This window comes from Panthera tigris, chromosome B1, assembly GCF_018350195.1.
Source record: "Panthera tigris isolate Pti1 chromosome B1, P.tigris_Pti1_mat1.1, whole genome shotgun sequence".
Classification (NCBI taxonomy): Eukaryota; Metazoa; Chordata; class Mammalia; order Carnivora; family Felidae; genus Panthera; species Panthera tigris.
In genome coordinates, this window is record NC_056663.1 from 172,240,750 (window position 1) to 172,312,838 (window position 72,089).

Sequence of the window (72,089 nt, forward strand, 5' to 3'; positions counted from 1 at the left end):
GTCTGAGGACCAGATTTCATGACAACCCAGAAGGAAGGCCACTCAGATAGCTGGACCCCAAAGGAAAGGTGGCTGTGGTAGTTTCCTAGGGCTGTCATCACAAAGTACCACAATGTGGGTGACTTAAAAAAACAGAGATTTATTACCTCATAGTCGTGGAGGTTAGAAGTCCAAAACTGAGGTGAGAGCAGGGCCATGCTCCCTCTGAAACCTATAGGGGGATCCTTCCTTGCTGCTTTCTAGCTGCAGCTGTGCAACTCCAATCTCTGCCTTTGTCGTCACATGGTGTCCTCCCCGTGTGTCTTTATGTCTCCATGTGGCTATCTTATTCACAAAAGCCAAAGGTGGAAGCAACTCAAACGTCCATGTCCATCAAGGGATGAACCTAAAAACAAAATGTGGTAAATACATACATGTAATCTTACCTAGTCTTAAAAAGGAAGAACATTCTGAGGGAACCCGGGTAGGTCAGTCAGTTAAGTTTCAGACTCTTGGTTTCAGCTCAGGTCACCATCGCCTGGTTTCGTGAGTTCGAGCCCCACGTCAGGCTCTGCACCAACAGCACGGAGCCTGCTTGAGGTTCTCCCTTTCTCTCTGCCCCTTCTCTGCTCACACTCTCTCTGTCTCTCTCAAAAATAAATAAATAAACTTAAAAAAAAAAAGGAAAGGGCATAACATTCTGAAACACGCTACAATACCGGTGAACCTCGAAGACATTTTGCCAAGTGAAACAAGTCATTCGCGAAAGCACAAATACCGTGTGATTCCACTTCCGTGAGGCATCAGTCAAATTCATAGAGACTGAAAGTAAAATAGTGGTTTCAGGGGCTGGTGAGAGGAGGAATGGAGAGTTAGTGTTGAATGGGTACAGAGCTTCAGCTGGGGAAGATGAAAAGGTTCTAAAGATGGCTGGTGGTGACAGTTGCACAGCAGTGTGAACCTACACTTAAAAGTGGTAAACTTTATGTTATATATTTTTTTAAAAGTTTATTTTTGAGAGAGAGAGAGACAGAGACAGAGCATGAGCAAGGGAGGGGCGGGGGGGGGGGGGAGGGAAGATCCAAAGTGGGCTCCATGCTGACAGCAGCCAGCCCAACACAGGGCTCGAACTGACGAACCATGAGACCATGACCTGAGCCGAAGTCAGATGCTCTACTGACTGAGCCACCCAGGTGCCCCTATGTTACATATTTTTTAGCACAATAAAACATATCGAAAAGAGGATTCCGCAGAAGGATCATTGAGGGCAAAGAATAGGAGATTAGAAGAGACCCATGAAAGTGCTCTTATGAAGTAAGCAAAAGCACAGGGGCACCTGGATGGCTCAGTTGGTTAAGCATCTGACTCAGCTCAGCTCAGGTCATGATCTCACGGTTTGTGGGTTCAAGCCCCACATGCAGAGCCTGCTTGGGATCCTCTTTCTCCCTCTCTTTCTGACCCTCCTCCATTCACTCACTCTAGCGCAGTCTCTCCCTCTCTCAAAAATAAATACACTTTAAAATAATATTTAAAAAAAAAGAAGAAGAAGTAAGGAAAAGTGCAGCCAAAAGGGAGAGCTAAATGGTAGCACGTTACTCTAGTTGGGAGCTTAAGAGCTCTCAGAGGCCTTTCTCACACACTGACTCACAGTGTTTCCCCAGCAGATCATTATTGCCAGAAAAGGAAATAGTTTTTGTAAAGAATGCATTTCATAGCCCATTATGCACGTATGTATACCCTAAATTCTCTGGAAGTTGAAGGACATGACTTTTAAGATCTCTCTATTCTCAGAGATTCTAGGTAACGTGATTAGGTAACGTGCCTTTGGGCAAAAACTGGGTCAGTCATGGTTAATGGAAAGATCCCAGGACTTCCATCGAAGTCCTGGTTTGGGTCTGGACAGCTGTTTCTCTGCCTTTAATGACCTCAAGTTTCTCTTCTGTAAAAGTGGGTTAATAATTCTCAACTTCCTGGTGATTATAGGGATGCAATGAAATATTATATATAAAAGCAACTTGTAACAATTCAAGGTGCAATTTATTAGACCTTATTTGAGACCGTTCATAATTCACCTTAAAGAATCAGGATATAGGAGTGCCTGGGTGGCTCAGACCGTTAAGCGTCCAACTCTTGCCTTTGGCTCGGGTCATGATCTCACAGTTTGTGAGTTTGAGCCCCTCATGGGTCTCTGCGCTGACAGTGTGGAGCCTGCTTGGGATTCTCTCTCTCCTTGTCTCTCTCTGCCCCTCCCCTGCTCTCTCTCTCTCAAATAAATAAACTTAAAGAAATTTTTTTTTTTTTAAAAAAAAGGTCAAGATAGCTAGTAATAATTAGCAAGGACACTAACTTCATTTAGTGTTTTTAATGCCATAATGCTTAGCTCTCCACCCAGAACTCAAATCTCACATTAGGATGTTTAGATATTCTCACAATTTTCTGGCTTTATCCTTCTTGTATGCCATAGATCTACAGTAGCTTTTTACACTATATGGGCCAATAAAATGTTCTTGTTTTGCAAGAACAGCACAAAGAACTTTTTTCCAGAACCATTTGAGAATGAGCTGCCAACACAATGTCCCATCACCTTTGATACTTTAATGTGATTTGCCTCTGCAAAAAGACACGTTCCTACATAATCACAACACAGCCATAAATATCAGAAAATTAACACTGACATATCACTACCCTCGAATCCTCAGACCCACTCTGGTTTTACCAATTATCTCAATAATGTCTTTTATAGCAGAAGGGTCCCATCCATGATCACATATTACAATTGTCATGTCTCTGTAGCCATCTTCAATTTAAAACAATCCCCTAGTCTTTCCTTCACTTTAATGACCTTAATATTTTTAAACAATGGGTCATGCACCAAACGCTGCCTAGTCACTCATTTTGGGGAATAGTATTTTATCAGAACATAATCACATACATTCATTGTCTATGGCTGTTTTTTGTGCTACAACAGCAGACTTGAGTAGTTGTGACAGAGACCATATGCTCTGCAAAATCTAAAATATTTATTACCAGTCTCATTACAAAAAATCATTGTCAATGCCTGTGCTAAACGGTACTAGAAGGCAAGGAAAAGAAATGTAAGGAGTAAATACTGAAAAGGAAGAGATTGATTTTAATGTATTTTACTGCTTACATAGACGGTCGTAAGCAGTCTATAAAGTTAACTACTAGAATTAATAAGTGAATTTAGCAAAGTTCCAGAATATAAGGCCAGTATAATAAAGTCAATTTTGTTTTTCTGTATTCAACAAACAATAGGAAATTATATTTTTAAAATATCATTAAAGTAACATTGGAAAACATAAAATACTTAGAAATAAATTAATGAAATAGGTGCATGTTCTCTGAATTAAAAGCAAAAAGAATATTGCTGAGAGAGACTAAAGAAGATAAAATAAATAGAAATTCCCTGTTCATGTACATACTGGAGGACTCAAAACTGATACAATGTTAACACTCCCCAAATTGACTTTAGACTTAATGCCATCCCAGTGAGTATCCGAGGAAGATACTTTTTAGAAATCAACAAGCTTATTCTAAACTGCATATGAGAATGCAAAGGCTCTAGAGTAGCCAAAAATACCTTGAAAAAGAAGACCCAAGTTAGATGTCTTACATCACATGATTTGAAGATTGTGATTTCAAGACTGTAACCACCCTACAAGATGGCCCCCAATGATCCCCACTTCCTGGTATTAGTTCCTTGTATAGTCACTTCCCACATGATATCAGGGTTGGGCTGGCAGCCAAAAGAATATGGCAAAAGTGGTGACATTTTGCTTCCTAGATTAAGTTATAAAAACATTGTAAAACCTCTCTGTCTCTGGTCACTCGTTCTAAGGAAAGTCAGTCATTCTGTCATGAACAATCCTATGGAGAGGACTGTATAGTGAGGAACTGAAACCCAAGCCCAACAGCCAGCAAGAAACTGAGGCTTCGCTTCCAACAGTCAACAGCTGCATTAGTGACCTTGGAGGCAAATCCTCCAGCCTTAGCCCAGAGTTCAGATGACTTCAAGCCTGGCTAGACAGAACCACCCAGCTTAGTTGCTCTCAGATCCTCAACTCTCAGAAACCGTGTGAAGTAATTGTTTTATGCTGCCAAATCTGGGGATATTTTGTTATGCAGAAATAGCTAATGAATATAAAAACTTACATTTAACTTATGGTACTCAAGACACTGGATTAACAAATAGATCAATGGAACACAATAGAATCCAGAAATAGACCCACATGTGTAGTCAATTGATATTGGACAAAGGCACCAATATAATTCAAAGAGGATGCTCTTTCCAAAAAGTGATAGAAGATCCCTTGTCATACCAACCTCCAAAAGTAATTCAAGGTGGGACATAGATAATATCTCGGGATGGGCAAAGATTTCTTAGGATGATGGATGAATGGATAAAGAAAGAGTGGTATATATATATCACAATGGAATATTATTTGGCCATGAGGAGGAAAGAACTTCTGTCATTTGAGACAACGTGAATGAACCTTGAGGGCATTGGTGAAATAAGGCAGACAAAGACATATACCACATGATCTCGTTTATATGTAGAATTTTTAAAAGTTGAATTACTAGAAACAGAGAGTTGAATGATGATTACCAGGGACAGAGGATGGGGAGCAAATGAACAAATGTTGGTCAAAGGGTATAAACTTCCAGCTATAAGATGAATAAGTTCTGGGGATCTAATGCATAACACAGTGATTGTAGTCAGCAATACTATATTATATACGTGAAAATTGCTAAGAGAGAAGATCGTAAATGTTCTCACCACAAAAAAGAAAAGGTAATTCTGTGAGGTTAGGGAGGTGCTAACTAACCCTACGGTGGTAATTATCTTGAAATATGTGTGTGTCAAGTCATTGCGTGGACACCTTAAACGTACAGAATATTATGTCGATTATATTTCAGCGAAGCTGGAAAGAAACTCCACATGTGTCCACAAAAAGAAAGGTTTGTACAAGAATAGTTATAACTTTATCATCATGACAAAAGCCTGGTAACAAGCTAAATGTCCCTGAATACTTGCTGTGGATAAGCAAATTGCAATATATTCATACAAAGGAATACTACTCAGCAATAGAAACAAACACGCTACTGATATATACAACAAAATGATAAATCTTAAAAACATTACATTGCATCAAAGAAGCTAGACACGGAAGAGTACATACAGTATAATTCCAGTTACATGAAAAGCTACAGGCAAAACTAAGCTACAATGATGGAAATCAGAATAGCAATTGCCTCTAGATGAGGGGTAATTGATGGAAAGGGATGGCAGAAAATTTCCTGGGGGATAAAAATGTTCTATATATTCACAAGAGTGGTTACATTTGTCAAAAATTCACTCAACTGTACACTTAGAACCTGAGCGTCTTATGGCATGTAAATAACCATGTAAAAAATAAATGGGAATGCTTTAGACAGAGCCTGCACCTTCTAGGTCCTGGCTATTTATAGTGTAGCAAATATGTTCGTTGGTTTACGCAGGTCCTGAGAAAGACCTAGAAATCAGGGAGAGGATGTGGAAGAGATTCATAGAGGAGAAGGATGCTGTGGCAAAGGGAGCCCCTCAAATGGAAAAGAAACACAAATGAAAGAAGAAGTTGAATATTCTCTTGGCATTGGGTCTTACACGACCTTGGACTATTTCCCCTTGCATACATCTTCTCTTTAAGGTGAAATTTCAGACTCTTCAAGGGCATTGATGTGTTTTATAAGCCTTTACATTTCCCAAAGCTCCTAGCACTATTTTATGCGGACAGGGTTTGGAAACTATCATAGAAAGAGAAAGACAGACAGAGAGAGCTGTGATTTCGAATATTTTCCAATGGGTTGTACATGACTTTCCTGGAATGGCTGCAATGACATCAAAACCAAGACTGTTCTTTGTTTCCCAGAGTCTAGCACAGTGTCTGGCCCACAGCATAGTGTATTTTCGTATATTCACTGACGTGTACACTAGGGAGAAAAATAAATAATCTTCTCCCAAAGCCTTTTTGTCCGTCCCCATCTCTCCCAATCTCCCAGCTGTGGAAACCTTTAAATATGCTTTTTTGTTGTTTTACAGCCGTTTGCATTTAAATTGGGCGTGTCACTCTCACATTTTATTAGCTATTCCTCATACCAGCCCTGTGAGGTTAGTGCTGTTATCTGCGCCTTCCAGGCGAGGGCACTGAGAGGTGAAGCAATTTGCCTGGGTCGGATAGCACGGGGAGCCCCGGGAAGAAGAGGGATTTGCGTGCACAGGAGTCCGCAGAGCCCTTTGGCTTTGAACCTGGTAATGAAATGTGGATTTTCTGTACTGCACTTTGAAAATCATGTTAAAGTCATTAATTCCTAATGAAAGAGTTAGGATTGTAATTCTTTGGCCTGATTATTTTTCCTGAGAAGATTTTTTAAGATACTTCACTGGGCTGCCTAGACCCAAGGTCCTGGAAATGACTCACTCTATCCGAAGCTTCACACCGTTATTTCCTGTCCAAGTACCGCGCCGCTCAGATGTTCCTCTCCCTCCTGTAGAGCCCACCCATACAGCATAACACTTAAACAATATTTAATTGGAGTAAAATAAATCTATCGAGTCGGAAGGGGATTTAGGGCTTATCCAATTAAGAAAAAATTACTGTGGTCCATGAACTTCCCTAAATATAAAGTGTATGTAAAGTCATGCCTATGGATGGATATGGCTTTTTTTTTTTTTTTTTTTTTTGCTTTTTTTTCTGAGAAAGTCAGGCTTTCGGATAGTTCTCCTTAGAAGTGGGTATGTCCCTAACAGATTAGGAAACTGAAGCTCAGCGAGTTTAAGGAACGTGACTTCAGCGTCACACAGAGAGGGGACGGCAATGCTGGATCCAGAATTTTAGTCTTCCGGTAAGACAGCAGGGCTGTTATCTTGGTTCCTGGAACATACATTTAGTTAGAAGAATTACACCCACAGGCTCTTTAATGCATATACTTTGTTCTAAAGAATTGGTTTGCCCAAAATGGTATCCTTCATCAAGAGAAAACCACTTGTCTGGCTTTTCCTTCACGTGCATAAATGGATTCCCCTGGAGGACACTGGGCCGAGGGAGCTCAGGCTTGCTGTGTCCTTTCCCTTAATGGCAGGAGGGGACATCAGCATTCCCAGAATTCCCCCGTCTGATAACTCTGCCAATATGATTAACAATACAAGCATTGCATCACCCACTAACTCCCTGTGTGATGTTAGATGACTCAATTAAGACAAGTGATTTTCAACCTTGGCTGTACTTTAGATTCACCCAGGGGGAGCTTTTAAAAATCCCCATGCCCATGTCTGGGCTGCACCCTGGACCAATTAAATCCAAATCTCTGGAGGAAGGGCTTTTTCAAGGGTATTTTTTCGAGCTCCTCAAGTGGTTGCGATATGTGGCCAAAGTTTGAAAACCACTAATGGAAGCAAGAGGGGGGAAAAAAATCATATTGATTAGGCACCTATTATGAACCGGTGTTTTACCTACATGCTAGCCCATTTACTCCTCCCTGGCTCAGAGAGGCAGTAGAACTTTCCTAAAAATCACACAGCTGGAAAGCGGCAAAGTCCAGTTTTCATCAAAGACACAGATGGTTTCCTGAATGCTCTCAGTAAACCACAGATTTAGTGGCGATTAAATGTGGCAACATCTATGAAGCACTGGCACCTAGTGGGTGGGCCTGAATTATCTCTGTCTCCCTTTTTCAGCCTATTTGTTTATCTAGAATATTCCTCCTGGCCCATACTATGATTTCACACCTCCAAGACTTTAGTGTAGGGAGCGTGGTGTTGACCCTGCAGCTATGCAGTTATTTGCCTTCTTTATGCATAAACCATGTTAGATTGTAATTTCATTGTATAGGGATGTTAGGTTTTAGGGAACTTAAATTTTGGGGTTCTATAACTGAAAATATGTCTCACCTATTACATGCATTTTATAGATGCCCTTAGTTTTATATATTTTAATGTTCTGTAGCCATTACTTCTCTCTCTTGTCATTATGGAATGGGACGTTCCCATTTAACTGAGGGGAAGTTGAAACCTGATGAAACCAGGTCATCTATCCATCCAGCACTGTTTCCATCAGACTGGAGCAAGTGGCTGTGCCCTAGTAATTCTGAAGGTTTTCCCTTTCAACTAGTCTATTTGTGAGGCTCACAAATTATTTAAAAAGTTTTCTGAGTTGATGGCATTCAGTCAAATAGGGCAATGGATGGAGGGGAGGGGCTTCAAGACAGGACGCCTCCTTAGGGAAGGACCAGTGTTGGCTTCTTCCAAGGAGGGAGGCAATGACCATGTCCAGAATATCTCGGTGTGCTGACAGGTAACTGAAGGGTTTGACTAAAGCCATTAACAGTTATAGCTCATGTTGATAGCAGCCACTTACTGGAGGCATTGTCCTAGGTGCTCTGTGGTGAGTGAGATGGCCAGTGTTCAAACCCAGGCAGTCTGAATCCAGAGTCTAGTTTCTAATTCCATGCTACACTCTGGGAGCCACCAGGGGGCTGGGGACTCTCACCGAGGGAGGGGTCTGTGTCGGTCTCAGAAGAGACATGTGGCTGGCCACGGCCATGGCTTTATTCCTTGTCCCCCTCTTCCTCCAAATCACCATCCATCAACCCCCTTCTGAGACAGAAGGAATCTCAGGAGTCAGAGAGACCCCTCGTGGAAGGGAAAAGAGGGGAGGAAACGAATAGCTGTATCTTTTTCTCACTTTATTCTCTTATTCATCAAGCCTTCATCGAGTGCCGCCTGTGCATCTCACACGGTTTCAGTTCTTTGTATATATTAACTCACAGAGGCTGAGTCCCTTGCCAAGGTCCACTGCTCTAAAGGGGAGGGATGAGATGTGAACCCTCACTGTGCATTTATTTGTTGCCATTTATGCTGGTCTGGGTCCTGCCCAAATATTTTACAATATCTATATATTTATATTTATTTTTATATTATATTATATAATAAATAACATGTTTGGTCTTTGTCTTAATAATGGAACCACTAGACGCTACGGCAAGGAAGTTTTACTATGTCACTAGCTAACCACTATCACACTATTTTGCATTTCCATAAAGAGCCAAGTAACTTCCAAGTCAGAAGGAGGTGGATGGGGTGGGGGCTGTGTTCAAACACAGACTGGGCAGGGGCTCTGTCTCTCAAAACAGGAACTCTGAGGTTATCCTGTTCATTGACACGGAGCTGGCAAAAGCAGAGACAGCATGTAGACTGAATGCATGTGAGAGGTTTTCATGGGCCAGGCCTGGAAGTCATGCTCAGCACCTCTGCTCAAACTCCATTAGCTGGAACTCAGCCATATGCCCAAACCCTAGAGCAAGGGAGTCTGGAAAATGTGCCCCGCTGTGTACCCAAGAAGAAATTGGTTTTTCTCCTTTCCTTTTCTTTCTTTTGTTTTGTGTTTTGCTTTGTTTTTGTAGTTTGTCACTGTTGTGTTATGGTCACTGGTTTGAGGGCTGAGTTGCCAACGGAAAAAAACGTAAGAAGAAGAATCTTTTAGGGGCGCCTGGGTGGCTCAGTCGGTTAAGCCTCTGACTTCAGCTCAGGTCACGATCTCACGGTCCGTGAGTTCGAGCCCCGCGTCGGGCTCTGGGCTGATGGCTCAGAGCCTGGAGCCTGCTTCCGATTCTGTGTCTCCCTCTCTCTCTGCCCCTCCCCCGTTCATGCTCTGTCTCTCTCTGTCTCAAAAATAAATAAACGTTAAAAAAAAAAAATTTGAGAAGAAGAATCTTTTGGAGTGACCCATGTACAGTGCTAATTCTAAGTGTGAAAACAATAATAACATATTTTTATTGAGCACCTACAGTGTGCCAAACTGTACGCAGCCCTTTACCTACCTGGCTGCATTGAATTTGATAGCAACCTTGCACATGGGGTTTAACATGTATCAAGAGTTAGTTGCAGAATGATACAGTTCTGCTCCTCTAACGATAATAAAGAGCAAATGTGTCCCTGAAGGGCCATTTCTCCACCCTTCTTTTCCTTATTGTGTGTCCCAGAGATTGATTTCCATGGATGACTCATCCAGGCCTTCTTGTTTTCTGGCTTCCAGTTGCGTTTGGCCAATGGGAGTCACCAGCAGGGGATCAGAGTTGGGTGCATAGTTGTGTCCTGTCTGCTCTTTGGCAGTGGCTGTGCTCCTCTAAGGATGGCCACAGCTTCTGCCAGGCAGCCACCCTCCTGTGGCTATAGATATCACCAGGTTCCCATAAGAGGTCTCTCTCTCTGCCCCTTCAGGCCTGGCTTCCTGCCATTGATAATCCCTTGGCGCTTCATCAACCCGTGACTGGTCCCTTAAACCTCCCCACACTCCTGTAAATTGTTCCTTCCATGGAGTCTTCAGTTATCCCTTGGAGAGTTCCATCTCTTTCCTACTGATTCCTGGCTGATTCAACTAGGACTTAAGAACTTATATAGCTCTCACCCCACCCCACCCCTTTTTTTAAACTATATTTATTATAGTGGTTGTAATGAATCAAAAACACCTATTTATGAAGCCCAGTTTGATCAGTTACTAGTTGTGTGATCTTGAGCAAGTTACTTAATCCCTCTGAGCTATTGTTCACTCATCTATAAAACAACAGATAATGGATTTGTGAAGATTAAAAGAAACAACATATGTAAACCACTTAACCCAGTGTTTGGTTCAAAATAAATAATTAATAGAATTGGAAATGGCAAGTGATGTCATGGAAATATGTCCAACTCAATAATTAAATGATTAAATTAATCTGCATATTGCCTATTAAACTGACATATTTTCAAAAGATGATCACTACCAGTATGGACAATGATGTGAAGGAAAGGTACACACTTCAAGTGAAAGCATAAAATTTGATAAAACTTCTGAAGGGCATTTTATCTTAGGTATATAAAGCCTACATACAAAATGTATGTTTTCTCTGAACCAGCAATCCACAGCAATTTTAGGAACTTAAAGAAATAATCCCAAGGTATTAGATAAAAATGCATCTACAAACATAGTCACACCATTATTGCTTACAACAGCTGGAAATTGGAAATAACAAGTGTTCAGCAATAGGGAATTGGTTAAATAAACTTTGGAACATCTATATAGTGACCAGTAGGTTATGATTAATAATTATTAACATGGATTAATGATTAATATAGAAAGATGGGCATTGCACATTGGTAAGTAAAAGAATCAGTTACAAGAGATTGCTCATAGAGCTTTATTCCATATTTTTGTAAATCTACAAAAAGAGGAAAAATGGAAAAGATATATATTGAAATAATATTTTAGTTATTTCTGGATGATAGGGTTATTTGTGATATTCCCCTCTTTTTTTTTTTTTCTGTATTTTCTAACTTTTACGCAACGACCATCGCACAGAACATTGAGTAGATAGGACTGTCTTGTGAAATAAAGCATTTTACAGACAAGTGACAGAAATCCAAATATATATGAATAGTGGTTCAGCAGCTCAACAAGGCCTTGTCTGAAATTTGCACGGCTATGTCTTTGTGGCCTTAAAGTGGCCACTGTCCCTCCAGTCATCACATGTGCATTCCAAGAAGAAAAGGGGACCAGAAGCACCAGAGCCTGTCTCAGGAAAACAAGAGCTTTCCCAGGAACTCCATAACAGGGCTAGTGTCCTATGACCATCCCTAGCTGGAAAATGGAAGGGAGAAGGGGCTGGGAAGTAGGGTTGAGCCAGCCCCTTTATAATGTCTGCCACAAACACATATTGCATTTGTGATTATATATATATATATATATATATATATATAAGAGTGATCAAAATTTTAAAACAAGTTACAGTTAACCCTGGAACAACATGGGTTTGAACTGCATGAGTCCACTCCTACATGGGTTTTGTGTCGATAAATATAATACAGTACTGTAAATAAATGTACTTTCTCTTATGGTTTGCTTAATATTTTCTTTTCTCTAGCTTACTTTATTGTAAGAATACAGCATATAACACATAAAGCATACAAATACGTGTTAATCAGCTGTTTATGTTATCAGTAAGGCTTCCGGTCAACAGTGGGATTTAGTAGTTAAGTTTTCAAGAAGTCAGGTTATACACGGCTTTTCGACTGTGCAGAGAGAGTCGGTGCCCCTACCCCCTGCGTTGTTCAAGGATCAACTGTGTTTCTTTTTTTTTTTTTCCTTGGTTACTGCAATGGTCCCCTCCTCTGCTGCCTTCTCGTCCACACAGGCTGCAACAGTCAGCAGATCCACGTTCACAAAGGGGCAGGGGATGGGGGTGGGGCGGGGAGGAAGAAGGCGGAGAGCTGAGTGAGGCTGCTCCCCAGGAGGCAGAGGGGGTGGAGAGGTGGGCCTGGGAAACTGGCTTGTTGCTTGCTCAGCTCACCTCACCCAGGTATCTCTGGTCTGAGGCCGTGGCCACGCAAAGCTTATCAAAAGAGACTTCTGCAACTTCAGTACTTCTGGCCCTGCTGTTATTTTATAGAGAGTGCAGAACCTGGTATTTCATCCGGCTTGCTTTGGTCTCAGCAGGCCTTTCCTGGGAAAGAACATGCCCATGATCTGCATTGAGGGAATGGACCAAATTACCTGCACTTGGATCCTGGCTGTGCCACTTACCTGCTCTGTGACTTTGGATCAGTTACTGAAGCTATCTATGTTTCTGCTTCCTCAACTGTAAAAAGGAATGATGATAGTGTACATTTCATAGGGTGGTTGTGAAAGACTAGATGAGTCAGTATCTGTCAAGTGCTTGGAATGTGCCTATCCTATGGTCAGTGCTATAGAAGTACTTATTTAAAATACATATTTATTAAAAGTAAATAAATATGAGAAAGGTAGAAACAGCCATAGCTGTCTGGGCTCTGTTTGAGGTCACATCTTACTTGACATAAATCTGAGAAACCTAAAGCTACAAAGAAGGGCTGAATTTTTGTTGTTGTTCCCTGCTGGCTGTCCCATGTGGTCTCAGAGGTAGGAAATGAGAACCCACGGGAAGCTAAGAGCCACGAAACACCTACTGGGTGGCAGGAACACCCCCAAAAGCTTTATGTGTAGCAAGCAGCCCATTTAAATCTTATAAGGCAGGGACTACCCTGCCCTCATTTTACAGATGGTGAAACTGAACCTCAGCGGGCTAAAGTAGCTTGGCCACAGTCCCATGCCTATGAATGGCAAATGGCGAATGGCGGGGCTGGGATTCAACCCTAGGTGTGCGCATCTCCAAAGCCTGCATATTCCACACTAGAATAATGTTTATGCAGGGAACTTCCCTGTACATGATTCTAAAAGGTTGATATTTACATCAATCCCTGGCCTAAAGATACTTAAGCAGTTTTTCTTTATAAGGCATTATAACAAATACTTCTGTAAAATGCTTTATTTCGCTATATTTAATTTGGTAAGTTTGAATCTTCATGTTGTATTTTCTTACAATATATACTGCATCTCTTTTGTTCAAAAAATAAATTCCAGGCCTGAAACTTAGCTAAAATTCTTTTTTGGGGAGGAGGGGGAATGTTGGAGACCCCCCCCCCCCCCCGCCTTTCTTGTTTGTTTGTTTGTTTGTTTGTTTTTGGAAGGATGGAATACAGGATCTAAATACAGGACGTGTCTTTCTAAAATAGCTGAAGTTCAGTAGCCCTTACTAGCACTAAGTGACCGTTGTGTTGCCAAGTCTGGGCATATTGTCTTGAAGATCAAAGCCTGGCTTAAGCCAGCTGAAATCATCAATAATTAACATCATGAGTATCTCTCAGGTCCAAATTCCTCTGTGAGTAGCCCAGAATTCCTCTCTGCTCTCTGATCTGTCCATACCACCTTTGCAAATGCCAGCTCCAAAGAGACACAATGTCCAAAGACATTACGCAGTGGTTTTATTCTTGACTGCAATCAAGTCCAAGCAAAGTGCAAACGTTCAGACACTTCCTTGTTCTTTCCCTTTAAGAAAAAAAAAAAATCACTAAGCCCCACCCAACCCCACCCTTAGCTTCTAAAGTTCTGGAGTCAGTGGTGCAAGAGATAGAGCCAAGATAAAGAGAATTAAAAACAAAATGGGCTTTTTTTTTTTTTGAAACTTCTGTTCCCAGCTCTTGCACTGCCCCACCCCACCCCACCCAAGGGACTCTCCTTGGCTCTGGGCCAGTGCTAGGCAGGGTGAGATCTGTCCCAGGTCAGCCCACACTGCCCTCAGAGGGGAATTAACCCTTTCAGAAGAAGCCAGTGTGCTAACTTCCAAGGGCTCCACCTTCCGGCTGCAGGTGCTAATCTTTCCCCCTTTTATGCTCTTGGCTTCACAATGGTTGTCATTCTCCTGCCTGGGGCTCAGAGGGTGCAAACAGCCCAGAAGCAGCTTCCCAGTGAGGAAGCTCTGAAGTGCTCTTCTTGCAGGTAGAGGCCGCTGGCCAGAGTCAGGAGAGGGGAGACAGGGAGAGAGATTGGGTGAAATATTAGCTTCGGCCTTTTGGATCCAGTCCAGTGTCTTACAATTATTTCTTTATGTGCTTTGGTCCTGGGCTTATTTGGCATGGGACAGGCATCCATTAGAAGATTTCACAATGATTTGCCATGTTACAGTTCTAAACAGATGTGAACTCGTCACCAAAGGAAATTTATGTTTTACCATCTTTCCCCCACCTCTCCCTGGGGGGCTGCAGGGAAAAGCACTCCAAGCGAATTAATCAAAATGACTAGGTAATGCTCTAAAAATAATAAACGTTGTTGTAGCCTGGATCTCTTTCAAGTTGGAGCTCATTTTGTGAGCTTCAAGATCCATACGTCAAATCACACGTATATATTTTTTATTCGAGTAAAGTGGGTTATCGCATAGGGATAGGTAAGTTATTAAGACACATAAATGCAATTACTCTCATAACACTGGCTTGCATTTTAGCTGAGTTAATTAAGCAACTTGGTCAAGGCAGGGGCAAGGGGTAGGTGTCTTAATGATTCCCTAGCTTGTCTCCATAAGTCAGCTATGCAAATTAGGACAGACTACAGGTTTTGGGCTCTGAAATCAGGGCTGAGCAGAAACTGAGGTGCAGAGTTAGAATTAGAACCAGAAGGGAAAATATATGTTTGGTCTCCTTGGGCTTCTCTCATGTGCTAACAATAGATGTATTATTGCTACATGAAGGCAGGAGGTCTAGAAATCTTTGAAAACTGCTTGAAAATTTGGTGGATAATAATGAAAAAACAAAAAAGCTAGCAATTATTATCCCATTTTCAAAATACCTTCCCAGAGATCAGCTCTTTGAAAAGAAACTTGTAGCTGGGTCCTGAGTTTTCAAGGCCTTCATCCACCGTTAGAATGAGATTAGATAAAGCTCAGGGTGAGGTCAAGAAGGGAAATCCTGGACAAAAAAGGAAAGCATTGATGATCCAAGTAGATTCTTTCCGTATTTTAACTGATATAGTTATCTGATTTTCAGTTGGTCTCTTTCCCCAGTATATGTCCCAAATATCCAAGGGCAAGGTGTTCTTTGAAGAGCTGGAACCAAATCACCCACGGCCCTTGATGATAATTTATCCACATCAGGCAGGGCTGCTAGGCCAGTGTAATTGTGGGAAAAACAGAGGCAGGGACTGCCCGCTTTACCGGGTATGCCTTTTGTCTCCAAATCTGAGCCCTGCTGTTATTAGCCTAAATTACAAGGATATTTCCAACCTACGAAATCTCATCCAGCCTCAGAATGCTTCTTAGGTAATTCCCACGTCTCCGTTCTCTTCAAACTCTCTGAAGGTTGATTGCACTGTTACTAATCCCAGCCCACTTTAGCCAGCCTCCATTAATCATGGCTGGCAGGAGAGACTAGAGGGTCATGGGTAATTGAATTCCAGCCAACCTTCAAACCTAATTTAAGTCAACCCTTTGACCTCTTTCCTAACCAAATCTGCTGCTACAGCTAGTAAATAAATATTATTTTTAAATTAGAAGAAGCCTTTCTTGAATGCCTACTATGTGTTAGCTTTGTGAGGGATGCCTGCATTATGTCACTTCATTCATTCATTTTGTCAAAACTTCAGTCGGAACCCAGACAAGAAATTAACAGATAGTGGAGATGAGCGTAAAGGTCATCTTGGGGTCAGTCCAGGGGGGGACATGTGTGCTTTGCAGACACTCTGACTTCCTATCTTTGAAAGAAGATAAATCTTTAGCACTGATGGGGAGCCTGAAGCCGCTTGCACACAGGAAAATGGAATGATAACTACTTCCCTTCTCTCAAGGAGAAGCCATGGAGGGTGTCTGGAGTCCAAAGACCTCCATTCAAGTCCTTCTTCCACCATGAAGACATGTAGCGTCAGGCATGCTACTTAACCTCCCTGGGCCTGTGGGTTCTTATCTGTGATAAGGAGCGGGGTGAGTGCATGGGGGTGTGAGGGGCGGTATTAGGACACTAACCCAGCAAGGCTATCAGGAGGATTTGGGGATTAAGTGATATGATGTGGAGGGAAGCGCCTTGTAAACTATAAGGCTCCTCCCACATAGGACGTTACTGCTAATTACTCTCACACATTCTCTGTTAAACCTGCCAGCTAGCCATGGGGCCTGTAAAACACAGGCCTTCAGATCAAAGGCTTAGGCAGACAGTAAACACTCTTACTTTAAATAGTGGGAGTTTCGGTGGAATTGATCATCAAATCGTCTTCATTTATTTTCTTTGGTGAATCTCTGGGTCTCCATCGTGCCCACTAAGTGTATACGTGATCTGGATTTTGTTGCCAGAATGCTTTTCTGGCATTTCCAAGTCTCCAGAGACCATCCCCCAGTCCCCCACATCTTTCTCACCCTCAAACAGTTAAAAGCCAGCTCACGGGTGACTCGTCGTGTTCAACTATCACCAACCCTTGAATCCATAATACAGCTAGCACTAAATGCTACAGATGACATTCGCGGCAGCCATACTGTTTTAAGAACGATGAGTCAAGGATGTGCCGAGGTTTGTTCAGGAAAAAAGATGAATGTGAGAGAGTAATTTACTTTCTCTTTTTAATTCTAAAATGATACGAGGCCTCTAAGATTTCACAAGCACCAGAGGACCCTGAACAGCCCGGAGAGGCTGGGTTTAAGTGGCAACGTTAATGGAATTATGCGTTGAATGCTGGATGGCTGTCTGCTGGCGAGAGATAATTACCCAGGCAAAGATGAGGTATCGTTGGAAGATAAATAAACTCCGAAACAGAGACCTCAGTGTTTATTTTCCATGCTGCAGCGTAATCTCCTCCACCATGTAACTTCATCAGCATCGCTGCTAACCCCAGGCCACGCAATTTCTCTTAAACAAAATTAAATAACCTGAACATACATGCAGCTGTAAACACAGTCGTGGGAGGTGTGGGTTGGCATGTTTTTGCCGCCGTAGTGGCAAAGATTCTCTTTTTACCTCAGCCTTCTCCTCCGTGTGATAAAAATGAGAGTGACTTTGGGGCGCCTGAGCGGCTCAGTCAGTTAAGTGTCTGACTTCATCTCAGGTCATGATCTCAACGGTTCGTGAGGTCAAGCCCCGCGTTGGGCTCTGTGCTGACAGCACAAAACCTGCTTGGGATTCTCTCTCTCCCTCCCTCTCTGCCCCTCCCCTGCTAGCTCTCTCTCTCTCTCTCAAAATAAATAAACTTAAAAAAAAAATGAGAGCGACATTTGTCAAATGCTCACTGGGGCCCTGCCCTGAGTGAAGCATTTTCTATACAAGGTCTTATGTCATTTTCATGTACAATTCCGGGAGCAAAGTGCTAGTAGAGGAGACTGGGGTGTTCCAGGAGTTCCGTAAGTTGCCCAAGGTCACACCACTCGTGAGCAGTGACTGAGGTTTTAAGCCCTCGAAGACCAGCTCTAGCCGTTCACAGGAAATCCCTGGAACTTGTATCCACCCCCATCTAGAGTCTGGACTTCTTGACTTTCCAGATGAGTCGCGGTTTTATTACCTCTAGAGCTGCCCCTGCTATCTTTCTTGGAAAGGCTGCCAAATTTCCCATCCGGCCCTCAGTCCAGCTCTGTATTTGTTTTATTGAGGAGGTACTTGCATTCAACCCATGTGGTCAAGCCTGAGCTTTGTAACTTATCCCCAAAGGCCCTCAGGTTGGCCAAGTTCCCTGTCTTCTTTCCTCCAATCTGGAAGCAACCACTTCTCCTCCCTCTAGGTTCTTTCCCTTGAAACTCATTATTATGGAAAGAAGATACAGAAAACCTGAAAGAATCAGTGCACATCTGCCTAGCTTCCACCGAATTTGACAACTGCTAACGTTTTGCCATGTTTGATTTACCAATCAATCAACCTCTCCGTCTTCTTTTCTTTCTGAACCGTTGGAAAATTTGTTTCATGATACTTCAGCCCTAAATGCTTCATTCAGCATGCATCTTTTTCAAATGTGGGACATCCCTACATGACCACATCACCATGATCAGACCTGAGAAAATTGGTACCCTAAAATCTCTTGACATCATCTCTAATCTAGTCCAATGATACATTTCTTAACCATTCTCCAACTGTCTTTTATAGCTGTTTTTTTTTTTTAAATCACGTTTCATGCATTGGATTGGTAGTGATATCTCTTTAATTACTTGTAATCTAGAAATGCTCTCCTCCCCATCTTTTTTTTTTTTCCCCCCCTCTACCACATTTAGATTTTAAAGAATCCCTCTAGTTTCTGGACAGTGGAAATGTTTCCTATTCCTAGTGGTCTTCACAAGTTTCTACCTTCGACTCTCAGCCAGCTGTTAGTAAGATGTCAGCCCTAGGTTTCCACATGGGAGGGTCTGAGAAGGAGCACGATCTGGTTATAAGCATGGGGTGTGTGTGTGAGAGAGAGGACTTTCGTGAAACAACAACACTTAGGGGGGAAAAAAAAACACCTTAAATTGTTGATTTATTTGACATGGCTGCTGCCCTGACAAAGAGCTGTCCGTACTGCAGGAGAGGTGATCAATGGTAACAGTGAGTGTTACAGACTCTAAGCAAACTGCCTAGATTCACACCTCGGCTTTGCTGCTTACAAGCTGGATGACTTTGAATAAGTCACTTCACCCCTCTGTCATTCAGTGTTTTTACTTATAGAATGACGGTGAATATTCTAACAGTAATAGAATGCAATTCACAGAATTGTGCTGAAAGGAATCGATAAGCACAAAAGAGTAAGAATCCGGCCTGGAATGGAATATTAGCCATAAATGGTACTGTTATCCTTCTTGGTATTCTTCTCCCACCTTCTATCAACATCCTTCTCCAGTCACTTCCTGGAACTGCAGCCTCCAGCATTTCTGGCTGCCTGATAGCTTTGCCCTTGCCTTTTACGCTATGTTCAATTTATTCTGTTGACCTGGGGAACTTCTAGTTTGCCTTCAACCTCATCCTCTTTCTTCTGTCTCTAATTCCCCGTTGGGTTTATTTTCTCCAGTCAAGTTATTTTAAGAATATCCATTTGATTCTTTCTTTTTCTTCTATTATCTTGTGTGTCTGGAATAACTTCCTTCCTCTGTACTCTAAGGCATAGATTATCTTTTGATTTAAGATGCAATCCCATCTGTTGTTTCTAGTCCAGGGACACGTCTTTGCTTAAGTAAACAACAAAGCTTCTTGGTTCCCATTCATGCATTCATCCATCCATCCATTCAGCCAGTCATTCAATATACTGGACACTGGCTAGCCACTGGGGATACTAGTGAACTCGTATCCTGCCACTAGCAGTGAACTAGATATGGTCCTGGTGTGAAAAATGAGCCAATTACTCAAAATGAATTTGAACTACATTTAAGACAGGTTGAACCAGGTAGCTCTGGAACCTCCCGGTACCCTGACCACATATGAGAATTCTAGGAGAATGACTGTAAGAACGTTAATGGATCCCTTTCTCCCATGGATCCTGGAATTCCTACCATGAGAGCACTACTACAGTAGCTCTAGCTGCTTCCTGTTTTTCTAAAAGTCCTTTAAACATTTCTAGAATAATTTAAAGCTGTGGCTGTCACTGCCTATTTCCACAAAAGTGCATGTATTTTATTTGAATAACTGTCATAGCACAAATTGGTCATCTGAAGAATGGGGATAGTAATACCTACCTTGGGGCACCTGGGTGGCTCAGTCAGTTGAGCATCTGACTTTGTCTCAGGTCATGATCTTAGGGTTCACGAACTGTCAGCACAAAATCCACTTTGGATCTTGTGCCCGCTCTCTCTCTGCCCCTCCCTCACTCAAGCTCTTTCTCTCTCAAAAATAACAATAATAATAATACCTACCTTACAGGATGGGGTAAACATTATATGAGTTAATATTAGTAAAATACATATAATGCAGCATGAATTCATATATTTGATAAACAAAAACTGTTGTGAGATCACTATGGAGTCAAAAGACATTAAGACTCAGAGCAGGTAAGATTTGAAGAAGGTAAGGAAGGAAAGGTAGGAAGGATGAGGCCTGACTCAAGCAGCAAATAAAGGCAGGAAGCACTTGAAGAAGTTATAGAGAGGTCAGAGGAAAGGTCAAAAATTAACTTTGACTACTTTACAAATTGAAATATATAAAGTGACCTCATGTACTTCCTTTATTTTGAGTTACTGACTCTAACCAACAAACACTAGAGCAAATATGTCATTTGCTGTGTATTGGAAGAGAAACTTGTTGGGAGAGACAATTCTCCATGGGTGTCTCGAGTTTTACATATCTTGTGAGCAGGGACACTAACCACCTTTGTTTGGGAATATCCTTTCAAGGATTTTTTTTTCCCCAAGGATCCCTTCATAGTGAACATCCTTGGAAGATAGAAATAGTCTCTCTTTCCAGAGCAAAGGGCAGAATGTACACTACCGTAATAAAATGTTCAGGTTTTCTAAACTCAGATTCCTCTTAGGTAATGAAATTTCCTCTGTGTATAGGGTCACCTGGCCCTTTTCTCATCACTTTGTAGAAATTGGAGGTCAGGAAGCTCACACAAATGCTGATATGCTGGCTGCTGCTATGGCTGTGAGTAATAAACTGTCCTTTGTCTCTGACCTGGGAGTCTTATGTCTTCTACCAGCTTTCATGAAACTGCGGCAGGCTAATTTGTTAGCTTGTGAGTAAGGTAAAACCTCAGACTCTTCTTGACACAACTGTAACAGTCTGAGTCCTTCTATTCTCACAGTCGCCTGCTGGGGCAAGCAGTCCTGCTGTTCCTTGAGAGTGGTGGCCAAGTTCTATACCATCAAGATCCTGATGTTTGGACAGGAAATGCAGGTGGACAAAAGGCAGGCAACTTGTTGGCTAGCTAGTGGTCCATGAGGTGGTCTACCATGCAAGTTTTGTCCATGGGTGGCAATAATGACTAACTGAACCAACTAGATCCTCTGTCTCAGGAATTTGAACTCAGGATACAGAGAATCTGCCAGTTATCGTAGTGGAGGTTACCATGGACTGACCTACAGAGGCAGAAACAAAGAGTAGCAGAGGTCGGCTAATGGTGGATCACGAGAATAGTGATGAAATTCTGTCAGCCAGGGGACATGGGGAAAAAACATTTGTAAGGCTTCTCTATAATCTCCACCCCGTAGGAGTCTTCAGGAGCCCTGACCTCAAGATTGCTCTGTGTCTTAGTCTGTTTGGGCTGCTATAACAAAATGCTGTAAACTGTGTGGCTTGTAAACAAGAGAAATTTCTCACAGTTCTAGAAGCCAGGAAATCTGAGATCAAAGCCCCAGCAGATTCAGTGTCTGATGAGAACCAGTTTCCACATTGACAGCCATCTTCTCACTGGAACCTCACCTGTCAGAAGAAGTAAGCTAGCTCTCTTTTCTAAGGGCACTAACCCCAATTAGGAGGTTCTGCCTTCATGAGCTAATCACCTCCCAAAGGCCTTCCCTTCTAATACCACAGTTTTAAGGGTCAGGATTTCAACACAGGAATTTTCAAGGGAGACAGCATGCAGACCTCACTCTGCCTCTTGCCTTCCTCTTAGTGAGGCGTGATTGCTCAATGATTTTCTTTAACGCCTGGCAAAGAGGGTAAGAGAGTGGTCTCTTTTCCTCATGTCTTTGTCTTTCCTTATAAGAAAGCAAGGGAGATCTCACTATCATATAATAGAATTATTACTGCCTCCCCACACCCTTCATTCTCTTCCTTACCCAGGCCAGGATACTACCTAGAAATGGTAACTCTATTCTTTTTCCTCTTCCCAATGTCCCCACCCTCTCCTTACCCCAGTTCCTCCGTAACCTAAGCTCATGTCCCATTTCAATAAGAAGGGCAGATTGTACATTTGACCTCCTGCCAAATGTGCCCATTTGTGATCGTAGGCTTGTAAAAAGGAAAGCATGAGGGTTTCTTGCCTTGATGGCTTCCTTCTCCCTTTCTGACCTAACAAAGCATTCCTGTTCAGTCACTCTCTGGTGGATGTGGGCTTATAATGTCCCCATTTGCTGTCTTTGTTCTTTTTTCTTTGTGCCCTAATCCTTCTCAGTATTGTCTGGTCCTCTCTAAGCCTCCTGTGCCCCCTGCATTAATGGGAAGTACATCTCAGCACCTGGTTCAGCAACCAGCACTCGATAATTACACATTCCCAGGCTCTTTTACTCCACCCTTCTTTCTTGATATAATCCTAACCCTTCTCTCCCATACTCCCTGCATCCCTTTTTACTCTTAAAGCTCATCTAGGAAGAATCTAGAAGAAGACAATAAAAGCAAAAACGAAGATCCATTGAATGCAGCATAATTTTATTTTCTTTTTTTAAGCATAATTTTATTTTCTTTCTATGCAAACAATGAAGCTACATAATGTGCTTTTTTGCTAATGGTTTTGCAGATGACAGTGATAATCTAATAAGTGTTTGTGGGACAAATAATTGTATTTCACAGCCTTCTACTCAGCGAACATTCAAAGTCTTGCAAAGCAATCTCTACCACCAACATTCTGCACAGAATTAGTTATGGGTGATTAAGTTTGGATCTGTTGTACAGAATTTGGGCAACTGATATTGACACACCGCTATGGAAAACCATTTCTTTTTCAAGTAGTATTGTTGAAGTATGAGTCAGCTGAGTGAGTTTGGGCAGATACTAGGTGACAACTAGTATCAAATAGATACAAATGCATGTGACACACTCTCTGGGGGACAGATGCAGACCTAGTCTGTAGGGACCATGTTCTCAATGTCCAGTGGCAAGGTCTGGGTCTCTGGACCATAAGCAAGACCCAGCCCACTAGAGGTCAGAAATTATCATGTACAAAACAAAAAATAAACCAAAAAGCCACAAACAAATTTTTAAAAATTACTCATATTATGTGTGAACATTGTAAGAACATTAGAAAATACAGTTAGGAGATTAATAAAGAAGAGAATATCTATGATTTCACTGCCAAGATCTAATCACTGTTAACATGTTGATGTATATCTAGTTTTAGTCTCAATATGTATGCCTACTTTACACACACACATACATCCACACACAAATGGGAGCACGTTACAAATTCTCCTGTACAGTCTTTTGAATTTTTGCTTAGTGTCCCACGAACAAAAATTATGTATCAACAGTGAAATTTTAAATGGCTACATAGTATTCCATTAACTAACCTACTACCTATTTGATCAGTTAGGTTGTTTTCAATTTGTCACTATTATAAATAATGCTGTAATGAACATCCTTGTAGATACATCTTTGAACATTTGTCTGATTTGAGATAACTTTCTAAAAAGGAAATTTCTAGGGGCACCTGGGTGGCTCAGTCAGTTGAGCATGTGACTCTTGATTTCAGCTCAGGTCATGATCCCAGGGTCATGGCATGGAGCCTCCCATTGGTCTCTGTGCTGAGCATGGAGCCTGCTTAAGATTCTCTCTCCCTCTCTCTCTCTTTTTCCCCCTTTGCCCCTCTTTCTCATTCATGTGGTGTCTCTCTCAAAAACAAATACGTACATATATATATATATATATATATATATATATATGTATGTATATAATAATACATAAAATAAAAAGGAAATTTCTACCTGAAGTAGTATGCATATATTTACAGCTTAAATACATATTCAACCATAGCTTCCAGAAAGTTTCAATAAATTTATAGTCAGCCAGCAGTCAGACTGGATTTTTTAAATCAAATTAAATTAAATTAATTAATTTGTTTGTTTCCTTTTTTAAAGTAATCTCTGTGCTCAACATGGGGCTGGAACTCGCAACCCTGAGACCAAGAGTCACATGTGCTACCAACCACATGCCCCAGGTTGGACTTTTGAGCAAATTTTTCATGACAAGCTCAAGTCTAAGAAGGTCTTTGAGAATCACTTGCTGCTAAAAATTACAAATGGCTTGATATATGTGCAAAGTTGAAAATACCTTGTTTACACAAGAATCTTTGATGCTGTGACCTAGGTCAGTTCTACCATAAAGAAAAAGAATATCCTTGTCTACATGGACATAATATATATTGATGAAAGCAGCCAAAACCCAACAGTTTTCAAACTCTTAAAGAGGTAAACACAGTGCAAGAATACTTAGCCAGAAAAAATAAGCTATCAAAGGGAAGCGTATTCACTTTTTTCTTCTCATGGGAGTGTATTCATTTTTTATTGTTGCATAACAAATTACTATGAACTTGGTGAATTCAAACAACACATATTTGTGATCTCACGGTCTATGTAGGCCATGAGTCTGGGCACAGCTTAGCGGGGTCTTCCAAAAATCTGCAATCAAGATGTCAGCCAGGGCTGGCTTCTTATCTGGAGGCTCAGCTAAGAAAAGATGTACTTCCATGCTCATTCCAGTTGTTGGTATTATTTCTTTTCTTGCAGCTGTCAGACACACAGGAGCTTGATTCTTCAAAGCCAGCAAGGAGAGCAAGACCCTAGATTGTGTCTGCTAGCAAGATGGTCTTTCATAATGTCATGTAGTCATGGGAGTGACATTCCATCAACCATACTATATAACATCATTTTGAGAGTGGCATCCCACCATTTTTTGCCATATTCTATCAGTTAGAAGCAACTCACAGGTCTTAACTACCTCCTCCTTGAAAACCTTGAAGTTCCTCCTTCAAGGGGAGGAGATTATACAAGGGCATGAACACCAGGAGCCAGGGATCATGGGGGCCACCTTAGAGTATGTTTGTCATAGTAAACAACTCTGAAATCTCTCCCCTTACACTGCTTTTCACATGAGTAATCAAGGGAGCCAAAGACTCAGGAAAATGTAAAATATGAAACTCATTGACCTAAAAATATTCCTCCTGTTTCAACCGGAGGTGAATAACACAGCATTCTGTAAACATTAGTTGGCCTGAGATAAATGTGGCATCTTCAAAGGTGCACCCTGGAACATATGTTTTATGTTTTCCTGGGAATTCAGTTCTGCATCCCTATGACTAAGTTATTTTCTTTCAATTTTGTCTTGTGGAATGAGGTGGCTTATTCCCAAACCCATGTCATGGTGACCACAGTTGAGACATTTTCCATGTGAAATTATGCTAGCTATTCTTATGTCTCTAATTACTATGTCTCCCCCAAGACCTAGCCATGAGTCTCCACAACACTTAAAAAAAAAATGTTCTCAATACAAAAGGAGGTCGGCTGTTAAGTAGATTCTTTGAAAGAGTAATATGAATTACGTTATTAAAAATGATCACGAGGGGTGCCTGGGTGGCTCAGTCAGTTAAGCATCTGACTGACTTCAGCTCAGGTCATGATCTCACAGTTCGTGAGTTCAAGCCCCACATCAGGCTCTGTGCTGACAGCTCAGAGCCTGGAGCCTGCTTCAGATTCTGTGTCTCCCTCTCTCTCTGACCCTCCCCTGCTCATGCTCTGTCTCTCTCTCTCTCGCTCTCTCTCTCTCTCAAAACTAAAAAATGAGCATGAAAGGAGTTCTCTATGTCCATATTTTTATCTTCCTTTTTAAACTCCAAAGGGAGTTTATATTCTATGTTTCATACCTTCTTTTTATTCCCATTAATTATTGCCTTAATTGTGGGGTGCTTGAGTGGCTCAGTCAGTAAAGCATCCGACTTTGGCTCAGGTCATGATCTCATGGTCCACGGGTTTGAGCCCTGCATCAGGATCCGTGCTGACAGCTCAGAGCCTAGAGCCTGCATCAGATTCTGTGTCCCCCCCACCTTTGCCCCTCCCCCGCTCATGCTCTGTCTTGCTCTGTCTCTCAAAAATAAATAAGTGTTAAAAAAAATTTAAAAAAATTATTGCCTTGATTGTAAAGCAGCTGTAATGCAACATTTTCTTAGGAAAACATTGTACATTTAACGTATCTTCTTATCCCTACTCAGAATTAACATTTGAGATTGCATCAAAACCTGGGGCAGGAAGGAGGGGAAAGGAAAGGAAGGGAAGGGAAGGGAAGGGAAGGGAAGAAAATTCCTGTTAAAGCCCCTGATTCTTAGTCCCCTTGTCTTCCTAAGACTGGCTCCCTTCCTAGACCTACCTTTAGAGAAACACAGAGCCTGACAGTCCATGGGTGAGAATAATAAATGACTGGGGAAGAGTGTGAGCTTCAGTCAGTTAATGAATACTGGAGGGATTTGTCTAAGGCTTCATTAATCAAATCATTTCTTCAAAGGGATCAAAAGTTAAACATTGTGTGCCCACTGAAGATGGTGGTGCTGGAAGAGCCCAGTTCAGTGTGTAGTGCTCAGAGCTGGTCCTCTCCTTCGCTGCTTAGCTTCTTGCCCCGGCCCTATTCTCTAGGGAAAGGAAAAACTTTGCAGTCAGATTGGCCAAAGACTAGCTGATAAGAAAGGAGAAGTATGTTCCCAGGGGGCTGGGGGCAGGAGCATGGATCTGGCGGGGACTGCGTTTTGGGAATTGAGCTCTTCGTGGGTTGGTAAGATGAGAAAAGAACAAAGGAGGGAAACAGAATGTCCTTGGATAACAGGGTTTGGGGGACTAGAAATTGGGTGGGGGAGGAAGATAGAGCGTAGGGCAGGGCAGGAGGTTTTAGTAACAGTTGCTCCAGACCTTATATTGGACCCCTCCTTAAATGTTAGAGGGAACTGTTAGTGAAGACTAGTGTTCCTTTTTAGGCTGGGCTTCTGCGTTACATGATTCTGATCCCTGCCCCACCCCTGCTCACAAGCATGTGTTATTTATAAGTAAGCATGTATTAGCATGATCCATCCATGATCCTACCCTGTATTTCCTAGGGCTACCGTAACAAAGGACCACAAGCTGGGTAGCTTGAAACAACAGAAATGTATCCTCTCACAGTTCTGGAAGCCAGAAGTCCAAAAGCAAAATGTCAGCAGGGCCGTGTTCCCTCTAAAACCTGTAAGAGAATACTTCCTTGACTTTTCCTAGCTTCTGGTGGTTGCCGGAAATCCTTGGCATTCCTTGGCGTGCAGACGCATCATTCCATTCTCCGCCTCTGTCATCACATGTGGGGTGTGTGTGTGTGTGTGTGTGTGTGTGTGTGGTGTTCTGTGTGTCAGCTCCTCTTATTATAAAAACACCGGTCATATTAGTTTAGGGAGTACTAACCCAGTATGACATCATCTTAACTAATTACATCTGCAAAGGCACTATTTTCAAATAAACAACACATTCTGAGGTTCTGGGTGAATGTGAATTTTGGAGAGACACTCTTTGACGCAGGACAAAGCAGAGCTTAGAGAAATGCACACCCATACAATTGAAACTATTAGCCAATTAAATTTGGTTTTTATGCTCTATTTAGTTAGACTTAGAAACAAAGCCAGTGAAATTCTGCTTGGGGAAGGAATCTTCTGAAAACTTCAACTTCTCTAGTCCTTTCTTAGCCAGCAGACCTCGCCTCAAGCAATGTGTGTACCTTCCTGCTGGCTCTGTTCTCCAAATCACCTCTTTGCTATATATCCTGCACACACACACACACACACACACACACACATACGACTGCTAGAAGGAGAAGGGGGACCCGGATGGTTATCTGTCTATACTTGCCTCCTCCAGAACCTGCGGACAAAGCACTTTGCTTCCTGTTTTGGAGAAGTAGGATGCTCTCCCTATGGGTGTTCATCAGCACACAGAGGTAGGGTCCCTGAAATGTGTGTATTGTAGGGTTGGTGAGAAGCTGGGGGGCCTAGAGGACCAGGGGCCACTGGGCAATCTTGCTGTGGGGGCACAGGGAGGTGGAAAAGGTGCAGTGACGTTGGAATCAGTCACTGCTCCAGTAAATGACTCCTCATCACCTTAGCTGAAGAGGTCTCCCAGGGCCCTTAGTCACTCACGGCCAGAAGATGTCTTAGGTCCAAGTTTGCCCAAGCAGGGACCTCTGTGATTCAGGACGGGTCGAGTTCAATCTCAGACACTCACACCAGCCTCAGATGTGCAAAGAAAACATAGCTTCTTAACTTTCAGTAACTGACCGAATTGTCCTTAAGTGTCCCCTGATCCCCACACCACTGACTAATGAGGGGTGTGGGTAGAACCGAATTTTAGTCCAATCTGTTAGACTCAGGCTATTCCAGTAAGCAATCTCTTTTGAGTGAGTCAGTTTTTCCAATTTACATCACTCTCACTGTTTCTCTTCAAGATGGTATCTGGGCGGGAAGCTCAAAGACTTTGGGCCACTGGGGGAGAGGGAGGCTGCTAGAGTTGTGCTAGTCCAGAGCTACAAGCTAGTTGGCATCTGGAGGGGTGCTTGGTCTATTAGCCCAGACTGCTCAGAGGAAGTTCACTGCTCAAGTGTGCGGCTGGGGCCCTTGTAGCCTGTGGTCTCCTGGCTTGGATGGACTCAAGGTCCTCCCTGCTGACTCAGCCCCCCGCAGCCCTCCCTGGCACTCTAGCTGGGACTTCCTCTCAGGCCCCAGTCGGGCGGCAGGGGTGGGGTGGGGAGCAACCCTGTCCCAGCATGGCCACTATCCCCTCTGCGGTCAGGGGACAGGTAGACAGTGCCTTATGTCTCCAGTCACTCCATTCTGAGCAGTTCCTGCTGTCTTTAGTTATTCTTAGCTATATCGTCTGCTCAGGATCAAGGCAGGAGCCTGAGAATGACACAAAGGAGAGACTGTCATCCCCTCTGATCCACAGGTTTGCTTTCCAAGGTTTCAGTCCGGAAGCAGACGATCATTTTCTGAGGAGGTGCTATCGGGAGGTCAAGAGTAGCTAATGCTACACCATTCACCTCGCTTCATCTCATCAGGTAGGCATTTTATCTCACATCCTCACAAGGAGGGTGAGCGCAGCACAGTGAGGTATTTAGAGAAAGAAACCACGTTCACACAACTTTAATTGCAGCATATTGTTATCATTGTTCTCTTTTATTATTGGTTACCTTAGTTAATCTCTTACTGCGCCTAATTTATGCATTAAACTTTACCACGGGTATGTATGCATAGGAAAACATACAGTATATTTAGGGTTTGATGCTAACAGGAGTTTCAGGCATCCGCTGGGGGTCTTGGAAGGTATCCCCCGTGAATAAGGGGGGGACCACTGCACACAGCCCTGGCTAACTCATCGCTCTGAACCGTGAGGGAGGGCAGAGACTGGTGATGGAGGAAAGGCTTAAATATAAACAGGAAAACAGCAAGCATCAACCCAATCCCAGTGTCACTGTTTGAAAATGGTGCCCATAATATTGGGAGTGGGCTGAAGGTGCATGTGGCAGTGCACAGATGATCAGGAAGTAAGCAGTAAGCTCTAGACCAGTGCTACCCGACAGAACTTTCTGCAATGATGGTCGCGTTCTGTACGGTCCGCTATGGTGGCCACCGGCAGCAAGCATGTGGCTCAAGGCTATCGAGCACTTGAAATGTGGTTAGGGCTACTGAGGATCTGAATATTTAATTAAATTTAATTCACTTAAAATTAAACTTAAACAGCCACATGCGGCAGGTAACTACCATATTGGACAGTACAGCACTATCCCTTGACTTTTATGTGTTCCGAACCCCTTTAGGACCCTGGGGAAGCCCATGGACTCCTTCTTGGATGGATGTATAAAATGTATAGGATTATAAAAACTAATCAATTGAATGTTTATACTGCTATTTAATTTGATTTAAAAATTTTAAATTATGTAATTAAAAAATTGGCAATACAGTGCTCTATGCACTTATTTTATTAATGCATTACATATCAATCTAGCAGTGAGTATAATCATAATTTTGAAGCAGTCATGAGCATTAGCAATAATTTGAGATATCTAATACAACATAATGTGATCTGAAAATATCTCTGATTTATATTTGTGATAAGGTCACAGGTGCTGCCAATGCTACTATGCCCTGGGTTCAGTTAGGCGTTAGTGAAAACAAACATGTAAACTTTTCCCACCAAAGTTCACAACCCCCCTGAATTTTCCTCAGAGACCTGTTGGGGAGACATGGACCCAGGCTAAAAATCCCTGCCGTAGACTTTTGTAAACAAGACAGATTGATAAGTAAGGTTAGTGCAGTCAAGAAATATTTCTGGGATGCCTACTATATGCCAGGTACTGTTCTAGACTCTTGGGTTGGAGTTTTCAATAAGTTTGTATTTCCACGAAGGAGAAAGACAATGAATCGATAATCATAATTTCAGATGATAGTAAATGCTATGAAGAAAATACGGCAAAGTGATCTGACAGAAAGTGACTCGGAGGGACATGGCTATTTTAGATAAGCACAGTCTTGAGAAAGTGACATTTGAGTTGTGGCTTGAAGGAAAGGATGCAGCTACGCAAAACCTGGAGACAGAGAAACTTCTGAGCTTGGGAATAATAAACATAAAGGCCCCAAAGCCAAAAGGAGTTGGTGTGATAGGAAGAGTGTAATCAGCAACAAAGAGAGCACCATCAAAATGAGATCAGAGGGAGGGTCCACGTCAGTGCTGGAATTGGCGAGTTGTCATATCTGGGCAGGGCATTTAGATTTTATTCCCAGTCCACGTAGTATAAAAGGTGAGTTACATGACCGTCTTGGTAAAGAATGAGTTAGGGGCACCTGGGTGGCTCAGTCGGTTAAGCGCCCGACTTCAGGTCATGTCATGATCTCCTGGTTTGTGAGTTCGAGCCCTGAGTCAGGCTCTGTGCTCACAGCTCAGAACCTGGAGCCTTCTTCAGATTCTGTGTCTCCTTCTCTCTCTGCTCCTCTCCTGCTTGCACTCTCTCTCTCTCTCTCTCTCTCTCTCTCTCAAAAATAAAGAAATATTAAAAAAAAAAAAAGATGGGGAAATGGAAGCAAGGAGTTTTACTGAGATGGAAGAGTGGGAGGGAGGTAGATTTGGGGCAGGATCAAGACTTATATTTTAGTTTTATCAATGCCTTTTAGTTATCAAAGTAGAAAAGATTGGATATATGAATTTGAAGCTCAGTGGAGAACTCAAGATTTGTGCTATAAATGTTGGATTCATCATCACAAAGATGGTACTTAAGCCATGGGATTGAGATGAACCAACAACAGTGTTTGTACAGAAAAGAAAGGGCTGGGTCTGAACCCTAGGGAAATCAAGTATTTAGGATTCTTTTATTATTATTATTATTATTATTATTATTATTATTTATTGTGTACCCTTTTTTGGCCTCTACTTTCAGGTTACTTTATTTTTCCAAAGGCAATAAAGTCCCTCCAACTCAAATAGCTTCTCTGCTGATCCTGTAAATTGATTATGGGTTAAAATGATGACCTCACCAAAGCTTCTGATTAAGTACAATTTCCCTGTTTGCCAGGACCCCTCACCACATATTTCTACAGCTAACATCACAATGATGCTTCCATGGGCATTTGCCATTCCTTTTTGGAGTCCATCATCTTTGACTCTCCTTCCTACATTGGAAGAATTCCCACTTCATGAGTCCACTCTTCTTCTAGAGATTACCCAAAGTGTAGGCAGGTGATGTGGTTTTTGCCAATCAGATATGCCCATCCCCGACTTTGACCAGGAAGCTGGAGAGGCAAGTGACAGATCCTGAACCCAATCCATTCTGGAGAAGGTAGTTGCAGCCACATTCACTCCAGAATCAGGAGAAGCAGAAGTCCCAACGGTGTGTCCGGTGTCCTAGCAGTGTCAGTGATGCAAACTATAGAGTCTTTGCACAGGGAGGAGTAGAAGCATTTCCACTGGAGCAGTCTATGGAGTCATGGAACATTCTTTCTTAGAGCACATTCCCCATGCCTGGCTTGCTGGCCATCCTGGAGATTCTATGAGCTACTTCATATTCTTTAATAAACACTTTTTTTGCTAAGCCAGTGTTGATGTTTGGGTTTCCCAGGAAACCGACAGAGATTTGTGTGCAGGAGATTTTTGGGTGGAGTGGCCTCAGAATCAACATCTGTGAAGGGCGAGGGATGTAGTCTAGGGTAGTGGAAGAGCCTGAACTGTGTTGTTACAGTAGAATCCTCATCTGATCCCAAGGGAGCTATAGAGCTAGGGAGTCCTTTAGGGTTGCCCTGAATTGAGCCAAAGGGACTGAGTTGGGTGTTTTGTTTTGTTTTGTTTTGTTTTGTTTTGTTTTGTTTTGTTTTTCCCCGCCTCTTTCATTGCCCCATCTTCAGACACAGCCTGCACCAAGGAGGGATATGTCCCTGGGTAAGGTGATCCTCAGATTGACAGCCACTCCTGGGCTAGCGATGGAGCAGAAACCTGTCAACCTCCATTACTCCCAGTCTCCACAACAAACTTTACAGTTTGCAAATCTCTTCCTGCCCTCACATCAAATAATAACCTGTTCATTTTCTTCATAGTTTGAGTGAGAAAAATGAAGCTCTGAAATATCAAAAGAACTGTTAAAAAGTGGTGGAGGTCAAACTCAGCCCCTAGTCTTATGATTCCAAATCCTGTTTTATTTTTGCCTGCACCATATGGAAGGTTGCAGAGAACAGACAAACCCTCAGGAATTGGCAAACTATCCACGAGCCAGAGGAGAGCCTGGGTAGCTTCAAAATGTTGAGGCATATCACTTTTGGAGCTTTCTTCAGGAACTCTGAGATTTAGCTAGGATTTGAGACAGTGGAGTCTAGTTGAAACCACTATTTGTGAAGGAGTCTTACCTTAGACTCCCCTGCAAAAAGCCGCTAAACAGCAACCAGAGCACCATGCTGGTTATTACTTGTTGACATGAGGCATCTATTCCTACCTTCACTTATGTGAGGTGACCTCCTGGGGTCTGAAAGGCATCTGGGGTTCTGGGTGAGATTAAGTTCTACTTGCGAAATGCACTTTGACGACATCTGGAAGGCAGAAGAGAGATGGAGACTGTTTTCCTACAACCAGGACGGCAGACAAGCAAGCACGAAGAGAAATAAATAGAGGAGGCCATACTCCACGCCCGCTGCCAGGTCACCAGTGGCAGAAACAAAGATGGCAGTAGCAGCGGCAGTTTCCAGACTTCTGCCTTGTAGCCACAGCGGTTGGTCTTAAAACCAAAAGGTCCCCTGATTTCTACTCCTCCACCCCTTCCAAAGATTTTGTAAGCACTTAATTTCCAATTAAGTATTAAACCAAACTCTTTCTGTTTGAAATGCTTACAATGACTTTCTTCTTCCTGTGCAAAACCTGATACAGCACCCCAAGAGTGAAGCCAGAGTCACTGACTCGGCTTTCCACACCCATACACATGACACAACTGGAGAAAAATGTTCTTTACCTGGAGAGCAGCACGGAGAGTAACACTGAACCAAATCCCTAAGTGCTCGATGACTCCTCCAGGGAAACCAGTGACAATGGGCCAATTGGAAGTTTCTTGTTGGAGCAGATGGGCTTAGAGCCTTGCCTTGCTGTCTGGATTGTACCACGTCATAACCTTTGCAACTATGACGCTTGGTGCCAGCACAGAACTATCCAACACCAAGGAGAAGTAAGTCATGAAATCTTTCCAGGTAGGTAGAAGCCTTGCTGGTGCATCGTGTTGACAAATACTTTTCTAGTAAAGCAGATGTGCAAGAGCCCACGACTGTTGGCAATTAGCTACATGTCAGCCACAATTGAAGGCACCAAAGGCAGAACATACAATGACGAAAAAAGAGCACTTTGTGGACTCTAAGATCCCCTGCCCCCAAGGAATGGGAAGTAGCAGTGGACTTTGGATATTGAGTCATGTGGATTCCTAGACATGAAAAGCAGAGACTCTTTTCAAACGAAATGCCAATTGTAGAAGAGGACAGAACCGATGGTGGAAAGTCTTTGCCCCCACAAATGCAGGTGTGAAATAGATATTCAATGACAGCCTGCCCACAAGTACAGAGCCTGGGACAAGGAAGGTGAGGTGCTATGAAACCGTTGGTTGAATGATACACAGTGTAAGAAGGGATTAAGGTAATGTGCAGGCACCTTCAATTTTTAACAAGAATCACTAAAAAATCTAGTTTGTACTTCATATGGCTATTTCCATGTTCTGGGAAACAGCTGGTCCCACTTTATTCCTGTGGGTACAGTGAGTTCTAGTAAATCCTGTGTAATAGATGTATTCATATGCTCCATCCTTTTAACAATCTTCTTAATTAGGGTGCTGTCCTTTTAAGCAAAACATTTATATAGTGACTTTATTGCATTTGGATACAGTGTTAGCTTCAATAGACAATATAATTTTATGAGTTTTTTAAAAAAAATTGCTTTACAATGAAGGGAATTTATTTTATCAGCAGTATGGAGTTATTCCCATGGGTATTTAAGAGCCATTGGTGGTGGTTTGGCCACTTGTTAACGTCTGTGAATGTCAAAGTTTTTATCTATAAAATGGGAACAATATCTTTCTTGCCTATTTCATGGAGTAATTGTGAACAAATAAAATCTTATACATCAAAGGACTTTATAATGCATCAAGAGTTAACATGCATTTCAAGCATTATTATCCTCCCAATGGAAGCTCTTGACCTCACACTCCATGTGGAAATGGCACTGGTGCTTGAGATTTAGAGGCATTAGGGTACATTTAGATGGTCAGGGCCATGGAGAGCAGGAAGAGCTTGGATTGTTTGGAAAAGATGACAGAGGATAAGCAGAGCTGAGAGCCTCAGGCTTCTAGAGAGTGAGGGACAAAGGACAGATGTAAAGTTAGCTGTTAGCTATGAATACCCACTGACAGTCTGATACATGTCTGTTATACGTTGTTTTCCAGGCTTCCACACAGATGTCTCCAGCCTCACCCAAGATATTCTTAATCACATGAGAGGTCAGACGAACAACTCTTCATTTAAGCAAATGACTGCTCTGGAAAATCCTCTTGGTACCCTAGAGCACTAAGATTCCATTCACCGGGATCAGATGTCCTCATCTCCCATTAAATGTACATAAAAATGGAACTTGACTGACATTAGATTTTAGCTACCTATACCCAAAAAGATATATCCTGCACAGTGTAATTTTCAAATTTGAAAGACAAAGATTCATGAAGTAGGCTCTGCTGTCTTTGGAATGATACTACACCACCAGGACTCCAATATCAGTCCGTATCATTTTTCTTTACCATTATGCATCATAGAACCAAAGGAATATTAGCCACCTTTCAAATCATGGAGTGCAATCCATTGTGTCATCCATGACACATGCAATAAGAAAATATAATTATTTCAAGCCCAGTTGTTTTTCCAACTTCTTTTAAGTATATCAAAGTTTTGAGGTATCCTCAAGCAGACGACCAGGCAGTGGCAGAGTAAAAAGATCACTGGGCATGGATTCAGAAAACATAAATTTGAATCTGATTCTAACATTTCATAGCTAGACAAGTTTGAGCAAGTTACTCTATCCCTCTGAGCCTCAGTTTGCCAAGTTCTTAAAAATCAACATCACAGGGCAAGGAGCAAATGAGATAATGTGGACGAAAGAGCTTTGAAAAAAAATTATATGTTGACTGGTTGGTTAGATGCTACGATAATGGACAGATATTCTCATTTATTGGTATCCATTGATACTGGAAAATCTCAAATATATTATCACCTCAAACACTGATTTGCACACTTCTTTTTTTTTTTTTTTTTAGTTTTTATTTATTTCTTTAGAGAAAAAGAGACAGAGCATGAGCGAGGGAGGGGCAGGGAGAGAGAGGAAGACACAGAATCTGAAGCAGGCTCCAGGCTCCCAGCTGTCAGCACAGAGCCTGATGCAGGGCTCAAACTCATGAACCATGAGATCATGACCTGAGTTGAAGTCAGAGGCTTAACCCACTGAGCCACGCAGGCGCCTCTGACTTGCACATTTCTTAACTGCACATCAAGGTTGGGAGCCATCCTTTCCTTCTTGGCTTCCTTCTCCTCCTCTCTAGTTTTAATATTTTATTTAACTGTGGCCATGCCCTCCTTGGCTGACCTCTCAATTCACAATCAAAGCACAGAGTCTCACTGCCAATTTCAAGTCCATCCAACTACTGTCTAGAGATACAGGATTTTATATCCTCCAAAATGACCCGGAGATCTAAGTCACAGGAAGAGTAAAGGGAAATGTGGATTAATCCTGGAGCTCTGAATGAATAAGAGGACGTGCCAAGGCTATAGAAAAATGTAAAAGCCAAATGATTTTTCACTACTGCCTTACTGATTCTGAGGGTCTGTTTGCCTATGCAAGTCTAAAGCTGAATACCAAGCTATTTCTTTTAATTTAGTGGTGAGTGAAGGAAATATTAATCTACTGATAAATCTGAAAAAGTAAGTAGAAAAATATGGGAAAACATATTTTCTATCAAATAAAACCTACTACCAGCCAAGTATCTGTTGGTGTTTGTAGGGAACCACTAATCAACACCACTTTGTCTTGCCCTTATTTGGAACCAACTGAGAGATAAAACAAAAGGTCAGGGCAGGTAGAGACCCAAAACATCACCTTTATTACTGACGATACTAATATTAAGAATGTAGCTAAAAACTAAAAATAAGTGGACTTCCTAATACTTTCTAATATTTAAGAGCATGCCTTATACGTACAAGTATATGAACTTCTTCCCCTGCAGGCTTACAGCTTGTCTGAGAGCAATGGTGACTTATGCTCTCTGCAGTTGGGCTTTCTCCCCAAGGAAGGAGTTCAGGAATGAATTTCCGGTCCCTCCTTTCAAACTCATCCTGAGGAAGAATAAGGAATAGGGAGCAGAGAAAACCGAAGAATGTTATGCCAGTGGATGTCCCTCCTTATGGACAGAAATAACAACTCTGGAAAAGAAGCATTCCTCTACAACAGAGCAACCATTCTTTCAGCCTGAAAGCAAATTTCTCTAAGAAGAGTTAACTCTGAAATCCACAGTATCACATAATTGTGCTTCTTGAAGATGATGACTCGGCTGAAACATCCATATTTTAAGAATACTTATATGTTGCAAAATATTTGGCTGCCACATGTTTCATCTGCCTTCTTACAGTGCATTCTCCTCTAGGCTATCTACCCTGCTAATTATAAAATCATCCATCAACTCAAGTCTAGGAAGGCAAGAAAGAGTTGAAGAGCAGTTGGAAATAGAGGGATTGAGCAATGGCTGGTTTCCAGATCACAGAGTCAACACTATGAAACGCTTTGCAAGATGGCATATTTTTTTTTCCCTCCCTCAGCCTGGATTACTTCTCAGTGTTCCTGATTCTGCTGGCAGGAGTCCTGTTGAATTCAGGAAAACCATATGAAACCCATCCCGGGTGTTGCCAAAATAAATTGTTAATCATATCAGATGTAGCACCAAAGAGTGTTCCATCATAGTCAATTTTCTGTTTTGTAACTGTTTCCCTTGGCTTCATTCAGGATCTGCCAGGAGGAAAGGAAGCCCATATTGTACATGCCACATCTCGTTATCTGCTGGAGAGAGGACAATAGGTAATGCTCAGGGGGTCAGGGTACGGGTACCCCTAACACTAATGAGAGATGTTTGTTACAGCTCAATTTCAAATATCCCTCTGGAAATGTAAAGAGTTTGGGATCTTCTACAATATCCATTACAGCTTGAGAGTATGAGAATCTCGTGAAGTTGCAATTTTCACAGAATGGGGATAATCGACAGGATTTGTGCAGGCATGTTTCAAAAATGGCTTCCTAACATGCAAAAGCTGTATAAAATGACTGCAATCGTTTCCACTATCTGGTTCAATTAAATGGAACGACGCTACTGGGCACTTGGTTATTTGGAGTGCTGTTCATTTCTCAATTATAGGAGAAGGAAAGAAGCAAATGATAACCAGGAGAGCAAGATTCCGTTTTTTGTTTTTTTTAAATAGAGCAAAAGCAAAATAATTCAGCAACAACTAAAATCTGTCCTCGGGTAGGTACACTGACACATGTAGCCTAATCATAATAGATCCTTGGGAAACAGATTGAATTCCTTTGAACGGAATCTGCACCCACTCCACATTTGTAGTATTCTACAGGTGTTCACATTAGTGAGCTAGAGGGCTATGCAGTTCTTAAATGTTAATTATGGCATAGGACCTTTGTACAGCGTGCCCTTGAGCAACAGGGGGTTAGGGGTGTCAACCCCCTGCGCAGCAAAAAATCCACGTGTAATTTTGCCTCCCCAAAGACTTAATTAGTAATAGCCTGTTGACCGGGAAACCTTACCGATAACATAAACAATTGATTAACATATATTTTGTATGTTATTTGTATTCTATCCTGTATTCTTAAATAAAGTAATATCTAAGCTTATTGGAAGACCCCAGATTTGGAGATAGGACACGTGGAGATGATCAGCCATTGCATGAGTAGGAATTTATTTAGCAAAACTCAAAGAAAAATGCACCCCAGCAAAGCAGTGTGGATACCATTTCGCTGTACTTTCAACACGAAACTTCCAAATCTGAAGTGTCAGTCCTCCAGCTGGGCTTCTAATAACGGTGTTCCTGAGTATGGATGGGTTGCAGGAAGTAGACATATTTTGTGGAGAAGTTAAAAGTAAGAATTCTAAGGGGTGGGCTACTTTTTATTATCACCGTGTGTCAGATAACTCTCCACAATTTGAGAGATAAATCCATTTCCTCAAAGAAGTATTTTATTGGTCTAAATTCTAGAAGAGTGCCGCTATTACTGTTGAGTTTAATCATAGACAGGAAGCCTCAGTTAACACGTTTTATTATTTATCCTTTAAATAACATTGTATGTAGAAGTTAATTTGTAGAACTCACAGTGATGCAGTTGCCCCTGACATACCAGATGCAGTTCACACACTGTGTATTTTGAAAGGAAGTTCCTAGTGGCTCCCAGTAATTGTACCTCACTTCCGATGGCATTCTTTCTTCCGTGCTTGTGATACAAAGTTTATGAAAAGAAAAATTTCACACAAACAGTGTGGTTACTTATTTCATTTCATGATTTTCCCTAAAAATAATTTGGGGGGAAGGAGCATTACGAAATGACCCACTCTGGGTGTCAAATACATGAGATACACCACTGTGTTCTAGGCAAAAATACACAGTTGTTTCTACTCTTTGAGAAAGTACAAAAAGTGATCAAAGGGAGTAAAACTCGTGATTTATTTGTGGATGAATATATGTGAATATATGTGAAGGAATAAATCCAACTTCCATTATACAAAGTCTTTTTTTTTTTTTTTTTAAGTAGTCTTCATGGCCAGCACAGAGCCCAATGTGGAACTTGAACTCACGACCCCGAGATCAAGATCTGAGCTGACATCGAGTCAAGTGCTTAACTGACTGAGCCATCCAGGTGCCCCTCATTATACAAAGATTTGAGGTAGCTTTTAAGAAAAGGCCTACAATAAAATAGCAAAATGCAAAATTATAGGAAATATAAGTTAAAGAGACAGACTAGGGTGAAGTACAGGGGAACATATATGCATGCTGTAAAGTCTTCTTGATTGCTAATATTAAGCTTTTCCTTTAGTTCTGAGCTACCTAGCGGTCAAAGATAATAGGCAAGAGGAAACAAACATATTCCACCAGCCTTTGACCGACGTAATATAAAATAACAGAAACAGAAGGCGCACTAGCCAGAAGTATTCAGTAAGCAAGTATGTTCCTTGAGGTCCCAGGAGTCATCATTTGTGATCACAACTAAGGATATTTATATGTTAATTGATGAATAATTACAATACAATGGCATAAATGTTGCCACTCATACAGAGTGGTCTGCTATCCCGGGAAGGTTGCTAACTTGACTGCCCAAGTGAGAAGAAACAGAGAAGGGCATGCAAATGAACAGAATAGCTTATGCAGAGATGCAGAGGAATAAAAGGGCATGTGAGTTTGAAAAGCACAAGCACTTCAGCGTGACTGGAATGAAGCACATAATTCAGGCCGTGCAACACTCAGCTTTGGAATGACGGTAACATAGGCAAACCATAGCCTATCTGGCTATGGTCAGATCTGGCTCCTATACTGTTTTTGTAGATAAAGTTTTATTGGAACACAGCCACGGCCATTCTTTTACATATCGTTTCGGGCTGCTTTCTCATTCATTACTACCACAAGGTTGAGTAGTGGAGACAGACCACAAAGCCAACTTAAAATATTTACCATCTGGCCCTTTAGAGAAAAAGTGTGCCAACCTCTGATGGAGAACATAGTAAGGAGCTTGAATTTTATCTTATAGTTTCAAGGGAAACAGTGAAAGGTTTTTAAAAGTTGGGAGAACTAACAAGGTGCCCTTGGCAAGTTTACTTTACAAATACTAACCTCGGCGCCTTAAAGGTAAAAATGATTTGATGTGTCACTGAGCCCATACAGCTCAGGGAAGCCCATTTCATGGCAGAGTACATCCAGGAGTGTCAAGAGTCACCTGTGTACACAGATCTGTTTTAGGTAATGAAATCTTGAATCGCTGACTTCCCAAGCAGGACAGATTTTGGATGTTCTAAGATTCTAATCAAGAGCGAGTTGTCCAGCAGAGTCAGTTGAGACAGACTCCAAGCAACAGTGAACAGAGGGGTCAGAAGTAAAGCGAGTAGCTGAGACATTTTATTTGCTTAAAGGAGTCATTTCGTGTGACATCCCTGTGTTCATGAAGCATATAGCAGAGATGTGAGAAGTCTGGGCTCTAGAATTAGCTGCTGGGTCAAAGCCTGGCTATGGCCACTTAGCAGCCATGTGGCTTTGAGGCAAGGCTCGGTTTCCTTGTCTGGCAAATGGGACTATAAAAGCACCAACCCTATAATAAGGTTATTGTGAAGATTAATGAATTATACGGTTCCTGTCACACAGTAAGCAATCAATAAATGTTCATCATTCCCATTACTAGAAGCATTCTTAGATGGATTTAATCCTGACTTTAAACATGACATTATATATATATATATATGGTGTATATGATATGCATTATATATTACACTATTTTACATCATACCGCACCACCTTTCACGCACATTTGCAAGTAAAATGAGAGATTCTCTTCAGTTCCAGCTACTTGGCAGCTATAGGAACAGGAAGTAGATACAACCCCATCCCCCACACTCAGAATGGAAGACAAAACTGGTATTTGAAAATAAATTAATCATGTTTTTTGATCCAAGACCCAGCTCCCAGTGTTTCTTAGTTATTATATTAGTTTCTTACAGCTTCCAGAAAAATTACCAAAATTTTAAGAAAATGGAAATGTATCATCTTGCAGTTCAAGAGGCTGGAAGTCTGAAATCAAGATGTTGGCTGGGGCCTTCTGAAGGCTCTAAGGGAGGATCCTTCCTGCTTCTTCCAGTGTCAGGTGGCTCCTGGCAATCTGTGACATTCCTTGGCTTGTAGCTGCCTCACTCCAGTCTCTGCCTTAGTGGTCGCGTGGGCTTCTTTCCTGTGTGTGCATCTCTGTGTCTTCCCAAGGCCTTCGTATGAGAACACCTGCCATGGGACTTAGGGCCCATCCTAATCCACTGTGACCTCATTTTAACTTAACAAATTATATGTGCAAAGATCCTGATTCCAGATAGACTCACATTCTGAGGTTCCAGGTGGACAGGAATTTTAGGAGATACAATCTAACCCCGTACAGCTATTTATAGTCATATTTTCCCAACTGCAGCTTCCGGTCAGCGCTGTCTTTTATGTACCAGTCCTCTGACATTGGCACTCTGTCCCTCTCACTCTTTACTACCCCTTGAAGCATAGTCACCTCTGCAAAAAGAAACCTTCAGAAGTCAGCTCCTTCACTGTTTTACCTATCCGTTGGCAAAACAGAACACAAGTAGATAATTCTCTGCCTTGGGCCTTTGCGTTGTCATTTGGAACACTTCCTATTGGAAAAGGCGATATTTTCGCTTAGAAAACACATTTCAAGTTGCAAACAATCAATTTACAAGCTATGTTTAGGATTGGGGCCAGCTTAAAGTCGGGGAAAGCCTGCATTGTTAATAAGACACCACGCAAGGCTTTGGACTATCATCAGAGCCACAGTAGGCGTCCAGCTTTAGTGTAATCCCCGTAGAGCATGATGTCTGTTGGATTTTTAAGAAACGAATGTCATTGTCGAATATAAACACTTTATTTGGGGCAGGATCATATAAAGAGTAGTCCATTATTAGACAGGATTCTGACTAACATGCAAAGAAGTTAAGTATTAGATTTCTCAGTATGAGTTCTTCTAAAATCAGAGCCTGGGACAAGGTCTTGGGTCCAGGTAGTTTATTTGGGAGATGATCCTGGGATGTGAGAGTGAGGGAGCAAAGAGAGTAAGAGAGACAGAAGGAAAAGCCAAGATTAAATGCACAGTGGACGTCTCTGTGGCGTGCAATGGAGCTTTGGCCCTCAAGGACTTTGGAGAATTGTAGAGAACACTTCCCAAATCCTCTTCTTGAAAGACCAGGCTGAAACATCCTCTAGCTCTTTCTCACCATCAAATGAAGACTGCCTCTAGGCATTCAATTTTTTACACTTCTTAGTACCTATTTGGGAGAAGGTGTTGGGGCAGAACTTGCTTAAAACAGGTGCTGGCAGGGTGGCTCAGTTGGTTGAGTGTCTGACTTTGGCTCAGGTCATGATCTCATGGTTTGTGAGTTCAAGCCCCACGCTGGGCTCACTGCTGTCACTGCAGAGCCTGTTTTGGATCCCCTGTCCCTCTCTCTCTGCCCCTCACCTGCTCACGCTCACTCACTCTCTGTCTCTCTCCCTCCCTCTCTCTCTCTCAAAAATGAATAAATGTTTAAAAAAAAAAAAAAAACAGGTGCCGACAGTACATAATGGGATGTAACTCATATGTAACTGTCCACCACAGCTGTGGCTTCAATCAGAGGTGAGCCAAGGGAAAGTGACACGGGCACCAGAAACATCTGCCATGTGAGAATTCCTTCTTTTCATCATGGATATGACCTTCACTGTGATCATCAACTGAAAGTTAACTGCGCTATGAATTAGGAATGGTATATTTTACCTTCCTTTTACAAGTGAAATATAATTAAGGTATTGTAATCTGAACACAATTGGTGTAAGGTATCAGCTAAGATGCTTTTGACTGCAAACGCAAGAAGACCCAAGCCAAGAGCACAGTAAGAGAAGGACGGAGTCTGATATGGCATCCCGTGCTATGAGATATTAATCCTTCTAGCCACAGACAGCTAGCAGGGATCCTTCTGCAGGTTGAACACTCTGGTGAATCATTCGTCCGTATTTTGGATTTTGAGGCAGTCAGATGTTCAGGTTCCCAAACTGTCGGGCTGTAGATCACACTTAGACTCTGCTCAGGCACTCAAAACTATAAACTGCTTGGGGAAGAGGCTCTACCTTATTCCTCTTCATGTCCGTCCATCTCTCACAATGCCCTGCACGCACAAGGTGCATAGGAAACGGTGGCTGATTATTTGATGATATACAAACACAATTTAATGTTCTGAGCAGTTTAAGTCCTCATAAATTGTTAATAGACAAAGAAGATGGACTAGGAAGCAGTTTCCTCCCAGCTATGGAAGAAGAAGAAGGGGCCACTGGACACCATTGACATATAGAAGCGTTTTCAACACTCTACAGGTGATAAGTAGAGCCGTTTCTTACCACCTCCCCCAACTCCTGCCACACCCCCTTAGAACACTGATTTTTAAACTCTTCACCAATTTTCCCAGATCCTTTTCCTTTCACTCCACCCATATTCCACGAGCAGCCCAGCATTTTTCCTAGTTAGAATCAGTGCAAAATTACGTGGATGGAATTCTAGAAGAGGCTCTTTGTCACCAGTGTTGATATGGCTAGCATTTTTCTTACAAGAATCAGACCCGTGAGAAGATATTATGTTGCTGTGATGTCTCTTTGATGGTCTTGCCCATCATGGAGAAGGGAGCAAACAGCCTACTTAACATTCTGCAATGGGTGGTTCTTTCAAATGCAGTTAGTTTCACACGATATTTATCTGTTCTTGCATTTGCTAAAGGACAAGATAGCCTGTTAGTTCATTGTGTCTCCTCCACCTTTTAAACCACAAAGAATGTTTTAGCAGGAAAAGAGCTGAACCTCACTTTCTCCTGCAGATTGTATAATTGGAAAGCAATAAATTTAAAGTTCCAAAAGGAACAGAATAAAGAAAGTGTCAAACAATAACTTACTCTAATTAATAACCATTTATGTCTCCCATTTGGTAAAGTGCTTTGCAAATGTAATCACCTTTTAGTTTAAAGTACTCTATTCATTTTGTGAGTAGAATATGATTTCATTTGTGAGAATGAGAATGAGATATGACTTTTAATCTACCTGGAGCTACTTAGTACTAAGAGCTATTTAACAGGAGTTCTATAAATTATAGCAGTATTGTGAAAAGTTAATTTGCTAGAGTAGTTTAAAATCTAGTATCACCATAGAAGCTAACTTTTTACTTATTTTTAATCAGTAGATGGTTAAAGTTGGAGGACAAAAGCATATATATACATACACAGTATTAAAACTGTTGCAGTGTTTAAAGGTCTCAAATGTTAGCACTATTTTTGAAAGTCAGGTCTTTAGTTGTGACTTGATTTTTCACGACTTATTGTTTTAAGTAACATGCTGTTCTAGTTAGCACCAGTATAGAATCATTGAGTTCCAACCATAAAAAATTTCTACAGATGCTGCAAAAACTAATAATATCACATTAATTGCACTAAATGTTTAGTACCTGTCTTACTAGGGACAAACATCATTTTCTGGAAAGCTTAGTGATTTTTTTCCCTACATCCAACTGGCTTGTAGAGATCTTTGAAACCTGTTTTTAAGAGATGTGTGTTATGTGGGAGTTGAGAAGACATAACACTCTATGTGCTGAAGCAATAATATATGAGACGTCTTTGTAAGCTTTGATTAGATTTTCACTACTACTGTGGTCCAATTGGAAGGAAAGAGAATAGTGGCCTTATTCCCTCCAACATTTTACAGTGAAAAATTTCAAATATACAGAGCAAATTGAAAAGGTATATATATATATATACATACATATATATATATGTATATGTATATATGTATATATGTATATATATATATGTATATGTATATATATATGTATATGTATATATATATACACACACACACTATATATATATATGTATTCATTATATATACATGTGTATATAGTATACCTCTAGAGGCTACAATTAGTATTTTGCTATATTTGGCTTACCACATAGTTATCCACCTATTAATTTCTTTATTTACCCATCATTCCAATTTATTTTTTAATAAAAATCAAAGTAAGTTGCAAATATCAGTACACTTCTTTCTCAGTACTTCAGCATGCATGTAATTAGCTAGAGTTCTATATTTATTTACAGTTCTTTGAGAGGTTTTCTGGGTAAAATTTATGTATTTTTACATACATAAGTCTTAAGTGTTTCATTTGGTAAGTTTTGACAAGTACCTGTACCTGGATATCCAAATAGTTATCATAATATAGAGCTTTACCATCACTCCAGAAAGTTCCCTCTTATCCCTTTCCAGCCAATCCCTGCACCTACTCCCCCACTCCCAAGCAATCTCCATTTGGATGATTTTCACCATAGACTCATGTTCTCTTTCCTAGAACTTTATACAAACAGAATCATCTAGTACATGTTTTTCTGTGTAAGACTTCTTTCACTCACATAATGTTTCTGAGATTTATCCATATTGCTGCCTATCAAGTGGTCTGTTTTCTTTTTATTATGTTGTGGCATTTCTCTGTATGAATATAACAGTTTTATTTATCTGTTCGGTTGCTGGATGTTTAGGTTGTTCTCCAGTGTGGAGCTATTATGGATAAAGCTGCTCGTGCATGGTTTTTGTGTTGCTGTAGACAGGTGCTTCCATTTCTCTTGGGCCGCTAGAACTTCCAGAAAGGAATATCTCTTTGATTTTTAGTATCTTTAATTTTAGCCAATGAGACCGACAGAACTTTCAGGTAGTAAATCTGTATTGTTTTAAGCCACTAAGTTTGAGGTGCTCTGTTATCGCACCTGTAAAACACTAATATAGATCTTGGTACTGTGAGTGGAGGTGTTGCTATAATAAATACCTGAAAATATGGAAATGGCTTCAGAATTGAGCAATAGCCAGAGGCTGGAAGTACTTTTGATAGGAAAACTTTGATTGCTTTGACAAGATTGTTAGTGGAAATATGGATTTTAAAGACTGCCGGTGAGGGCTCAGAGGAAGTGAGGACTATGGTAGAGAAAACATAAATTGCCTTGAGAATACCTACACTGTGGGGAACAGATTGTTGGCAGAAATATGACTTCCAAGGCACTACTGAGGAGGGCTTTGGAGGAATATATTATTGAAAACTAGAGGACAGGGACCCTTTATTACATATGTGGTAGAGATTATGTCCCACGGTTATGTGAAAAGTAGAACTTAGAATTGATGAAATTGTATTTCACTTGAGGAGCTTTCCAAGCAGGGTGTTGAAGGTTTCTTCTTGATATTATTAGTAAAATGTGAGAGGAAAGAGATAAAGTGAGGGCAAAACTGGTAATAAAAAAAAATTAAAAGGAACCAGGATGTGGTGATTTGGGAAATTCTCAGCTTACTGAGATTGTAAAAGATACTAAATATAAGAGATTCACTATCAGGAAAGCATGCTGTAGAGATAAATGGAGGATGTGGCAAGACAACTTTTGCTAATACCTCAGAAGAAGTGAAAGGTCTGAGTATTTAATCATACAAATGCTTTTTGAAGACAGTAAGTGTGTGACTCATAAATCTCCTCAACCATCAGAAACAAAAGTAGATATGGGTTATCTAGAAAACATCTGTGGAAGAAGGGCTTGTGTAATGGACTTAATCTCTGTGACAGACACAAGAGACCCACAGCATTTTTGAGAAAGTTATATGAGCAGACACTATGTCATTCTGGACTGGAAGGGGCAGAGAAAATGCGGAATGAGACAGTTGTGAGAAGGACCTGATGTACCTATACTAGCTTGACAGAGAGAGAGGGAGACACAAAATCCAAAGCAGGCTCCAGGCTCTGAGCTGTCAGCACAGAGGCTGAGGTGGACTCAAACCCACAAACTGAGAGATCATGACCTGAGCCAAAGTTGGAAGCTTAACTGACTGAGGCACACAGGCACCCTGGAAAATTAGTATCTTAACAATATTCAATTTTCTGGTCCATGAACATGGTATATCTTTCTGTTTATTTAGATCTTCTTGAATTATTCCCAGAAGTATTTTTTTAGTTTTTCACAGCAGATCTTATATATCTTACCAAATTTATTCTTAAGAATATTTTCTGAAACTATTGGAAATGGAATTTTAAATGGTTTTATTTTCACGTGTGTGGTTTTTTTTTTTTAATGTTTATTTATTTTGGGGTGAGAGGGGCAGAGAGAGAGGAAGACACAGAATCCGAAGCTGTCAGCACAGAGCCCAATGTGGGATTCAAACCCATGACGAACTGCGAGATCATGACCTGAGCTGAAGTCAGACACTTAACCAACTGAGCCACCCAGCCACCCATCACTTGTGTGCTTTTTAAATTTTTATTTATTTATTAGATAGAAGAGAGAGTGCATGTGTGAGACAGTGGGGAAGCGGCAGAGAAAGGGAGAGAGAGAGGATCTTAAGCAGGCTCCACACCCAGAGCAGAGCCCAAGATGGTACTCAATCCTGTGAAAGGATCATGATCCCAGCCAAAATTGAGTCAGTTGATGAACTGAGCCATCCAGGCGCCTCAACTGTGTGCTTTTGAGTGCATAAAATTACATTAGTTTTTTTATATTGGTACAAATCCTTGTAACTCTGCTAAATTCACCTGTTAGTTCTAGTAGTTATTTTGTAGATTCTTGAATATTCGATTGTGAACATTCAGGTCATCTACAAACATAACCGGCTCGACTGCTTCCTTTATGATCCTTATGTGTCTTTTTCTTTACTTCTTCCTTTCTTTCTTTCTCTCTCTTTCTTTCTTTCTTTCTTTCTTTCTTTCTTTCTTTCTTTTTTCATTGCATTACTGCATTGGATTTAACATCCAGTACTATGTTGATTCAAAATTGTAAAACCAAAAATTCTTGCCTTGTTGCTGATCTTAGGGAAAAGTTTTTAGTACTTAAACAACAGGTATAAAACTACTTATAGGTTCTTTTGTAGGTGTCTGTTATCTGACTGAAGAAGTTCTCTTCTATTCCTAATTTTCTGAGACTTTTTATCATGCATCAGTGTGACTTTTGCCAAATGGTTTTTCTGCACCTATTGGTTTTTTTCTTCTTTGTTCTGTTAATATAGTGAATTACCTTGATCTAAATCAATCTGGCATTCCTGGAGTAAACCCAACTTGATTTGTGACAGTAGATTTTTTGTATCAATTTGACTGGACTTAGGGATGACAAAAGACCTGGTAAAACATTATTTTTGTGTGTGTCTGTGAAGGATTTTCTGGGACAGATTAGCATTTGAACTGATGAACTGAGTCAAGCAGATGGCCTTTCCCACTGTGAGTGTACATCATCCAATCCACTGAGCCCTGAATACAACAAAAAAGGGAACATCAGTGCTCCTGGTTCTTAAGCTTTTGGACTCAGATCAAGACTTACACCATCAACCTCCCTAATTCTCAGGCCTTCAGACTCAGATTGGATGATGTCAGTTTTCCTGGTTCTCTGGCTTGCAGAGTGCAGACTGTGGGACTTCTCAGCTTCCATAACCATGAGTCAATTCCTGTAATAAATATCTTCTTGTATATAGCTACATATATCCTATTAGCTCTGTTTCTCTGGAGAACCTTGACTCTTAAACATGGTCATAATGTAATATTATATTTAATATAAAATATATTTCTGAATTGACTTTGTCAGCATTCTGTTAAGAAAGTTCATGTAGGATATTTGTCAGTATTTTTATTTCTAATGTTTTTATCAGATTTTGGTATCATAAGATGCTAGTCTCATTAAACAAGCTTTTGGAGAGAGCTTATCTGAGACTGATGTTCCTCAATCCTATCTTAAGATTCCTTAACTATTTGATAGAACTCATTGGCAAAATTACGTGGTTCTAGAGGCTTCTTTGGGTAAAGATTTTAGATAAAATTTCAGCTTCTCTAATAGACATAGGACTATTCAGATTTTCTATTTTATCTTATGTCAGTTTGGGAAAGCTACTTCTCTTAAGTTTTTTTTTTTTTAAGTTGTCAAATTTATTGCAAATTTTTCTCTGAAATATTCCTTTTATTCTTTTGTTTGTAGGCTCTTTACTGTTTATTCCCTCTTTAGTTCCTGATCAATTTGTTAATGATTTTTATTATAATCATTATAATAAATTATAGAAATTATAGAAATAGCAGTCAGTTATAAGGGGCGGAGAAAATGGAGATGCTGCATCGTTCAGAATGCTGAGGCTTACGGGTGAGCTAAGAACTGACATGTATTGCTTCCCAGAACATTTTTGCTAGAGTCTCATACAGAGAAACATGTATGGTATATAAAATCATACAACTATTTCACTATTTCACAGCACTTTTTCATTTATCAATCCATGGATAATAATGCCTGAGCACACAACATATGTGGGGTAGCAGGGGGAGAATTTAACCAAAATATATCATTATAGCATCAAGGTTAGGCAGTGTATCCTAGTGGTTAAGAGCTAAGACTTTGGAAACCAGACAAACTTGTGCTCACATCCTGCTTTCAGTGCCTGCTAGCTGGGGGCTTTAAACAATTTACCTTATTTTGGGGTCCATAGGTGGCTCAGTCATTGAGCGTATGATTCTTGATTTGGGCTCAGGTCATGATCTCACTGTTTGTGGGTTCAAGCCCCATGTCAGCCTCTGTGCTGACAGCATGGAGCCTGCTTGTGATTCTCTTTCTTTCTCTGCCCCTCCCTCATGCTCTCTCTCTCTCTCTCTCTCTCTCTCAATTTCTTTCTCAAAATAAATAAATAAACATTTGAAAAGAAACGCAATTTACCTTATTTTTTCAAGCATCTAATGTTGCTAGGATTAAATAAGATACTACACGTAAAGCACTACATGCAATTATGAAGTCAGTGTGTTCAAAAAATTTTTAGCTATTATTTCAGTTATAACCTGGTCAGATTTAATCTTAGATAACAGGGTGGTTTATTTGTGTGTGTGTTTTTCTCCTGTTGCATTGTCTCAAGATTTTTACTTCCTGTCCTAAACTTTGTAAAATGCTGTTCAGAATTATTTTACCAGTATTGTGGCTGTAAATTATTTCCAGAGAAAGTTTTGACATCAAATGGAGTGTTGTCCTAGGTTGATTGATTTCTGTACCATTTTCCTTTGCATAGTTCTTTGGGGATAAAAGGGTATTAGCCAAGACTTTTTCCATGTGTTCTTGAAAATTATCTAAGTCCAAAAAAGACATTAAAATATAACCCCAAGCAAACAGGAAACTGGCTTTTTCTTTTGGGAACTTAGTCAAAAGCCAACTTTTTGTGGTTTATGTGAAGGTTCCTCTAACAAAGTTCAGAAATTCATCTTACATTTTCAGTCTCTTATTTTCCTCTTTTTCTAGGCTACCTGCAAAGATACCACTCCTTTTATGTTACAGAAGCTAACTACAGAGAAATCTGTGCAGACTTTTTTTTTTTTCTAGTGCTTTTTCCTTCTTCTTACAAAACAAAGCTTTTTGTTTTTTACTTTTCCTTCGGAGTTGAAGACAATCCCATAGAAATACCAGACAGCCACACTGGCTTCAGGCAACTATAAATAATTTCCCTGTCCACAACCAAATACAAGTACCTGGCATGTTGTTTATATAGCCTATTAATCATTACTTAGTCAAGGGAAATGTCAAGCAATGGGCAAGCCTGGACAGAAGATGAGTCTTTTGTAGAGAGTCGCTTTTGGCTTATTATATAACTACCTATATTTTATAGCCATCGCATTTTAGGATGACTGTTGAGCTATCCTTTGAAGACATGGTAATTTTTTTCCTTTACAAAAGTGACACAGATGGGCAATTTTATTTGGAGGAAAAAGAGAACTTGATGGGCATACACATCTACTCGTTTTCCTTATTGCAAGTCCTTTACATATATACATTCATACATTTTCATATGACTATAACCTGGGTGTGTTTATTGTGTTCTGTTTTTCACTTGCTACTACTTTCTATCTGCATTTCCATGTAGTGATGCTGGTTGTACATTTGCCGTCATTGACTAAGGAGCATTCTATAATGGTAAGATAATTTGGTGTGCTTAACTATTCTGTCATTGAGAATTTGGATGGTTTCTAATTCACTAGCTACTCTAAAAAATATTGGGCAGTAAGGAATTGACCGTCCTCCTTCCTTTTGGAGATTATTTCCAAGTGTATTATAAACAGTCTTATGTATCATATTAAAGCTTTTGGGGGGGGTTGATCAGAAGGAAAGCTTTATTCTGAGATAATTCTTAGTTATCAAATTTTACTTCAAATATTCGAGTAACTGTACTTTTTATGATCACATTCCATATTTTTTTCTACTTATGAGATATCTTAGAATCATAAAGTCAAAATAAGAACTTTGGAAAAACTTAACCAAAAAAGATTTATTATGCACTTATTATACACTGGGAATTATGTTAATCTAAGCCCTTTCACCTTTTATAAATGAGGAAAATGAGACCAGAAACGCTGAGATTGAAATGCTAGTACTTTGGTCTTGTATTTGAATTTGACTTGCTGTATTTCAAAAGTTTTACCTTTAATTATTACCTATAATTATGCCATTGTATTGTCTTAGGGCTCCATAAAGTAAAAGGGGATACATTCACTGTCTTTTGTTTTATTTTGTTATGTTTTACAGATCAAATGTGAAAAACTTATCAAACTGATCCAAAGTCACAGAGTTAATTCTTGGTCAAGCTAGGATATATTTTACTGACTTCTCTCCCATGATTCTGTCCTTAAGACTATGCAAATCTTCCAAAATTAGAAAGATAAGCCAATTCACATATATGGGAATGTAACTTGAATGCTACTTTTTATAACTGTATTATAAACCCTTAGTCTTCCCAGTACAGGATCCAATCATTTTCAAATACCAGATCATTAAATACATTATTTCCTAATAGATAAGTGAGCAAAGACTATAATTTAAAAATTCATTTCAAAACGTATTTATTGAATGAATTTTATATGTCAGGTACCCTTCTCAGTGCTAGAGATTCAGTAATAGGCAAAATAGAGGCCCTTCTCTTGTGGCCAATAGATATTGAATTAAAATGTTCAACTTTATTGATGTTCAAATGTATACGTAATTGTAAACAGTAATTATGTAGTTTTTATTATTGTTGTATCAAATCAGGTCTTTAAAAGAAAAAATGCTCAAGATCTGCAGGTTCGTATGAAACTAACACTGTCATACAAGCTCCTATAAGAGGAACTGTGATAATAGAATCCCTTTCTGGGAAAGACATTTTGCAATATATAGAGCCTTTGAAATTATACTTTTTGATTCAAAAGTCTCACTTCTGGAAATCTTTCCTAACAGAAGTCCACGCACAAAGATGTTCATTTCGGAGTTCTTTATAATAGTTTCTTTGTTTTTTTTTAAGGGAAGTATAACAATGAAAACAATGAGAACAATATGAACAATAGTGTAAAACATAGGCTTTCATATATAGTAATTATAAACAGTTTGGGTAGAACAAAAAGACTATATAAAATGACATATTTAGTATAATCTAGAAAGAGAAATGCCAAAATGATAACAAAATTATGGATGGCTTACTTTTCTCCCATGACCTGTTCTGGTACTTTCCAGATTTCGACAGCAAGATTTTGCTACTTTTATAATCAGAAGAAAACTGCAGCACATCTGCCCCCCAAATAACGTGTTGGCCACAGATATATTTGTCTTTGTGGATACACAACACTGAAAATGCCCATGGGAGGAGAGTATCAGAGGATGGATGAGTAATGTGTTTTATTTTTCTCAATTGTTATCTTGTTTTATATTTAACTCCGAATAGCTCCACTTATCTTCTTTGTGCTGCTTACATATCACAGGGTTTCCAAAAGACAATTTAAAAATTAATGTTAGATTGAAATTTCATCCCTTGCCTTAGAGACTAGATTAGAGCCCACATTTGTTACATATTTGGGGACTCAAAGTCAAGGATCTTGGGGCAACTAAAATCATTCTCTTATTCAGTAAGGGTGGAAATTCAAATTCTGGCAAAAGGGCTCAAGAAAACCTGCTGGAAGGCTCAGGAGGAAATTTCCTCATTCGGCCTCATCTTTCCACAGCTTTTCCATGAGCTGCTTGTGGGTTTATTCCGGACAGAATGCTCAGAGCTTGCAAAGGCAATGTCAGCTCAAGAGTTAAGTCCGCCTGGGCCAGGAGAGTGCCGGGGAGGGATCTAAGGAGCTGGGGGGCACGGGAGGGGGTGGGGAATAAGCAGTGAGGGGATTGTGATGCTGACCAGCTGTTCCCAGGGCCTTGAGAGATTTCCGATGACCTGACCCTCCTCTCCTCCAGTCGCTTCTGCTTGTCCTGATGCCAGATGCCATGTGGCTGTTAGGATCAGTGATTTAAGTGGAATGAAACCGTGGAACAAATCTTAGCGATGGATAGAACTCTCACCAAGTATCAGTTTGGTGCTGATCCATGCTAAATCCTTAAAGAAAAATCCTCTGTAAGCCACTGTATGTTTAATATTGCCATTTAGTTGGAAAAATTCCTAGGAAAGCCTAGCTCTGAAAGATTTAGATTATATATGTTTATTTCTTTTATTATTAATACATGTTTATATGTGTGCCTGCATTACTTAACAACTACGTTTAGAACAAAATATTACGCGATGCTATGTCATGTTGTGTTACATTATGTGGTACTAAATAACACCTTTAAGGTGAAACTAATTCAGAATGCCCAAGTATTTTCCGAAAGAAAATATTCAATTCAACTCAGGACACCTGACAATGTACAAAAGCTCTGTGCCTCGCATCAGGTCAGTTCTACTGAAATTTTTGTATTCCATTGAGAATGCTCTGGAAAGTGGGGCAGGGAGCCATGGGACACTGTGCAAAAACTTGGCAAAAACTCTGGACCGGCTAACCGACTGCGGAGTTTGAGGAAGACGGTTACTCTCCACCTCTGCGTCTCAGTTTCTGTATCTGTAAGATGAGGGCATTGAATGAAGAGACCTCAAAGTCCCCTTTCAGCAATCTGGCACAGGATTGATGTGCTGAGCTCCCAGGAATCCAGGCATATCCATACTGTTTACCAAAGAAAGGAACTTCAGGACCTAGACTCCACTCTGCCTCCGTTCCAGGCCTCTAAGCATGTGCTGTGATTACGGAAGTGTGTGTGTCCATGACTTCAGGCAGATACACATGTCCCAAGGGATAAGAATAGTAAGACACAAGGGAGGGACAAGAACCAGAGAGAAAAAGATGGCTCTGGCATCGTAGGCAGGGTCAAACCTCGTGGGATAGAAACACAGTACTGAGGAAGCAATCCTGAGCGTGACCACTCCCTCTCTGTAGCCAGAGCCAGAAGCCCCTACCCGGGGAGCCCCGCCTCTGTCATCTCTTATCAAGGACCACTGAAATGTGCTCTCACTTAAAGCAACCGATCCCTTTTATCCTCCACGACTCTGAAGCGGGGTCAGGATGAGAACAGCCTCCAGGGTGCAGAAGGGACCCTTGAAACCTTAGTGACAAAATACAGGTAGCCTTACAACGCCTACGACAATAGAGTTATTCCTTTGTTTAATCAGCCCTTGTCGGGCATCTTTCTATTGCCAGGAAGGTGTTGGGGACGGAAGCATGAAGAAGACATAGTCCCTGCCCCCAAAGATATCCACACATAACCATCAACTGGCTTCTCAACTCTATAAAACTTACAACATGCAGAGTCATCACAGATATGACCATATAGCACCTACAGTGTTGTTTTCTTAGGTCCGTACAAATGCCTCCTGATAATTGCCTTTCAGTCTGAAGGCCACTCTTCTCCACTCTGTTTTGCGATGCCACATCTGGGTGCCTGCAAACCACCTTTCTGCTCAGCCGGGCGGCCCCATGTGAGGTCCCACCAACAGGAGGGCTGAGGGCGCCACAAGGTGGAGGGAGGAGGAGAGTTGCTCCTTCCTGTCTGCTCCCTGCTCCTGGGCGGGTCACCTCAGCCGAGGCAATTCCTTCCCATCACAGAGGCTGAATATAATTCACACTTTGCAAACACTTAGAACCCACCTTATGGTATCATCCTCAAAGACACCACCATGGGGCTGGCTTCTCAGAGTCTGGGCCCCAGACTCTTAAGCTCAGAGCTGCCAGCAACGGGCAAGGAGCATCCACTCTGCAGAGGCGCAACGGGCAAGGAGCATCCACTCTGCAGAGGCCCAGGTACACCGCATGGCCTTGGCCAGTTCTCTCAATTTCTAAGATTTGCAAATAATTACAATCTCCGCCCTTTGTTTCCTCAGCCCTGGGGTATAACAGTGCTTCCTATGGTTGCTACCTCCTTGCCACCTTAACAGTTCCCTGTTTAACCTGCTAGTTTCCTAGTGAACAGCTTCTAATAAGGGGTCTGGAGTCTGTCTCCTGATAAGACCCTGACCGAGAAGGCTCCCTGGCTAAACCTGGAGACAGTGTAGAGTCATGGAAAATGGCATGAGCTTTGGAGTTAGCCAGACCTGGATTTGAATTCTGGCTCTTGGAATCTGTGGCTTTTTGACCTGGAACAGCTACCTAATTTCTTCCAGCCTTATTTGCTGGTAATAAAGAGATGGGATTTCCAGCTGTTGGGAGGGTAGCTGCCTTCCTTGGCACAAACGTCCTGCTCGGTGGTTAACAGCCAACATGATCACCAGATTGTTTGCTTCTAAGGCCAAGGCCTGGGTCTTGTACAGTTTATCCTTCCTGGGTGGGGGGGTGGGTATCGTAAATGTATTTCTTTAATATATGCTTAATAAGAATCTGTTGCGTGGGGGGGGGGGGGTGTCAGTGCTTAAGGTAATTATGGTTCACTGGAGTAATTAACTTTTAACTTTCTAACACGAAACCCATTGTGGCAGTCAGATTTTGTCTTGAAGTTATGGTTAAAACCTTTTTTACGTTATTATTTTTTTTAATTTTTTTTTTTAATGTTTGTGTATTTTTTGAGAGAGAGAGAGAGACGGAGACGGAGTGCAAGCTGGGGAGGAACAGAGAGAGAGGGAGACACAGAATCTGAAGCAGGTTCGAGGCCCTGTATCAGCACAGAGGCCGACGCGGGGCTCAAACTCACAAACCATGAGATCACGACCTGAGCCGAAGTCGGACGCTTAGCCGACGAAGCCACCCAAGCGCCCCTTTGTGTTATTATTTTAAAATGAGGAGCCATGAGTTTACCTGGAGGATGAAATAAGAAACTCCATGGCATTCTTCTACGAGCCTGGCAAACCTTCTCGGAGACTGGATGAGGGGATGTGGGAACCCACCATGTCTTCAGAAAAAAGCCAAATTGGGTGGGTGAGTGACCCGGTTGTGGCTCTTTCCAGCTACCCGGCAGACGCCGTTTTATGTTTTGCTTCACAGCACACTTCACGAAGAGAAAAGATTGCCACTGCTTTTATACACCCGGTGACATCTCTCCTGAGTGGTGAATTCAGGACTCTAATGAGCAAGGTCCAAGGGTCCTGGGCCTTCGCTAGTCAACGTGGCTAAAAGTCATTCCACACAGAGGGGAGAACAAAGCATCTGTTCTTTTTAGCACGACAGAGAGATAGACACCCGATCTGGGTGACGGCTGTGTATACAGGAGGAGGAGGAGGAAGTCAGCAGTGCTTTCTTGTTTCCTATTTAGGATTATGAGGGCTGGGCCCGATAAAGGTATTTGTGTCTGAGTCTGGAGGGAATACTGTCCAGCTCGAGACTCCCCGTCCAAAAGACCTGAATGGGGATGTGCAAGAGCTCGGTTCATTCCAGAACCTTTCCTACCCACAAAAGCCTAAAACCTTCTACGAAGAGAAAGACAGCTCCATGAGATCCAAAGCCATTCATTTCAACAGACCACGGACCTTACAGCTAAGCAGGGAGGAAGGTTTGAGAGAGTCAGAGCTCACCGTCATCTTGAGATGGCTTTCCTAGCCTCAAAGTAGCTGTTTGTTTCTCTGTGGAAGGGCGGTGACTTCTACACACAGGAAAAGAGACCAGCAGTTTGCAGGTGGAGCCAGAGAACCAATCATTCTGTTTTCAGAAGACTTTTCTTGTCTCCATACCTGCTTGTTTGAGGGGCCTCCCAGGAGCCTTTTCTGAACATGATCCCTTTTCAACCAGGCAAGGACTTCTGGCAGGCATCATAACGAACACCGAGCCCCATTTTGGACTGTGTGCAGGTCCTATGTCTAAGGAGGGTAGAAAGGAAAAGAGAGAGGCAGAGAGAGAGAGAGAGGGAGAGATAGGAGGGTGGGGGGAATCATTCAGAAACAAAAGTGCTATCAGGCTGTGAGAGCCAGCCCTTTGTAGAGACATTGCCACCACATAGGCTAAGATTATTTTTTCTGAAATTAATTAAATTTTCTTAAACGATTTCTTAATTAATCATCCCCCAGATTCAAGGTGAAGTACTTGAATTATCTGCAGAAAGCACGTGGGGGAATACATCTTGGTTACCTGAGAGGAAAAAAAGCTTTGAACCCACCTCAGGTCTCTAAGATTCATTGGGTTGGGAGTGTTGGTCACCTTTGCTATGCTGATTAGGCGCAAGCCTGAGGTTTGTCCTCTGGCAGACTCTGGGCCAGTGGTGATTCACTAGGACCCCAGGCAGAGGTGGCCTCTTTAAATGAGCCAGGGCCAGGGTGTGAGGTGGCAGCCTGGGGAGGCCAGATACCAGCCTAGATTCAAGGCAAGTGTCTCCAGGCGAGGGGGAATGAGAACATCTAGCTAATGACTATGCCTCAGGCAAGTTCAAGGACAGCTGGTTGAAGGCTGGGCAAGGCGCGGTGTCCCGTGCCCTTTCAATTGAGACTTCATGTCCTCGATCTCTGTGTTGTCCAAGCCCAGGCAGTCCTCTGCTGGGCGTGAGTTATCTCAGGACACTCAATCTGTGCTTCTTCGCCCAGCCATTTCGTTACCTTGTGGTTTCTTTCTCTCCTCGGTTTTCAGCCACACTTATTTTGACAAAAATGTTAACTCTTTCTTATCTGACATAAGGTATGAAGGGTATGCGTGCATCTTAGCTAGGAAAAAGAAAAAGAAAGAAAGCATTTATGGCCTAAGCATGACGAATGTATCATCCAATTTCTTTATTCTCTGTCGTTGGTGGGCGGGTCATACAGGCTTAGGAGCCAGCCGTTGGGTCCCAATTTCTTCTTTGTTAATAGCTGTGTGACCTTAGGCAAGCTAACCTCTCCGAGCCCCAATTTCCTCCTCTATTAGATGAGGATATCAATCCCATCCAACTCACAGGATTCAATGATAATAAGGATCAAGTAAATTAGGATTGTGGTAGACACCACTCCATGTCTACCTAAATACCTATTTCCCCTTCTCCAGGCATGGAGTTTTCCCTGGGCACATGGCAGCCTGGAATAAAGAGTACGTTTCTAAGGATCCCCGGAGCTAGGTGTTCCATTCAACTGACTTCTGGCCAAGGAGTTCCACATGGAAAAGCGGTGGTCAACTTCTAGGGAAGGTCCTTAAATTGGAAAAGAAATGCCTTCTTGCCCACTTCTTTCTCTTGCTGGGTAGAATGTGGAAGTGATGGTGAGAGCTCAAGCAGTTCTCTTGGCACCAGGAGGCAGCACACTAAAGACGGTGGGAAAGCAACAGGAAAGAAACTTGGACTCTTGTGAAGTTTGAGAAAACCACTATACGGCCCTTAAACTGCCTATCTCTGGATTCGTTACAAGAGAAAGGAATGAACTAACCTTTGAGGGAGTTTTCAGTTACTCATTAGTGAACTTAAATCTACCTAAGTCTAGGGGCGCCTGGGTGGCTCAGTTGGTTGAGCGTACGACTCCGGCTCAGGTCATGATCTCACAGTTCGTGAGTTCGAGCCCCTCGTCGGGCTCTGTGCTGACAGCTCAGAGCCTGGAGCCTGCTTCAGATTCTGGGTCTTCCTCTCTCTTCTGCCCTTCCTCTGCTCACACTCTGTTGATCTCTGTCTCAAAAACTAAATAAACATTTTAAAAAAACTCTAACTGAGTCTGTGCAACATGCAGAGCGCTTAGCACAGTGTAGGTAAAATCTTATCATTTTTCTGCTTTAAGGAAATACATATCAAAGATCTCAAAAACACAGACATAAAACAGAAGGACCAAGAGGGCCAAAGAGAGAATATTGGCTCACCCCTTCCTGGCCTTGGTGCCACTCTGGAGCTATGTGAGTGGGACAAGAAATACAGCCTTTTCTAGGCAGAGGCTATGGGCCACTAGGGCAAGAGGGATCACCTAGCCTCCTGGCCTCAACTTGCTCTCCCTGCTAAGCCTCTCCTGCAAGCAGCAATGGGATCTGAAGAAGAAAAAGGAGAAAAATAGCCCCTGAGAAGCACGCAAACTTTGAAAGTTAATAGACCTGGGTTGGTCTCCTGGCTTCTCCTCCATTAGCTGTGTGACTTTGGGCTACTTATGACCTCTCTGAGCCCCAGTCTTCTCCTGTTACAATGGAAGATGGGCTAACACTGGCCCCGCAGTGCTGTTGTAAGACTCAAAGAAAATATTAGTCAAGGTCTGAATATAGTGCCTGTCATAAGGTAAGCATTTGGTAAATGCTTAGAAACGAAACGTGAACTTCATCTTGTACCATCCCCGGCCCTGGCCCCAGGCTTCCTCCAGACCCATTTACTAACTGCCCGCGGCAGAGATTGTCTTTTCCCCATGCTGTGCCTATGCTTACTCCGTGGAGGCCCACAGCCCCCCTCTGGCTCTCCCTCTCTTTTGCAACTTTTCAGGGCAGTTCTAGGCCTTCCTTGACTTCCAGCTCTGGGTAATCTCTCTGCCTGTCCTCTGAACGGTACCAGCATTTGATGGCCAACCACTCAACATTTACTGCCTTGTTTTGGTATTTAATTTTGAAGTGCTCCTCTCATTCTGCCAGCTTCGCCATATGCCCTTCAAGGATGTGGATCATGCCTTTTCCAAACTTCGTGTCCCTTCAGCCCTTAAGTCAGTACCAAGTGCAGACTTCAGTGAATACTTGCTGAACAAGGAAACCAAATCCAATTATCGAGAACCCTCTCATTTGTTTTTCAGAATATTTTTTGAACCTATGTGCCTACTGCTTTTCTATGTTCCTCAGAGTTCAAAGCACTTTGACGATGGTGTCTTCCTGTAATGTTATCAGGAGCTCAGTTAACTCTGCACAGCAATCAAACTTAGGTCTGACCACACAGATTGCTTTGCTGACCTTGATCAGTCATTGGGCATAAAGGGAGAGGACTTCATTTAGGAGAAATCCATTACCCCAACCAAAATAACCAATCAAAAATGTTTCATGGGTGGTGAGTCAATACCACTATTTGGAATTTAATTTGTCTTTTGAAAGAGGAATATTGTAAGGTGATCCAACACTATTATTTTGAACATGAGAATGCATTTGTCTTTTTTTTGTTTTTTGTTTTGTTTTTTTTTTTAGATTCTCATTATTTAAACCTGTTTATTATAAAATAAGATTTTAAAAATCATGCAAAACAATACAGAATTTAAGGAGAATATACTTGTCACCACCACCCAGGTAAAAAAAACAAAAAACAAAACAAAACAAAAAAACCCCACCCCCTGGCCACCTGTGTAACTTTTCACAAACCCAACTCCCTCCTATCCTCCCAAATTAATCACTATTCTAACTTTTGTATTAATAACTTTCTTTCATTACTTTATAGTTTTCACCGCTCAGCTGAATCACTAGATTTTTACAGTTTAGTCATATGTCTCTCACTTTTGTGGATGTTTTCTTAATAAGTTGGTCTAATATATCAGCTTTAACTTTATTTATTTTTGTGTGTGAGTCTCAAGTTTATAATTCTTTTTTTTAATTTAATTTATTTTTTTTTACTTTACATCCAAATTAGTTAGCATATAGTGCAACAATGATTTCAAGAGTAGATGCCTTAATGCCCCTACCTATTTAGCCCCTCCCCACCTCCCACAACCCATTCAGTAACCCTCTGTTTTGTTCTCTATATTTAAGAGTCTCGTATGTTTTGTCCCCCTCCCTGTTTTTATATTATTTTTGCTTCCCTTCCCTTATGTTCATCCACTTTGTATCTTAAAGTCCTCATATGAGTGAAGTCATATGATATTTGTCTTTCTCTGACTGACTAATTTCGCTTAGCATAATACCCTTCAGTTCCATCCACGTAGTTGCAAATGGCAAGATTTCATTCTCTTTGATTGCCGAGTAATACTCCATTATATATATATCCCACATCTTCTTTATCCATTCATCCATCGATGGACACTTGGGCTCTTTCCATACTTTGGCTATTGTTGATAGTGCTGCTATAAACATGGGGGTGTATGTGTCCCTTCGAAACAGCACCCCTGTATCCCTTGGATAAATGCCTAGTAGTGCAATTTCTGGGTCATAGAGTAGTTCTGTTTTTAATTTTTTTGAGGAACCTCCAAAAATTTTTTGGAGGTTTTCTGGAGAGTGGCTGTACCAGTTTGCATTCCCAGCATTTGTCTTTTTCAACAGATATGTTGGACTTGTTTCATGTATTTGTGCTTAATTTGCCTGCTGCCCCCCCCCCCCCCCCCGCCGACCATGCCTCCAGGCAACAGCAATAGCACTGACTTGGTAGCCTCTAGAGTGGATGTTCTCCCCAGGGGAAGATGCACTGCCTTCCTCCAAGCAAGCTAGAAAAGTCCACAGGGGTGAGGTCATTCTAGCTGAGTAGCAGGTCAAAACAGGTCAAAAATACCAGAAAATTCTAGTGCCATCGCTGCTGCTTTTCAGTAGGTAATTTGAAAGCATCATTTGGGGATGCTTACAAAAATATAAATTCCCTGGTTTCTAACCCCACTCCCTACTCCCAGCGATTCAGTAGGTCTATGGCAGGACCCAGGAATCTGCATTCTTACCAAAACCTCAAGTGATTTTGATGCAGAAGGCGGGAACACAGACTACACTTGAGAGACACGGCTTTAAAGGAAAGATGCGTCATTTTTATGGGATCCACGAATACCTTCCCTCTTGCAGTCTCTCTACTTTAGATGTGGCAATAATAAAGTAATAAGGATTAATAATGTGAGTTAATATGTAGACAGAGCAATCATGTGAGGATAATTTTGGAGAGATGGGTGGCCGGCCCTTCTAAGAGAACTCACACTAAAGGGTAGGTCAAAGTGCTTTTTGCGGGGGTAGGGGCAGGTCCTGGTAGTGCTCCCAAACTGTGGAAGAGAGAAGTACAGTGGCCACCAGCTGTTCTGGGAGAGTGAGTCATCCGCCTATGTGGCAGAAACCACGGCTAGTGGAATGACTCCCTGGGCTGTGGGGCCCTGGGGGAGGTGATGTCTGTGGTTGGAGAGCACAGTGCATTCCAGAGGGGAACCAGACCTCCTGCACAGATGCCAATCTGTGCTGTCAGTCACCTTGGCAGCGATGAAGGAGGGAGAGGGAGGGGCACAGGAACGGTCTCAGCAAGACCACAGAGGCACTATTTAGTCACTGGTATTAAAAGCCCTGTGTTCACTGTCCCTGGGCTCACCCTTGCCTCCTCCTTTTCCTCACCCCTAAATCCAATTACTAAATCTGGTCTGCTTCATGCTTCAATGTCATCTACCTAGCCCCTTTGCCACTGCCTTTGTCACCGTACCCCTTCTACATATTCCCACTGCCATGACCCGAGCTCGAGCTCCCCATCACTTCTCCCTTGGACCCCTTGTCCTGCCCTCCGGTCCCCCATCTCTGATCCATCCCACAGACAGCCACCACCGCCTTGTCTCCAAACCCAGAAATCTAAGCACATCATCCCCTTACTTGAAATCCACAGCTTCCCACAGCTCAGTGGTTCTTAGACCCCAGCGCACATCAGAACCACCTGGAGGGCTTGTTAGAACACAATAAGGGGCCTCCTCTGGAATGTTCCTCACCCTTCCACAGGTCCCTCTTCCCCCCCTCCCACCCCACCAAAAGTCCTGACCCTGCAGGTCTCTGTGAAGCCTTCTCCATCTCCTCTCCCTCATCCTGACCTCCCCTCCACCACCACCGCATCATTATCATCCACAACACGCACTGAGTGCTTACTATGGTTCAGCTCAGTGAATCCTCTCAGGGAAAAAAAAACACACACACACACACACACACACACACACAAAACATGCCATGGTTATCATTATTCTTCCCATAGTAGAAAGATACTGAAACTGAAGCTCAGATAGATTCAGAAACTTGACCCAGCCACACAGCTCATCAATGCTGGAGCCGGGATTCAATCCCAGCAGCTTGAGTCCCAACCCCTGCAAGTACTGACTCCTGCAGGTGGATTGAAACTGTCTCTGTTCCATTTTCTCAGAGCACTCCTTCGGTCACAGACATGCGTAAACACACATACAAGGAAATGTGAGGATTCGTGCTAGACCGCGAGTTATCCAAGGAAGGATCTTCACCTTTGTTTCCTATGCCTGGCATAGTGGGTTCTCAATCAAGAGTGATTAAATAAATGAATTACTGGGGCACCTGGGTGGTTCAGTCGGTTGAGCATCCAACTCTTGACTTTGGCTCAGGTCATGATCTCACGGTTCCTGGGTTTGAGCCCCAGGTCGGAATCTACGCTGACAGCGTGGAGCCTGCTTGGGATTCTCTTTCCCTCCCTCTCTGTCTGCCCTTCCCCTGCTCACTCTCTCTCAAAATAAATAAATAAACTTTAGTAAATAAACAAACAAACAAATAAATATATAAATTACTTGAATGAGGGTGCTTGCAAATGTAGATTCCCCGATTGACCATGACAAGTAAGAAACATTCTAGAAGATTATCTAAATTCCTTATACTATACCAAGTTAACATACAGGCATCATTTTATATTGAGGATACATAGGTACCATTATGATGAGAACTATAAATGAGGCATGGGTATCACTTTATATTAGGGGGAACCTGGACAAGAATGGAGACCCAAAGAACTTTAGTACCGTATACCCTCAGTGGGCCGCCATTTTGTCCATTTTCATTTTGGTTGCCCTAATTACATCTTTTTAAACTTATTCACAACGAAGGGAGTTTTTATGTTCAGAACAACATGCAGGCAGAGATGCCCACATGGTAGTTTTACAGGAAATTTTATTTTTTCTACTGCTCTAGAAAGATACCTTAGGAAGTCAACATTTGAAACCAAGAGAAAGAAAAAAATACAGAAGCAAGTGCATTAGAGTACAAATTTCAGATGCATTTGTAACCAAGACCAAAACAATGTTTTCTGTAAATAACCCCCATTCACAACAGAAAATCAATTATCTTCTATATATACAAATCCAAAGCGGAGGCAAGCGTCGACTTTTGCTTCTCCTATCTTTCACTGGAAAGGAAATTGTTGCCAGCCAACCCTCAGGGTATCTTCCCTGCTGCAACTTTTCTCTCCCAGGTTAAGAAATTATAGTTTGGGTCCAGAAAGGGAAAAAGAGAGGATGCTACACCCCAGAAGAAAAGCAGCTTGCCAGCATACAGAGCTATTCCAGAAGGTGTGCATGCCTCAGAACTCACTCCCAATCTCACTCTGGGCTTAGGGTCATGCAATGCCAAAGGTATTTGTTTTTTTTTCCATCTGACTTCAAGGCCCTTGTCAAAATGTACAATAAGTTAACAGGCTCTGTCGAAGCGAGTGCCTTGTAAAGGCACCTGAAAACCAAGCCAGCCACCTGCACTGTTTTGGAAGGCAGAAATATCGTGAAAAGAAAAAAAAAAAAAAAAAAAAAAAAAAAAAAAAAAAAAGGCACACATCTCCCCCCTCTGCAATGTACGTTCTAATTCTCTTGCCACGAACCCTACAAATTCCTGTCCTCTCAGGACCCAGGACAACCCATCGTCTGGGCCTCTGTGTTGTCTCCCCTGACACAGAGACAAAGCTTCAAGGGTCTTCTCTGACTTTCAGAGGCCTAGAGCTGGGGGGCCTTCCTCAGTGACAATGTGGAGACCAAGTTTACTCCCTTTGACCCTGTAGGCATAGAGATGACTAATTTCTACAACATCCTGAGGCTGACTTTTCCCACCCCTCGAATCAGTAAGTACAAACCTTGCAGAGAAGGCTGGAGTTCTAAGCATTCGGACTTGGGGGGGGGGGGGGCTTTTCCAACCCGGGCCTGTTAAGGACACATGATCTCAGACATTTCCTGCCTGAGCCCCAGTGGCCTCCCTCCTCTTACACACATGCTCCCCCTAATGTCTGTCACTGGCAATGCACCCCTTGGGTACAAGAGAAGCAGGAACACCCTGGCCTGGCCCTGGAAATAGCCATGTTGTAAGACCTCCCAGGAGCTGCCAAAAAATGAAATAGCAGAGCCTTAAGAACTGTTCCATTGCTCTGCTGAAGGGCCTAAGTGAAGTCGTTGTTTTTGTTTTGTTTTGTGTTACATTTCAGAAATAAACTCTGTAATTAAAATTGAACAAATAAATCCTTCAGAATAGAATTTTGCCAGATAAATCAAAGTTCTGCTTTCCCCTAAGAGTTAAGCAAGCGAAAGGAACTTTAAATTTGGATTCAGAAGCGGGGAGTCAGATTCAGGTTCTTGCTCCTTTATTTGATGAGTGACCTTGAACATTTTAACCCTTTTAAGCCTCAGTTTTCTTCATCTCTAATTCAGGCATAATGATATTGCTTATCCCCTCGTGCTGTTGTAGAAAGTAAATGAAAGGAGCTGAACATGTGAGAAAAGTGTTTTATAACACAGAAATTTAATGCGAGTTATTATTTCTTTCCCTTCCAATCCAACACACCCATATACACATACCCCTTTTCCAAACATCTAAGTGGAAATGGTAGTCCTGGCGACCTAACACCCCCCAACTCTGAAAAAAAGGAAGTAGGGCAAGGAATACTCAGTCACAAACAGGAAGTAACAGAAATGCCACCAGAAAAATTGGCACAGGCCAAATTAAAAACAAAACAAAACTAAACAGTCCTGGGTTAAGTTTTAAAGACCAAGTTAGATTTAGTTAATGATTTCAGGTGTTGCCAGCCTGGCTCAACCCCTCAAAAGAGGGGGTTTAGAGATGATTAGGTAATTCTCTCGACCTCCATTTGACCTCACAAGTGGGAATTCGCACTGGGCATTTTAGGATATCTGCAGTTGGTAGGTTCCTGCCTTTTTAAATGTAGGTCTCTCCTCCTTTTCCCCTGTGGCAATAGGAGGGGCCCAGCTTGGGGCCCCGAGGAGCTGGGTCTCCGCCTTCCCCACGCCTCCTCCTCCTCCTCCGGGAGCCGCCCTGCAGCTCTGCTCAGATTACCGCCTCCCTTCCTGGCTTCCAGAACTTGCCACATTGTAGGTTGGCTTCTTGAGGGAATGTGAGAAAAGCACTCCAGTGATGACCTGGCATAAAGAGGTTTCACGGTTCTGGGGATTATGTCACCCTTTCCTTCCAAATTTTTGTTAAAAGGAGACAAAATCCTGGATATCTTTCTAGGGGGGCAAAAAAAAAAAAAAAAACCTACAGGGAAACCTATCAACGTTTCAGGACACATTGTATTCTTTATTTTCTTGTTTTTCCTGTCTCACTCTTGAAACCTCTTCCAGGTGGGGCGCCTGGGTGGCTCAGTCGACTTTGGTTCAGGTCATGATCTCTCACTCCGTGAGTTCGAGCCCCGCGTCGGGCTCTGGGCTGACAGCTCAGAGCCTGGAGCCTGTTTCAGATTCTGTGTCTCCCTCTTTCTCTGACCCTCCCCTGTTCATGCTCTGTCTCTCTCTGTCTCAAAAATAAATAAATGTTTAAAACAAAAAAAAGAAAGAAACCTCTTCCAGGAATCTTACCACCTTCCTCACCTCTTCCTTAATGTTGTGTTCTTAGGATAGGGAAGTGAGAGGATTAGAAGCCTAAACATTTTAAGCTATCGCTGAGCATTCTTACTACTTCCTACTTGTCATTTGTTCACAGGACCAGAGTTCCTTTTCTGGCCCAGATGAAGCGACTACTTTATGTCTCCCTTTGCCTCCGCCTTTTTTTTTTTAATATAATTTCTTTTAAGTTTATGTATTTTGAGAAAGATAGAGGGAGGGGTGGAGAGAGAATCCCACGCTGTCAGCACAGAGCCGGACGCAGGGCTCGATCTCATGAACCGCGAGATCATGACCTGAGCCGAAATCAAGAGTAGGACGCTTAACCAACTGAGCCACCCAGGCAGCCCTCCCTCTTATTTAGGAAACAGCCCCTCCAACTCTTAACAAATTGCTTGGTGGGAGTGAGAGCCAGAAAAAAAAAAACCCTCATCCATCCTTTGAGTGACTCCAGTCTCTGGACAGTGCCATAGAGACACGCACGAATATTGGAAAATTTGTACCAGGTCTCTTTTTGGGCTTTGTAGGTTTTGCAGTGGCTTTACTTGTACGTGGTCGAGTGGATACTATACTGTCAAGATGACGGTGATGGTGCTTTCAGATATTTTCACCTGGGAGCCACGTGAAAACCTAAGAACACCGAGAAGGGGTGGAATTAAGCTGGAGTTGCATATAAAGAGTTGAGGAACAGAAAGGTTAAGTGATTCGCCCAAGGCCACTCAGGTTTCCTATGAAGTCCAAGCTATGAGGTCAAAGTCTTCCAAATCCTACTCTCACATTTAATGCCCATTCTGGCATTATCACCAACATGTTCTACAGGTTCTCACTTATGCCAAACAAAAACAGACTGTCACCATTTTAAAATATAGGGTAAGGCAAGCACTTAAAGGAAGATCATGTTTAACAAATTACATAGGGTCTATTTCAGAAACAAAAGTGGGGCTCTGGGGGCCTTTTCAGTAGTGCCTTTTTTTAATTAAAAATTTATTTTTAATGGGTAATTCATGCATAAGATCCAAAAGTCAGAATTCTTATTGAATCATTATATTGTACACCTGAAACTGATATAACACTGTATGGTAATTATATCTCAATGAAAAAACATTTTCTAAAAAGAGCAAAAGTCAGGGGCGCCTGGCTGGCTCAGTTGGTTAAGTGTCCGACTTTGGCTCAGGTCGTGATCTTGCGGTTCAGATCATCAGGCTCTGTGCTGACGGCTCAGAGCCTGGAGCCTGCTTCAGGTTCTGTGTCTCCTCTCTCTGCCCCTCTCCCACTCATGCTCTCTCTTTCTCTCTCAAAAATAAATAAACACTTAAAATTTTTAAAAAATACATGAACAAAATAACAAGAACAAAAGTCAGAACTCCAAAGCACAGTATACCTGAGATGTCACTACCTCCTGCCCCTTCATCCCTCTTCCCCACTTCCTTCTCTCCTTTGTTGGTGATCATTCTTATTTTGTCTTCTCACCTATGTTTCCTTATGAAAATACAAATAAATGCAAGTGTGTGTTCATGTTATTTATTTGCAGTTTTATAGTGCATTCTGAATTGCTTTTCTGAAAGTGGCAGTGGACTTTGCTCAACCATCCCCCTCTTGCCTGGTGCTAGGTATTGATCTGCAAATGGTGGCAGTGTGACCGGAAATCCAAAAGAGTTAAAGCAATAGAGGCTTCAGTCAGATAGGCTTGCCCCGGAAACCTGGGTCCCTCACTAAAATGGAACCAGCCATGGTGGCTGTATGTCAAGCCTGGGATTCTGTGCCAGTCACAGCTAGTTGTTCCATCTCGATGTCCAGTAAAACCAAATGGTATGGTAGGGCAAATGTCTAAGCAGTAATTGTCTGTTTCTGTCACTCAGGGGATGGTTAGTGACCATTCCCGGGTTATCTTCGGTTATCTTCAACACAATCTCCAAGTAAGGTTCTTCCACCAAAGGAACTTTCACATTTTTTCCATTGTCACCAGGCACTGAAGACCGAAGGAGGTCAAACCCAGGTCACTCCCAGGAGAGGAAGACCAGGGACTATCTGTGAGTAGAAATGCCAGGCTGAAACATGAGTAATGGAAGGTCCGGTGTAGGTCAGACCACCTGGGCCACAGCTTCTCTGGACTGAGGGAAGGACTCCAGTCAGACCAACAAATGTAGACTGTCTCCCCAGCCCCACTAGTCATGGGCTTACAATGGTTCTTCATGAGGAGGGACTGGAGACAGAGCTGAGACCCCCAAGATTCTCCACACCATTGGTCAGACAGGCCCTGAGGAGACAGCTGAGGGGTACATCACAGAATTACTTATTGTTGCTTGTATTGATTTGCTATGGTTGCCATAATGAAGTACCACAGACTGGGTGGCTTAAACAACAGAAAGGAATTGTCTCACAGTCCTGGAGGCCAGAAGTCTGGGATCAAGGTGTCTGTAGCATTGCTTTCTTCTGCAGACTGTGAGGGAGGGATCTGTTCCAGGCCCCTCTCTTCTTGGCTTGTGGGTGGCCAACTTCTCCATCTCTTCATGTTGTCTTTCCTCTATGTCTGTCTGTGTCCAAATTTCACTTTCTGTAAGGACGCCAGTCATACTGGATTAGGGCCGAACCGAACAACCTCATTTACACTTGATTACCTTTTCAGGGGTGCCAGGGTGACTCAGTCGGTTAAATGAAGGATTCTTGATTTCAGCTCAGATCATAATCTCATGGCTTGTGAGTTCAAGTCCCGCATCAGGATCCATGCTGACAATGTGGAATTTGCTTGGGATTCTCTCTCTCTGCCCCTACCATGCTTATGCTCTGTCTCTGTCTGTCTTTCTCAAAAGTAAATAAATAAACGTGTAAAATAAAATTAGAAAAATAAACTTGATTACCTTTGTAAAACCCTATGTGCAAATACGGTCACATTCTGAGGAATTGGGGATTAGCACCCCAAAATATCTTTTTTTTAAAGTTTAAAGAATTTATTTAAATTAAAGCTTGCCCCTTATGGTCAGCGTTAATAGTAACACACAATTTGGGTGTTTGGGGTCTTTTTAGCCTTTTAAATGAAAATATCAAAAGCAAGATTTTATTTATTTATTTAGCATAGCACCACTTACTGTTTATTAATAAAGATTTCTGATGTTGAACATGAACAACTTGAAAAAGCATAGTCTGCATTTTTTTATTCTCATGGTATTTACCTGGGACCATAAAGTTTTAGAGAAGATTGTTCTCTTTTTTTTTTTCCCTCTTATTTTTTTGGTAGTAAAATACACATACCATAACAGTTACCATCTTAACCGTTTTTAAGTGTCAATTCAGTGATATTAAATACATTCATCTTATTGTACAACCATAACCTCCTTGCATTTTCAGAACTTTCCATTTTGTAAAACTGAAACTCTATACCCACTAGACCTCTATACCTTCCTTCCCCCAGCCCTGGTGACCACCATTCTACTACTGCTCTAAGTACCTCACATAAATGGAATCATACACTATTTATCTTTTGTGACTGGCTTATTTCACTTAGCATAATGTCCTAAAATTTCACCCATATTGGAGCATATTTGCTGAACATGTTGAATAATATTTTTTAAGGCTGAATAATATTCTACTGTATGTGTGTGCGTGTGTGTGTGTGTGTGTGCGTGCACTACATTTTGCTAATCCTTTTTCTTGCTGATGGGCTCTTGGGTTGTTTCCATGTTTTAAACATTGTAAATAATGCTGCAGTGAACCTAGGTGCTCAAATATCTCTTTAAGACCTGCTTTCAATTCTTTTGGGTATATACCCAGAAGTAAAATTGCTGGCTCATATGGTAATTCTATTTTTAAATTTTTGAAACTATTTTAGCAACAGCTGTACCATTTCACATTCCCACCAACAGTACGTAAGAGTTCCAATTTCTCCACATCTTCACCAACACTTATTATTTTCTTTCTTTCTTTCTTTCTTTCTTTCTTTCTTTCTTTCTTTCTTTCTTTTTGATAGCAGCTGTCTGGATGAGTGTGAGGTAGTCTCATTGAGTTTTCATTTGAATTTCCCTGATGATGAGTGATGAGCATCTTTTCACATGCTTATTATGCAATTGTATATCTTCTTTGGAGAAATGTCTATTCAAGTCTTTTGCCCATTTTTGAATTGGTTGCTTGTTTTTGTTGTTGTTGTTAAGTTTTAGGAGTTTGCTATATGTTCTGGATATAAATCCCTTATCAGATTCCAACTTACCTTTTTTGTGGGACACAATTCAGTGTGTAGCATTATTTTCAGATGTACAAGTGTCCTCTCCATTTCCAGAAGTGCTGGGGCCTCACATTCCCATTCCTCAATTGAGAACAAAGCCATACAGAGGAAGTGTTGCATTGCTTGGGCATACTATGGAAAGTGGGAGGCAGTTTGAAACCCCCCGCTTCATAATACGTTGCACATATACTTTATGTATACTAAGTCTAACATGGCTCTCATTATGGAGAATGGATTCTGTTATTTTCAACAAGTCCTTTGTCTTTATAAAGTCCAAGGCAGAAAAAACTTTCTCCAACTATTGTGCTACAGACCAAACTCCCTCACCACCCTCTCCCCGCTCATAGACACACCTGACTTACTGATGCTGAGATCCCAACACTCAAATTACACAAAATCACATGCTCCTTTTACTCAGAGGCAGATTTTTCTCTACCTACACTTCGGAAGATACACTAAAGTAAAAGTTTTATCACTAGAGCTGGGCTTTGGGTGTTGTGGTTGTTAATCATTTCACCTTTGTTTCAGTTAAGTCTGGCCTGACATCTTTGCTGAAACACTGTCACAAACACTTTGGACCCAGGACTTGGCACGACCGGGTGTGGCTTGGCCCACCCCTTGTCAGGCAGGTGAAAACAGCCAAGCTCAGTTCAAACATGCTCGAGGGATTCAGCACCTGGAAATCCCCACAAAGCTAATTCTATTCCAGATCTTTCTCAATACCCAGAGGAGGGAGCACAAGGGCTATTTGTCTTTACAAGTTTCCCAGCCTGCAGTTTTATAGTTTGGGAGGTTGGGGTGGGGAATGGTGTGGGGGAGTGGGGGGAGAGGAAAGGGATGGGTAG